A 72089-nucleotide genomic window follows, 5' to 3' on the forward strand; every position below is an offset into this window, starting at 1 on the left:
ATACATTATACATATGTTACATTATACTGCACAGGACTATGGTGTGTTCTCTACAGTGCATTATACATTATACATATGTTACATTATACTGCACAGGACTATGGTGTGTTCTCTACAGTGCATTATACATTATACATATGTTACATTATACTGCACATGACTATGGTGTATTCTCTACAGTGCATTATACATTATACATATGTTAACTTATACTACACAGGACTATGGTGTATTCTCTACAGTGCATTATACATTATACATATGTTACATTATACTGCACAAGACTATGGTGTATTCTCTACAGTACATTATACATATGTTACCTTATACTGCACAGGACTATGGTGTATTCTCTACAGTACATTATTCATGTTACATTATACTGCACAGGACTATGGTGTATTCTCTACAGTGCATTATAAATTATACATATGTTACATTATACTGCACAAGACTATGGTGTATTCTCTACAGTACATTATACATTTGTTACCTTATACTGCACAGGACTATGGTGTATTCTCTACAGCACATTATACATGTTACATTATACTGCACAGAACTATGGTGTATTCTCTACAGTGCATTATAAATTATACATATGTTACATTATACTGTACAGGACTATGATGTATTCTCTGCAGTGCATTATACATTATACATATGTTACATTATACTGCACAGGACTATGGTGTAATCTCTACAGTGCATTATACATATGTTACATTATACTGCACAGGACTATGGCGTGTTCTCTACAGTGCATTATACTGTACATTATACATATGTTGCATTATACTGCACAGGACTGTGGTGTGTTCTCTACAGTGCATTATACATTATACTTATGTTACATTATACTGCACAGGACTATGGTGTATTCTCTACAGTGCATTATACATTATACATATGTTACCTTATAATGCACAGGACTATGGTGTATTATCTACAGTACATTATACATATGTTACCTTATACTGCACAGGACTATGGTGTATTCTCTACAGTACATTATACATGTTACATTATACTGCACAGGACTATGGTGTATTCTCTACAGTGCATTATAACTAATACATATGTTACATTATACTGCACAAGACTATGTTGTACTCTCTACAGTGCATTATACATTATACTTATGTTACATTATACTGCACAAGACTATGGTGTATTCTCTACAGTACATTTTAAATATATTACCTTATGCTGCTCAGGACTATGGTGTATTCTCTACAGTACATTACACATGTTACATTATACTGCACAGGACTATGGTGTATTCTCTACAGTGCATTATAAATTATACATATGTTACATTATACTGCACAAGACTATGGTGTATTCTCTACAGTACATTATACATATGTTACATTATACTGCACAGGACTATGGTGTATTCTCTACAGTGCATTATACATTATACATATGTTACATTATACTGCACAATACTATGGTGTATTCTCTACAGTGCCTTATACATGTTACATTATACTGCACATGACTATGGTGTATTCTCTACAGTGCAGTATACATTATACATATGTTACATTATACTGCACAGGACTATGGTGTATTCTCTACACTGCAGTATACATTATACATATGTTACATTATACTGCACAGGACTATGGTGTATTCTCTACAGTGCATTATAGATTATACTTATGTTACATTACACTGCACAGGACTATGGTGTGTTCTCTACGGTGCATTATACATTATACATATGTTACATTACACTGCACAGGACTATGGTGTATTCTCTACAGTGCATTATACGTTATACATATGTTACATTATACTGCACAGGACTATGGTGTATTCTCTACAGTGCATTATACATTATACATAGGTTTCATTATACTGCACAGGACTATTGTGTATTCTCTACAGTGCAGTATACATTATACATATGTTACATTATACTGCACAGGACTATGGTGCATTCTCTACACTGCAGTATACATTATACATATGTTACATCATACTGCACAGGACTATGGTGTATTCTGTACAGTGCATTATACATTATACATATGTTACATTATACTGTACAGGACTGTGGTGTATTCTCTACAGTGCATTATTCGTTATACATATGTTACATTATACTGCATAGGACTGTGGTGTAGTCTCTACAGTACATTTTACATATGTTACATTATACTGCACAGGACTATGGTGTATTCTCTACAGTGCATTATAAATTATACATATGTTACATTATACTGCACAAGACTATGGTGTATTCTCTACAGTACATTATACATATGGGCCCTCATTCCGAGTTGATCGCTCGCAAGGCGAATTTAGCAGAGTTGCTCACGCTAAGCCTACGCCTACTGGGAGTGTATCTTAGCTTCTTAAAATTGCGACCGATGTATTCGCAATATTGCGATTACAAACTACTTAGCAGTTTCAGAGTAGCTTCAGACTTACTCGGCATCTGCGTTCAGTTCAGTGCTTGTCGTTCCTGGTTTGACGTCATAAACACACCCAGTGTTCGCCCAGACACTCCCCCGTTTCTCCGGCCACTCCTGCGTTTTTTCCGGAAACGGTAGCGTTTTTATCCACACGCCCCGAAAACGCTGTGTTTCCGCCCAGTAACACCCATTTCCTGTCAATCACACTACGTTCGCCAGAGCGAAGAAAAAGCCGTGAGTAAAAATACTATCTTCATTGTAAAATTACTTGGCGCAGTCGCAGTGCGAATATTGCGCATGCGTACTAAGCGGAATTTCACTGCGATGCGAAGAAAATTACCGAGCGATCAACTCGGAATGAGGGCCATGTTACCTTATACTGCACAGGACTATGGTGTATTCTCTACAGTACATTATACATGTTACATTATACTGCGCAGAACTATGGTGTATTCTCTACAGTGCATTATAAATTATACATATGTTACATTATACTGTACAGGACTATGATGTATTCTCTGCAGTGCATTATACATTATACATATGTTACATTATACTGCACAGGACTAAGGTGTATTCTCTACAGTGCGTTATACATTATACATATGTTACATTATACTGCACAGGACTATGGTGTATTCTCTACAGTGCATTATACATTATACATATGTTACATTATACTGCACAGGACTATGGCGTATTCTCTACAGTGCATTATACATGTTACATTATACTACACAGGACTATGGTGTATTCTCTACAGTGCATTATACATTATACATATGTTACATTATACTGCACAGGACTGTGGTGTATTCTCTACAGTGCATTATACATTATACATATGTTACATTATACTGCACAGGACTATGGTGTATTCTCTACAGTGCATTATACATTATACATATGTTACATTATACTGCACAGGAGTATGGTGTGTTCTCTACAGTGTATTATACATATGTTACATTATACTGCACAGGACTATGGCGTGTTCTCTACAGTGCATTATACTGTACATTATACATATGTTACATTATACTGCACAGGACTATGGTGTGTTCTCTACAGTGCATTATACATTATACATATGTTACATTATACTGCACAGGACTATGGTGTAATCTCTACAGTGCATTATACATATGTTACATTATACTGCACAGGACTGTGGTGTGTTCTCTACAGTGCATTATACATTATACTTATGTCACATTATACTGCACAGGACTATGGTGTATTCTCTACAGTGCATTATACATTATACATATGTTACCTTATAATGCACAGGACTATGGTATATTATCTAGAGATGTGCACCGGAAATTTTTCGGGTTTTGTGTTTTGGTTTTGGGTTCGGTTCCGTGGCCGTGTTTTGGGTTCGAACGCGTTTTGGCAAAACCTCACCGACTTTTTTTTGTCGGATTCGGGTGTGTTTTGGATTCGGGTGTTTTTTTCAAAAAACCCTAAAAAACAGCTTAAATCATAGAATTTAGGGGTCATTTTGATCCCAAGGTATTATTAACCTCAATAACCATAATATCCACTCATTTTCAGTCTATTCTGAACACCTCACCCCTCACAATATTATTTTTAGTCCTAAAATTTGCACCGAGGTCGCTGGATGACTAAGCTCAGCGACCCAAGTGGCCGACACAAACACCTGGCCCATCTAGGAGTGGCACTGCAGTGTCACGCAGGATGGCCCTTCCAAAAAACACTCCCCAAACAGCACATGACGCAAAGAAAAAAAGAGGCGCAATGAGGTAGCTGTGTGACTAAGCTCAGCGACCCTAGTGGCCGACACAAACACCTGGCCCATCTAGGAGTGGCACTGCAGTGTCACGCAGGATGGCCCTTCCAAAAAACACTCCCCAAACAGCACATGACGCAAAGAAAAAAAGAGGCGCAATGAGGTAGCTGTGTGAGTAAGCTAAGCGACCCTAGTGGCCGACACAAACACCTTACCCATCTAGGAGTGGCACTGCAGTGTCAGGCCGGATGGCCCTTCCAAAAAATACTCCCCAAACAGCACATGACGCAAAGAAGAAAAAAATGAGGCGCAATGAGGTAGCTGTGTGACTAAGATAAGTGACCCTAGTGGCCGACACAAACACCTGGCCCATCTAGGAGTGGCACTGCAGTGTCACGCAGGATGGCCCTTCCAAAAAACACTCCCCAAACAGCACATGACGCAAAGAAAAATTAAAGAAAAAAGAGGTGCAAGATGGAATTGTCCTTGGGCCCTCCCACCCACCCTTATGTTGTATAAACAGGACATGCACACTTTAACCAACCCATCATTTCAGTGACAGGGTCTGCCACACGACTGTGACTGAAATGACGGGTTGGTTTGGACCCCCACCAAAAAAGAAGCAATTAATCTCTCTGTGAGGATATTGGGTTCAAAATCACTCAGTCACGGTGGTAGATGAAAAACCAACAGTGGTTTATTAACAGAATAGGTTATAACACAGTTCAGCACACTTCTGTGATCCAATTCTACACGACAATTCCCTCCTGGAGCTCCTGACAGAACATTACTTCTTAGTCAGTCTCCTGCCTCTCTCTCTCCAGCAGAGCTCACACCTCTTGTTATACCCTCCCCTGTCTATTCATCACACAAGCTGGTCAGTCAGGAGTGGAGACGAGGTGTCTGGACTCTTGTACACAATGGAATGCACAGGATCAGATTACCTGAATCTCCATACAGATTCTGTTTACTACATAACCTACTCATCCTAATCACATCTGAGTGTACAGGTAGGGGACTTACATTACAATGACCTGATTTATCTATGTTACTAACACTCTGGCCTAGACTTATTCAGTTAACAATTACATTGAATATATAATAACCAAATAAACTACATATACCAAATATAACAGATAAAATATAACTGTACAATATAATAACCACACAATACAATACAATATTGCCTAACATAGAACTAATAACATATTGGCAATTGGTGAAGTCCATGTATAGGACCAGGGCTAGGAAAGTAACCACGTGTCTTTTACCACTGTGCGACACGACACGCTGGCTGTGTCATCACATGTCGTCACATTACCTTCCCCTACTTTCTCGCCCTGTGTCCTAAGTAGCTGAAGCTTGCTGAGCGCAGTGATGCTCTTCTACATCAGACAGTCTGTGCCCCATCATAACAATGACAGGCTGGTTTCTCTTGTGGGTCTGGTGGGTTTTGTGAATAGCATTTTACAGTTTGTACGGAGCCCACCAGCGTCCCAGGTCCAAAGTCTGTGGTAATTGTCATGAGGCTTGTGTGGGAATTTCTTTCCCCGGTCTGGTGGGTGTGTGGTCCACAGTACATAAATCAATACACTCTTACCAGGGTCCGGTGGAAACGTGATCAGCAGTCCATAGTACTTGTATTTCCCCCCGGTGTCCAATCCAAACACATTAATCAAAGTCCCCTTTGTAGACAGCCGCTGGGTTGGGGTAACAGCATGTGCAACAGTGTAATTCAGTAAGTCCAATAACTGCACCTGGGGACCTAATAATTCCCCTACACCCAACTGGGTAACCTCATAGTTCAGATAGTCACAATTTTCCTCCATAACCAAAATCTGATCTCTGGGGCCCTCACTCTCCCTCCCCAACACTGTATTCTCTGGGAACCCAACTTCCATCACCTCTGGTGCATCAGGACAGTGGCTTCCCTCCCCCAAACATGAATCACGGGTATGGTAATTGTCAGGGCACAATGGGGATTCCTTCATGCCAGAAGTTTCTTCTGTGCTATCCTGGGTAAATGCTTCCTCCAGCCTGGCTGGCTGGGTAACTTGTGGGATCCTACTCTGAGTCTTGTATGCTTGGGCCTGGAGTACAATCTGCTCAGCTTCCTTGTGTGTAGCCACCAACTCGACCATGGTTGTACTGGAACATGGATGTAGGTACACAGGGACAGTGGCATTACCTTCTCCATTCACTGCTACATGTCCTGGCTGAACACCATTGTCCTGGTTAGAGTCAGTCATTTCACCTTGCACACACTGCCAGTCCAAGACACATTCAGGTGCCCTAGAGTAGAGCAACATGTTCCCTTCCAGTTCCTGAGCTGATGCTATTTTCACCAGGTCTGATACCTGGATTTTCTCTGAGTCACAGGGAAGATTCTGGCATTCAGGCTGCAGCTCCTTACCATCAAGTTCACTGAATGGGAACAGACCTCCAGAATCTTCTGGGAGAGATACAATAGCTGGGGATACACTGGGCCCTTCCTGAACATCCTTTTCTGATAAAATAATGGGGCAGCCATGAACATAGCTTCACAATAGTCCTCCCTCAGCCGAATATGCTGATCAGCCTGAAGTGAGACACTGTCTGCACTAGCCATGCTTATAGATGGGACATTACCACCTACTGCTGCCCTCGCAGAGATCTCCTCTTCCACCTCTGCCAATATGAAGGTATAGTGCATCTTCTCCTGGGGTGTTTGGATGACAGACCCCACTTCCTTCTCATTTTCAGTAGCCTCCCCCAAACACAACACTGTAAATGGCTCAATAGCCAAGACTGGTTGGTGCTCACCTGAAGGATTCCCTTGGAGGCTCTGTTGCTGAAGTGGTGGTCGGGTGATAGTAGCGACTTCTTCCTCAATGTCTCGCTGGCACTCTGCGATGGTTTCTATATCCTCCAAGCCTGCAAATGGCCACTTGTAACACAGCTCAGACTGGTCACCAAGTGTTTTACTGCGACATTCCCCCAGGGACAAGAGAACGGGTTGCAGACAGCGCTTCCTTGCATCCACCTGGTCAAGCTCATCCTTTTCCAGTGTAACATACTGGGCAGACAGTTCTTGACGCTCTCTCACTAAGTCCTCATCTTCCGTCTCAGCAACAGGGAAGTTGTAGTGCAGTTCCTCCTGGGCTGCCTGGATTGTGCTCACTGCTGTCTTCACTTCGTGTGCTTCCTTCCGTATAGACCACTGGGCAACTTCTTCCCTTGGGTATGGGAGAAGCTGTTGCAGGTGGTGCCTTTCCGCATCCACCCTGTAACACTGGTCTCGCCATGCTGGGGTATCCAGGGCCCCCCGATCCAATGCCACTTCCTCTGGCTCTGTCCGGGAAGGCAATTTACTCTGCACTTGCCCCTCTGTCTCTGTATATTGTATCCTTTGTGTCATTTGGGCCACTGTGGCGATCACTTCCTCCCTGAATTCCTCAAACTCTGGCTCCCCCAGCAGATTCCATGTGGCTGCTTCACTTCTGCAGTGCATGAACGCATTTCCCAGATGACACAACTTGTCCTGTATGCTGGATACTCTCCACCTGCTGATTTCCCACTGAGCTTCATTCCAGTGCTCCCAAATGTACTGCATTTTGGTAACTATACATAACAAATCCGGCTTCCCAGCCTGCCGATATGCTGACAAACTTCCAACCACAAGCTCCACTGCCCTGGTTCCATTACTGGTCTCCTCCGCTGAGGCCTGGACCATATCCTCCTCTTCCTCCTTATCACAAGGGTGCTCAACGTCCCATTGAGCCAGTTTTCCAATTAGGGATTCCTTGGTATCCACTGTATTAAACTCAATCCGTCTTGCTCGACAGAGGTCCTGTAGCTGATCCTTCTTGCTGTATCGGTAACATAGCGGGGCGGAATCCATTGCCTGCTGTGGTTTATACCTTTCTGCTGGTGTCTTGAGTGATCCCACTGCTGCCGCCAAAAGTGAGGATATTGGGTTCAAAATCACTCAGTCACGGTGGTAGATGAAAAACCAACAGTGGTTTATTGACAGAATAGGTTATAACACAGTTCAGCACACTTCTGTGATCCAATTCTACACGACAATTCCCTCCTGGAGCTCCTGACAGAACATTACTTCTTAGTCAGTCTCCTGCCTCTCTCTCCCCAGCAGAGCTCACACCTCTTGTTATACCCTCCTGTCTATTCATCACACAAGCTGGTCAGTCAGGAGTGGAGACGAGGTGTCTGGACTCTTGTACACAATGGAGTGCACAGGATCAGATTACCTGAATCTCCATACAGATTCTGTTTACTACATAACCTACTCATCCTAATCACATCTGAGTGTACAGGTAGGGGACTTACATTACAATGACCTGATTTATCTATGTTACTAACACTCTGGCCTAGACTTATTCAGTTAACAATTACATTGAATATATAATAACCAAATAAACTACATATACCAAATATAACAGATAAAATATAACTGTACAATATAATAAACACACAATACAATACAATATTGCCTAACATATAACTAATAACATATTGGCAATTGGTGAAGTCCATGTATAGGACCAGGGCTAGGAAAGTAACCACGTGTCTTTTACCACTGTGCGACACGACACGCTGGCTGTGTCATCACATGTCGTCACACTCTCCTTGCACAAACTGACTCTACAGAGGCAAGATGTCCACCTCATCATCATCCTCCGATTCATCACCGTGTACATCCCCCTCCTCACAGATTATCAATTCGTCCCCACTGGAATCCACCATCACAGCTCCCTGTGTACTTTGTGGAGGCAATTGCTGCTGGTGAATGTCTCCATGGAGGAATTGATTATAATTCATTTTAATGAACATCATCTTCTCCACATTTTCTGGAAGTAACCTCGTACGCCGATTGCTGACAAGGTGAGCGGCGGCACTAAACACTCTTTCGGAGTACACACATGTGGGAGGGCAACTTAGGTAGAATAAAGCCAGTTTGTGCAAGGGCCTCCAAATTGCCTCTTTTTCCTGCCAGTATAAGTACGGACTGTGAGACGTGCCTACTTGGATGCGGTCACTCATATAATCCTCCACCATTCTTTCAATGGGGAGAGAATCATATGCAGTGACAGTAGACGACATGTCCGTAATCGTTGGCAGGTCCTTCAGTCCGGACCAGATGTCAGCATCAGCAGTCGCTCCAGACTGCCCTGCATCACCGCCAGCGGGTGGGCTCGGAATTCTGAGCCTTTTCCTCGCACCCCCAGTTGCGGGAGAATGTGAAGGAGGAGATGTTGACAGGTCGCGTTCCGCTTGACTTGACAATTTTCTCACCAGCAGTTCTTTGAACCCCTGCAGACTTGTGTCTGCCGGAAAGAGAGATCCAAGGTAGGTTTTAAATCTAGGATCGAGCACGGTGGCCAAAATGTAGTGCTCTGATTTCAACAGATTGACCCAGGGCCGTTTCTAGACAATTTGGCTCCCAGTGCGAGATTTCAAAATGCGCCCCCCCCCCCCCCATATAGCCGCAAAAAGAAAAAGCATGCACGCGCCTAAGGCGCGCGCGCTCCCGACAAGGGTGTGTGGCCTGATTAAAATGGGTGTGGTCTCATTAAAGTGGGCGCAGCCTCGTCTGATATCATCACACCCACCACAGGGGAAAAAAAATAAAAATAAAAAAAGTCCCCTTTTTACACATTACAGCAGGCAAGTGTCCCCATATTACACAGCGCGACAGGCAGGTGTCCCCATTTTACACAGCGCGGCAGGCGTCCCCATTTTACAAAGTGCGGTAGGCAGGTATCCCCATTTTACACAGTACGGTAGGCAGGTATCCCCATTTTACACAGTACGGTAGGCAGGTATCCCCATTTTACACAGTGCGGCAGGCAGATATCACCATTTTACACAGTACGCAGGCAGGTGCCCCCATTTTACACAGTGCGGCAGGCAGGTATCCCCATTTTACACAGTGCGGCAGGCAGGTGTCCCCATTTTACACAGTCCGGCAGGCAGGTGTCCCCATTTTACACAGTCCGGCAGGCAGGTGTCCCCATTTTACACAGTCCGGCAGGCAGGCGTCCCCATTTTACACAGTGTGGCAGGAAGGTGTTCCCATTTTACACAGTGCGGCAGGCAGGTGTCCCCATTTTACACAGTGCGGCAGGCAACCCCATAGGCAGGTGTCCCCATTTTATACAGTGCGGCAGGCAACCCCATAGGCAGGTGTCCCCATTTTATACAGTGCGGCAGGCAACCCCATAGGCTGGTGTCCCCATTTTATACAGTGCGGCAGGCAACCCCATAGGCAGGTGTCCCCATTTTATACAGTGCGGCAGGCAACCCCATAGGCAGGTGTCCCCATTTTATACAGTGCGGCAGGCAACCCCATAGGCAGGTGTCCCCATTTTATACAGTGCGGCAGGCATCCCCATAGGCAGGTGTCCCCATTTTATACAGTGCGGCAGGCAACCCCATATGCAGGTGTCCCCATTTTATACAGTGCGGCAGGCAACCCCATAGGCAGGTGTCCCCATTTTATACAGTGCAGCAGGCAACCCCATATGCAGGTGTCCCCATTTTATACAGTGCGGCAGGCAACCCCATATGCAGGTGTCCCCATTTTATACAGTGCAGCAGGCAACCCCATATGCAGGTGTCCCCATTTTATACAGTGCGGCAGGCAGGTATCCCCATAGGCAGGTGTCCCCATTTTACACAGTGCGGCAGGCAGGTTTCAAGTGGGGGGGAAGGAAGAGGGAGAAAGAGAGAGAGGATACTTACATCTTCCCGCTCTTCGGTCCCGCCGCCTCACGTCCCTCGCGCCGGCCGCCTCCTCCTTCCATGCGTATCTCCTTATCTCCTCTCCCCGAGCGCTCCTGCTCGGGGGGCGGAGTTTCGCGGAATGACGCGTTTGCGTCATGACGTCACGACGCAAACGCGTCATTCCGCGAAACTCCGCCCCCCGAGCAGGAGCGCTCGGGGAGAGGAGATAAGGAGTCACAAAGTGCCGCGGCGGGCGCCCCGTGCGGTTGCACGGCTCGCCCGCCGCTAGAAACGGCACTGGATTGACCGCCCGTGAATCCTTGTTAAGCGAATTAAGGGCTCCATCCACAAGTCCCACATGCCTAGCGGAATCGCTCAGTGTTAGCTCCTCCTTCAATGTCTCCAGCTTCTTCTGCAAAAGCCTGATGAGGGGAATGACCTGACTCAGGCTGGCAGTGTCTGAACTGACTTCACGTGTGGCAAGTTCAAAAGGTTGCAGAACCTTGCACAACGTTGAAATCATTCTCCACTGCGCTTGAGACAGGTGCATTCCACCTCCTATATCGTGGTCAGTTGTATAGGCTTGAATGGCCTTTTGCTGCTCCTCCAACCTCTGAAGCATATAGAGGGTTGAATTCCACCTCGTTACCACTTCTTGCTTCAGATGATGGCAGGGCAGGTTCAGGCGTTTTTGGTGTTGCTCCAGTCTTCTGTACGTGGTGCCTGTACGCCGAAAGTGTCCCGCAATTCTTCTGGCCACCGACAGCATCTCTTGCACGCCCCTGTCGTTTTTTAAATAATTCTGCACCACCAAATTCAAGGTATGTGCAAAACATGGGACGTGCTGGAATTTGCCCATATTTAATGCACACACAATATTGCTGGCGTTGTCCGATGCCACAAATCCACAGGAGAGTCCAATTGGGGTAAGCCATTCTGCGATGATCTTCCTCAGTTGCCGTAAGAGGTTTTTAGCTGTGTGCGTATTCTGGAAAGCGGTGATACAAAGCGTAGCCTGCCTAGGAAAGAGTTGGCGTTTGCGAGATGCTGCTACTGGTGCCGCCGCTGCTGTTCTTGCGGCGGGAGTCCATACATCTACCCAGTGGGCTGTCACAGTCATATAGTCCTGACCCTGCCCTGCTCCACTTGTCCACATGTCCGTGGTTAAGTGGACATTGGGTACAACTGCATTTTTTAGGACACTGGTGAGTCTTTTTCTGAGGTCTGTGTACATTTTCGGTATCGCCTGCCTAGAGAAATGGAACCTAGATGGTATTTGGTACCGGGGACACAGTACCTCAATCAAGTCTATAGTTGGCTCTGCAGTAATGATGGATACCGGAACCACGTTTCTCACCGCCCAGGATGCCAAGGCCTCAGTTACCTGCTTTGCAGCAGGATGACTGCTGTGATATTTCATCTTCCTCGCAAAGGACTGTTGGACAGTCAATTGCTTGGTGGAAGTAGTAAAAGTGGGCTTACGACTTCCCCTCTGGGATGACCATCGACTCCCAGCAGCAACAACAGCAGCGCCAGCAGCAGTAGGCGTTACACTCAAGGATGCATCGGAGGAATCCCAGGCAGGAGAGGACTCGTCAGAATTGCCAGTGACATGGCCTGCAGGACTATTGGCATTCCTGGGGAAGGAGGAAATTGACACTGAGGGAGTTGGTGGGGTGGTTTGCGTGAGCTTGGTTACAAGAGGAAGGGATTTACTGGTCAGTGGACTGCTTCCGCTGTCGCCCAAAGTTTTTGAACTTGTCACTGACTTATGATGAATGCGCTGCAGGTGACGTATAAGGGAGGATGTTCCGAGGTGGTTAACGTCCTTACCCCTACTTATTACAGCTTGACAAAGGCAACACACGGCTTGACACCTGTTGTCCGCATTTCTGTTGAAATACTTCCACACCGAAGAGCTGATTTTTTTGGTATTTTCACCAGGCATGTCAATGGCCATATTCCTCCCACGGACAACAGGTGTCTCCCCGGGTGCCTGACTTAAACAAACCACCTCACCATCAGAATCCTCCTTGTCAATTTCCTCCCCAGCGCCAGCAACACCCATATCCTCCTCATCCTGGTGTACTTCAACACTGACATCTTCAATCTGACTATCAGGAACTGGACTGCGGGTGCTCCTTCCAGCACTTGCAGGGGGCGTGCAAATGGTGGAAGGCGCATGCTCTTCACGTCCAGTGTTGGGAAGGTCAGGCATCGCAACCGACACAATTGGACTCTCCTTGTGGATTTGTGATTTCGAAGAACGCACAGTTCTTTGCTGTGCTTTTGCCAGCTTAAGTCTTTTCATTTTTCTAGCGAGAGGCTGAGTGCTTCCATCCTCATGTGAAGCTGAACCACTAGCCATGAACATAGGCCAGGGCCTCAGCCGTTCCTTGCCACTCCGTGTGGTAAATGGCATATTGGCAAGTTTACGCTTCTCCTCCGACAATTTTATTTTAGATTTTTGAGTCCTTTTTTTACTGATATTTTGTGTTTTGGATTTTACATGCTCTGTACTATGACATTGGGCATCGGCCTTGGCAGACGACGTTGATGGAATTTCATCGTCTCGGCCATGACTAGTGGCAGCAGCTTCAGCACGAGGTGGAAGTGGATCTTGATCTTTCCCTATTTTTGGAACCTCAACATTTTTGTTCTCCATATTTTAATAGGCACAACTAAAAGGCACCTCAGGTAAACAATGGAGATGGATGGATACTAGTATACTTATGGATGACGAGTGACTGACGACACAGAGGTAGCTACAGCCGTGGACTACCGTACTGCGTCTGCTAGTATAGAGATGATAATGATATAAAAAATATATATATATATATCACTACTGCAGGTATATATAATATAATGACGGATCTGCTGGACACTGTCAGCAGACTCCTAAACTACTAGTATGAAGAAGATAGAAAAAAAACCCCACCACAGGTAGGTATACAATTATGGACGAGCACTGACGACACAGAGGTAGCTACAGCCGTGGACTACCGTACTGCGTCTGCTAGTAAAGAGATGATAATGATATAAAAAATATATATATATCACTACTGCAGGTATATATAATATAATGACGGACCTGCTGGACACTGTCAGCAGACTCCTAAACTACTAGTATGAAGAAGATAGAAAAAAAAAACCCACCACAGGTAGGTATACAATTATGGACGAGCACTGACGACACAGAGGTAGCTACAGCCGTGGACTACCGTACTGCGTCTGCTAGTATAGAGATGATAATGATATAAAAAATATATATATATCACTACTGCAGGTATATATAATATAATGACGGATCTGCTGGACACTGTCAGCAGACTCCTAAACTACTATTATGAAGAAGATAGAAAAAAAAACCCCACCACAGGTAGGTATACAATTATGGACGAGCACTGACGACACAGAGGTAGCTACAGCCGTGGACTACCGTACTGCGTCTGCTAGTATAGAGATGATAATGATATAAAAAATATATATATCACTACTGCAGGTATATATAATATAATGACGGACCTGCTGGACACTGTCAGCAGACTCCTAAACTACTAGTATGAAGAAGATAGAAAAAAAAAACCCACCACAGGTAGGTATACAATTATGGACGAGCACTGACGACACAGAGGTAGCCACAGCCGTGGACTACCGTACTGCGTCTGCTAATATAGAGATGATAAAGATGATAGAGATGAACAAAAAAAATATAACACTACTGCAGGTAAATATTTATATAATATAATGAATGACGGACCTGCTGGACACTGTCAGCAGAATGCGTTTATAGAATAAAAAAAACAAAACACCACATGAGTGTTTAACTTTTTCAGGCAGACAATATGCTGGTGGTCACTGGTCAGTCACACTGGCAGCAAAAGTGTGCACTGTACTCCTGCTATAACTGCTCCCCAGTCTCCCCCACAATTCAGCTGTGTGAGCAGTGAGCACTCAGCACAGTCAGATATACATAGATGATATTATCATGCAGCACACTGAGGCTGAGCACAGATATGGTATGTGACTGTGTATCATTTTTTTTCAGGCAGAGAACGGATTATATTAAATAATAAATAAAACTGGTGGTGGTGAGTCACTAGTAACTATCAGCAAAACTCTGCACTCTGAGTACTCCTAATGCTCCCCAAAATTACTAAGTAATCAACTCAAGTGTCTCTATCTATTCTAACGGAGAGGACGCCAGCCACGTCCTCTCCCTATCACTCTCAATGCACGTGTGAAAATGGCGGCGACGCGCGGCTCCTTATATAGAATCCGAGTCTCGCGATAGAATACGAGCCTCGCGAGAATCCGACAGCGGGATGATGACGTTCGGGCGCGCTCGGGTTAGCCGAGCAAGGCGGGAAGATCCGAGTCTGCCTCGGACCCGTGTAAAATGGCTGAAGTTCGGGGGGGTTCGGATTCCGAGGAACCGAACCCGCTCATCTCTAATATTATCTACAGTACATTAGACATATATTACCTTATACTGCACAGGACTATGGTGTATTCTATACAGTACATTATACATGTTACATTATACTGCACAGGACTATGGTGTATTCTCTACAGTGCATTATAAATTATACATATGTTACATTATACTGCACAGGACTATGGTGTATTCTCTACAGTGTATTATACATTATACATATGTTACATTATACTGCACAGGACTATGGTGTACTCTCTACAGTGCATTATACATTATACTTATGTTACATTATACTGCACAAGACTATGGTGTATTCTCTACAGTACATTATACATATGTTACCTTATGCTGCACAGGACTATGGTGTATTCTCTACAGTACATTATACATGTTACATTATACTGCACAGGACTATGGTGTATTCTCTACAGTGCATTATAAATTATACATATGTTACATTATACTGCACAAGACTATGTTGTATTCTCTACAGTACATTATACATATGTTACATTATACTGCACAGGACTATGGTGTATTCTCTACAGTGCATTATACATTATACATATGTTACATTATACTGCACAATACTATGGTGTATTCTCTACAGTGCCTTATACATGTTACATTATACTGCACAGGACTATGGTGTATTCTCTACAGTGCAGTATACATTATACATATGTTACATTATACTGCACAGGACTATGGTGTATTCTCTACACTGCAGTATACATTATACATATGTTACATTATACTGCACAGGACTATGGTGTATTCTCTACAGTGCATTATACATTATACATATGTTACATTATACTGCAAAGGACTATGATGTATTCTCTACAGTGCATTATACATTATACATATGTTACATTATACTGCACAGGACTATGTTGTATTCTCTACAGTGCATTATAGATTATACTTATGTTACATTACACTGCACAGGACTATGGTGTGTTCTCTACGGTGCATTATACATTATACATATGTTACATTACACTGCACTGGACTATGGTGTATTCTCTACAGTGCATTATACGTTATACATATGTTACATTACACTGCACAGGACTATGGTGTATTCTCTACAGTGCATTATACATTATACATAGGTTACATTATACTGCACAGGACTATTGTGTATTCTCTACAGTGCAGTATACATTATACATATGTTACATTATACTGCACAAGACTATGGTGCATTCTCTACACTGCAGTATACATTATACATATGTTACATCATACTGCACAGGACTATGGTGTATTCTGTACAGTGCATTATACATTATACATATGTTACATTATACTGCACAGGACTGTGGTGTATTCTCTACAGTGCATTATACGTTATACATATGTTACATTATACTGCATAGGACTGTGGTGTATTCTCTACAGTACATTATACATATGTTACATTATACTGCACAGGACTATGGTGTATTCTCTACAGTGCATTATACATTATACATATGTTACATTATACTGCACAGGACTATGGTATATTCTCTACAGTGCATTATACATTATACATATGTCACATTATACTGCACAGGACTATGGTGTATTCTCTACAGTGCATTTAACATTATACATATGTTACATTATACTGCACAGGACTGTGGTGTATTCTCTACAGTGCATTATACATTATACAAATGTTACATTATACTGCATAGGACTGTGGTGTATTCTCTACAGTACATTATACATATGTTACATTATACTGCACAGGACTATGGTGTATTCTCTACAGTGCATTATACATTATACATATGTCACATTATACGGCACAGGACTATGGTGTATTCTCTACAGTGCATTATACATTATACATATGTTACATTATACTGTACAGGGCTATGGTGTATTCTCTACAGTGCATTATACATTATACATATGTTACATTATACTGCACAGGACTATGGTGTATTCTCTACAGTGCATTATACATTATACATATGTTACATTATACTGCACAGGACTATGGTGTGTTCTCTACAGTGCATTATACATTATACATATGTTACATTATACTGCACAGGACTATGGTGTATTCTCTACACTGCATTATACATTATACATATGTTACATTATACTGCACAGGACTATGGTGTATTCTCTACAGTGCATTATACATTATACATATGTTACATTATACTGCACAGGACTATGGTGTATTCTCTACAGTGCATTATACATGTTACATTATACTGCGTGTATTAGCAGTATTTGCTAAATATATTTCTGCTGCGGGGTACACTGGGCTCCACAAGGATTCACATCTGGGTGTAGAGTAGGATCCTGATCCGAGGCACCAACAGGCTCAAATCTTTTGACTGTTCCCAAGATGCGTTTCGCCGCCTCCTCTATAGCCCCGCCCACATGCACAGGAGCTCAGTTTTTAGTTGGTGCTGTGCAGTAAGCGGGCATACAACAGGAGGTCTCCCTTAGGCAGCCTATTCATTGCTTTAAATTGAAAGAAATAGAAGATTCTTCTGTCAGACTACAAGGGCTGCAGCAGGTAAAGTCTCATAGACTTTCCTATATGCAGCTCTGTCACCCCCAGCAGCGCTGTATACTCCCGTGCCCTGGTTGCCGGGTCACTGCAGCCGAGGCGCCGGATCCTTCAATCGTGAGTCACACATACGCCGCCTTCCTCCCGGATCGTGGGGCCGCAGGTACGGTTGAGGTAAGGGGCTTCTGTGCCCACACTTTACCGCGATCCATCGCGGTCATGGACACTGATTACTGGGCAGCCGCTCCACTAGCCACCAGGGACACTTATAGGGCACAGGTCTGGGGACTAGCTTTCTGTTTAATATAGGATTTTCTCACAAGATATACTTGCTGTGTATTTTTACTTGTGATTCATAGTCACACTATATATCTCTTGAACTTCCGGTTGGTGCTGTTGTAGTGCGTGGGCTCAGGAACTTGAGGCGGAACTGCCTTCCAATGCATCTGAGCATGCTCGACAATGTCTCTCGTATATTACCACAGCTTCTCTGTACCTTAAGGAGGCGGCCTCCGATGCCGGGGTGCTCACGGCCAAGGCTGCTACTACGCCCTTCTTGGTCAGACTTATCCTTTGGTTGAGATCCTGGTTGGTGGATATGGATTCCAAGAAAACCCTGGAGGTGCTTCCTTTCAAGGGAGATATTCTCTTTGGAGAAGACCTCAATAAGATTGTGGCTGATCTGGCTGCTGCTAAAACAGCTTGCCTACCTAGTACGGCACCTTCTGTACAAAAGGCTAAAAGTACTTTCCCTCAGCCCTTTCGTCCTCCAGGTAAAGCAAAAGGTCAGGCGTACCCAAAGCAAGCTCGTGCTTCCATACCTGCGAAGCCCAGACCGAAGCATGGGGGATCCCAGGGTGGGAGGCCAACTTCTAGGTTTTGCCCAGGAATGGTTGATGACCACTTCAGATACCTCGGTGAGGGAAGTCGTCACTCGAGGTTACGCCACACCCTTCAAGAATCATCCCCCTCATCGATTTTGCCTGACAGAAGTGCCTCTGGATCCGGCAAAAGCAAACACTTTGCACTCGGTGGTACATTCCCTCCTGACCACAGAAGTGGTAGTACAGGTGCCTCTGGCTCAGAGAGGCAAGTGGTACTATTCACCGCTTTTCATATTCCCAAAACCGAACGGGTCGACACGGTCCATTCTCAATCTGAAGTCCTTGAACAAGCATGTGTGGGTCTCCAAGTTTCGTATGGAAATGCAGCGCTCTATTTCTCTAACGTCCTAGTGGATGCTGGGGACTCCGTAAGGACCATGGGGAATAGACGGGCTCCGCAGGAGACATGGGCACTTTCAGAAAGAATTTAGATTCTGGTGTGCTCTGGCTCCTCCCACTACGTCCCTCCTCCAGACCTCAGTTTGATACTGTGCCCAGACGAGCTGGGTGCTTTTCAGTGAGCTCCCTGAGTTTGCTGAGAGAAAGTTTTTTGTTAGGTTTTTTATTTTCAGGGAGCTCTGCTGGCAACAGACTCCCTGCATCGTGGGACTGAGGGGAGAGAAGCAGCCCTACTCTCTGAAGCTAGGTCCTGCTTCTTAGGCTACTGGACACCATTAGCTCCAGAGGAATCGTACACAGGATCTCACCCTCGTCGTCCGATCCCAGAGCCGCGCCGCTGTCCCCCTCGCAGAGCTGGAAGACAGAAGCCGGGTGAGCATGAGAAGCAAGAAGACTTCGAAATAGGCGGCAGAAGACTCCGGTCTTCACTGAGGTAACGCACAGCACTGCAGCTGTGCGCCATTGCTCCCACACACCTCACATACTCCGGTCACTGTAAGGGTGCAGGGCGCAGGGGGGAGGGGGCGCCCTGGGCAGCATTTGGACCTCTTTTTGGCAAAAGTGAACATATATACAGTTGGGCACTGTATATATGTATGAGCCCCCGCCAAGAAAATGTATATTTAAGCGGGACAGAAGCCCGCCATCGAGGGGGCGGGGCTTCTTCCTCAGCACTCACCAGCGCCATGTTTTTTCTCCACAGCACCGCTGAGAGGAAGCTCCCCAGGCTCTCCCCTGCAGATACACGGTAGAAGAGGGTAAAAAGAGAGGGGGGGGGGGGGCACATAATTAGGCGCAAAAATCAATATAAACAGCAGCTACTGGGTTAACATTAAGTTACTGTGCTATTCCTGGGTTTATAGCGCTGGGGTGTGTGCTGGCATACTCTCTCTCTGTCTCTCCTAAGGGCCTCGTGGGGGAACTGTCTTCAGAAAGGACATTCCCTGTGTGTGTGGTGTGTCGGTACGCTTGTGTCGACATGTCTGAGGTAAAAGGCTCCCCTAAGGAGGAGATGGAGCAAATGTGTGTGTGAGTGGTGTCTCCATCGACAACGCCGACACCTGTTTGGATATGTGTATTAAGTGCTAAGGTGAATTTATTGCACAAAAGATTAGAGAACAGACAGGGAATCTACCCATGTCTGTCCCTATGTCACAGAGACCTTCAGAGTCTCACAACGCTCACTATCCAAAATAATAGACACTGATATCGACACAGAGTCTGACTCCAGTGTCGACTACGATAATGCAAAGTTACAGCCAAAATGTCAGGAAAGTATTCAATATATGATTATTGTAATAAAAGATGATTTGCATATCACTGATGACTCATCTGTCCCTGACACGAGAGTACACATGTTTAAGGGGAAGAATGCTGAGGTAAATTTCCCTCCTCTCATGAGGAAAAAGAGCGGGAATCTCCAGACAAGAGACTGCAGCTTCCCACAAAGAATTTTCAGGCAATATCCTTTCCCCACTAGGGCCAGGATGTGATGGGAATCTTCCCCTAGGGTGTCACGTTTGCCCAGAAGGTAGCCCTAGATATTCTCAGGGATCCTGCAGATAGCGTGCACATTCTGGTACACTACTCAGACCGGCGATTGTGTCGGCATGGGTTTATAGCGCTGTAGCAGCGTGGACAGGTACCTTATCAGCAGAGATTGAGACCCTAGTATGTGTATATATATATATATATATATATATTTTTTTTTATATATATATATATATATATATATATATATATATTAAAGATGCTGTCTTAAGATATATATATATATATATATATAAAACATGCCCAAAGAGACATTAGTCTACTGGGTTCTAGAGTCAACGCTATGTCGATTTCTGCTTGACGTGTCCTGTAGTAATATGCAATGGACAGATGATGCCGACTTAAGAGGCATATGGAAGGCTGAGGATTGTGTGGAGAAGGGATCTCGGACCTGGTCTCCACAGCTATAGCTGGTAATTCTGATCTTTTGCCTTCTATTCCTGCACAGCCTAGGAAAGCACGACATTATCAAATGCAGCCTTTCGATCACAAAGAAACAAGAAAGTCCGAGGTACGTCCTTTCTTGCCAGAGGCAGGGGCAGAGGAAAGAAGCTGCACAACACAGCTAGTTCCCAGGAACAGAAGTCCTCCCCGTCCTCTACAAAATCCACCGCATGTCGCTGAGGCTCCACAGGCGGGGCTAGGCCCGGTGGGGGCACGTCTTCGAAATTTCAGCCACAAGTGGGTTCACTCCCTGTTGGATCCCTGGGCAATAGATATTGTGTCTCAGGGATACAAGCTGGACTTCGAGGAGATGCCCCCTCACCGACGGCCCTGCCGGCTTCCCCCCACGAGAGGGAAATAGTGTTAACTGCAATTCACAAATTGTATCTTCAACAGGTGGTGGTCAAGGTTCCCCTCCTTCAACAAGGAAGGGGTTATCATTCGACCATGTTTGTAGTACCGAAACCGGACGGTTCGGTCAGACCCATATTGAATTTAAAATCCCTGAACATGTACCAGAAAAGGTTCCGGTTCAAGATGGAATCGCTGAGCGCAGTCATCGCAAGCCTGGAAGGGGGGGATTTTATGGTGTCTCTGGACATAAAGGATGCATACCTTCATGTCCCCATTTATCCACCTCAGATTGTGGTACAGGATTGTCATTACCAATTTCAGACGTTGCCGTTTGGTCTCTACACGGCTCCGAGAATATTTACCAAGGTAATGGCGGAAATGATGGTACTCCTGCGGAAACAAGGGGTCACAATTATCCCATACTGGGACGATCTCCTCATAAAAGCGAGGTCAAGAGAGCAGTTGCTGATCAGCGTAGCACGTTCTCTGGAAGTGTAACGGCAACACCGCTGGATTCTAAATATTCTAAAGTCGCAGTTGATTCCTACGACTGCCTTTCCTGGGCATGATTCTGGACACAGACCAGAAAGGGGTTTATCTCCCGATAGAGAAAGCTCAGGAACTCATGACACATCTTCAGATGCATCGGTTAGTCACCCTATCCCCCAGGGCCAGGGTGTCTCTCCTGTGGTGGCTGCAGAGTGCTCACCTTCTCGAGGGCCGCAGATTCGGCATTCAGGACTGGGTCCTGGTGACCACGGATGCAAGCCTCCGAGGGTGGGGGGGCAGTCACACAGGGAAGAAATTTCCAAGGTCTGTGGTCAAGTCAGGAGACTTGCCTTCACATCAACATCCTGGAACTAAGGGCCATATACAACGCCCGACGTCAATGGAGACCCTGCTTCGCGACCAACCGGTTCTGATTCAGTCAGACAACATCACCGCTGTGGCTCATGTAAACTGACAAGGCGGCACAAGGAGCAGGGTGGCGATGGCGGAAGCCACCAGAATTCTTCGCTGGGCGGAGGATCACGTAAGCACACTGTCAGCAGTGTTCATCCCGGGAGTGGACAACTGGGAAGCAGACTTCCTCAGCAGGCACGACCTCCACCTGGGAGAGTGGGGACTTCATCAAGAAGTGTTCACGCAGATTGCAAGTCGGTGGGAACTGCCACAGGTGACCATGATGGCATCCCGCCTCAACAAAAAGCTACAGAGGTATTGCGCCAGGTCAAGAGACCCTCAGGCGATAGCTGTGGACGCACTGGTGGCACCGTGGGTGTTCCAGTCGGTCTATGTATTTCCTCCTCTTCCTCTCATACCCAAGGTGCTGAGAATCATAAGAAGAAGAGGAGTGAGAACAATACTCATTGTTCCGGATTGGCCAAGAAGGACTTGGTATCCAGATCTGCAAGAAATGCTCACAGAGGACCCGTTGCCTCTGCCTCTAAGACAGGACTTGTTGCAACAGGGGCCCTGTCTGTTCCAAGACTTACCGCGGCTGCGTTTGACGGCATGGCGGTTGAACGCCGGATCCTAGCAGAGAAAGGCATTCCGGATGAGGTTATTCCTACGCTGATAATGGCTAGGAAGGACGTGACAGCTCAACATTATCACCGTAAATGGCGAAAATATGTTGCTTGGTGTGAGGCCAGGAATGCCCCTACGGAGGAATTCCAGCTGGGCCGTTTCCTTCACTTCCTACAGTCAGGAGTGACTTTGGGCCTAAAATTGGGTTCCATTAAGGTCCAGATTTCGGCCCTATCCATTTTCTTTCAAAAAAGAGCTGGCTTCTCTACCTGAAGTTCAGACGTTTGTAAAGGGAGTGCTGCATATTCAGCCCCCTTTTGTGCCTCCAGTGTCACCTTGGGATCTTAACGTGGTGTTGAGTTTCCTGAAATCCCACTGGTTTGAACCACTCAAAACGGTGGAATTGAAATATCTCACGTGGAAGGTGGACATACTACTAGCCTTGGCTTCGGCTAGGCATGTGTCAGAATTGGCGGCTTTGTCACATGAAAGCCCCTATCTGGTTTTCCATGCGGATAGAGTAGAATTGAGGACCCGTCCACAATTCCTACCGAAAGTGGTTTCATCTTTTCATATAAACCAACCTATTGTGGTGCCTGTGGCTACTACTGACTTGGAGGATTCCGAGTTGCTTGATGTGGTCAGGGCTTTGAAGGTTTATGTAGCCAGAACGGCTAGGGTCAGGAAAACAGAGTCTTTGTTTATCCTGTATGTTTCCAACAAGCTTGGTGCTCCTGCTTCAAAGCAAACTATTGCTCGCTGGATCTGTAACACGATTCAGCAGGCTCATTCTGCGGTTGGATTGCCACTGCCAAAATCAGTTAAGGCCCATTCCACTAGGAAGGTGGGCTCTTCTTGGGCGGCTGCCCGAGGGGTCTCGGCATTACAGCTGTGCCGAGCAGCTACTTGGTCAGGTTCAAACACTTTTGCAAAGTTCTATAAGTTTGATACCCTGGCTGAGGAGGACCTTGTGTTGGCTCAATCGGTGCTGCAGAGTCATCCGCACTCTCCCACCCGTTTGGGATCTTTGGTATAATCCCCATGGTCCTTACGGAGTCCCCAGCATCCACTAGGACGTTAGAGAAAATAAGATTTTACTTACCGGTAAATCTATTTCTCGTAGTCCGTAGTGGATGCTGGGCGCCCGTCCCAAGTGCAGACTCCTTCTGCAATGCTTGTATATAGTTATTGCTTAAATAAGGGTTATGTTATAGTTGCATCAGGGTTGAACTGATGCTCTGTTGTTGTTCATACTGTTAACTGGGTAAAGTTATCACAAGTTATATGGTGTGATTGATGTGGCTGGTATGTATCTTGCCCTGGATTACCAAAATCCTTTCCTTGTACTGTCAGCTCTTCCGGGCACAGTTTCTCTAACTGAGGTCTGGAGGAGGGACATAGAGGGAGGAGCCAGAGCACACCAGAATCTAAATTCTTTCTTAAAGTGCCCATGTCTCCTGCGGAGCCCGTCTATTCTCCATGGTCCTTACGGAGTCCCCAGCATCCACTACGGACTACGAGAAATAGATTTACCAGTAAGTAAAATCTTATTTATTCTGGCCTTGAAGCCTGGGGACTATATGGTCTCCCTGGACATACAGGATGCCTACCTACATATTCCTATTGCGGTATCTCATCAGCAGTACATGAGGTTTGCCGTAGGCAACCTTCATTACCAATTTCGGGCATTACCCTTTGGTTTGACAACAGCTCCCCAAGTTTTCACCAAAGTTATGGCAGTCATGACGGCTACACTCCGCCGTTAAGGGGTCAGGATCCTACCGTACTTGGACGATTTGTTGATCCTGGCAAATTCCCCAGAACTTCTCCTGTGTCATCTTGATCTGATGGTCCAGTGCATGAAAGCTCACGGGTGGCTGATCAACTGGAAGAAATCCTCCCTGGTTCCTACTCAGAGCATGATACATCTGGGAGCATTATTAGACACTCACAACCAACGGTTGTTCCTGTCTCAGGAGAAAGTCCTGAAGCTTCAGTACAGGATTCGATGCTTCCTATCTCGTCCGCAAGTGTCAATACATTCGGCAATGCAAGTGCTGGGTCTCAGGGTGTCGCCTTTCGACACGATGGAGTAAGCTCAATTCCACTCTCGCCCTCTGCAGAAGTTAATTCTGACCAAATGGGATGGCCTGCCTCACCGGATCAGATCTCATATGATTGCATTGTCACTGAGCTGATGGCTTCACGACCAATGATTGAGCAGGGGCTGTCCCTTCTGGATATCCAACTGGGTCCTTCTGACAACAGATTCCAGTCTGAGAGGTTGGGGCGCGGTGTTGGAACAACACTCTCTTCAGGGTCGGTGGACCAAGGAGGAGTCTCTGCTCCCAATCAATATTCTGGAACTGCGGGCAGTGTTCAACGTGTTGACAATGGCCCAGCATCTAATACAGAACAGACCCATTCAAGTACAGTCAGACAACGCCACCACGGTGATGTACATAAATAATCAGGACAGCACTCGAAGCCGCATGGCAATGAGGGAAGTATCACGTATTCTTCAGTGGGCAGAGCGCCATCTGCCAGCCACATCCGCAGTGTTCATTACGGGTGTCCTGAACTGGGAAGCAGACTATCTCAGTCGTCAGGATGTACACGCCAGAGAGTGGAGCCTCCATCCGGAGGTGTTTCAACTTCTCGTGGAAACGTGGGGTCTTCCAGACGTGGGTCTGATGGCATCTTGACAAAATCACAAGGTTCCGGTCTTCGGAGCAAGGACAAGGGATCCTCAAGCTGCGTTCGTGGACGCTCTGGCAATTCAATGGAGCTATCAGCTACCGTATGTGTTCCCTCCAGTGTCACTCCTACCCAGAGTAATACGGAAGTTCAAGCAAGAAGGAGGAAACCTGTTTCTGGTCGCTCCAGCGTGGCCCAGACAGCATTGGTTCTCTGATCTCCTGGGTCTCTTGCGGGATTGTCCCCTTCTACTTCCACAACGACCAGACCTCCTCGTTCAGGGCCCTTGTGTTTACCAGGATTCAGCCCGTCTGGCTTTGACGGCATGGCTCTTGAAGCTTCCGTCCTGAGGGCCAAGGGTTTTTCTGAGGCAGTCGTTCAAACTATGTTGAAGGCCCGTAAGCCAGCTTCTGCTCGGATTTACCATAGGGCCTGGAATGCTTACTTTACTTGGTGTGCGTCTCACAATCATGATGTTTTCAAGTTTAGTACTGCCAAGCTATTGGCCTTTCTACAACAGGGCCTGCGTCTGGCCTCCCTCAAGGTTCACATCTCTGCCTTGTCGGTTTGGTTTCAGAGACAAATTGCTACCCTACCTGATGCACATACATTCACTCGGTGTGTTGCGGATTCAGCCTCCTTATGTGCCACCTGTGGCCCCTTGGAACTTGTCGGTGGTTTTGGAGGCCTTGCAAGAGTCTCCATTTGAGCCTCTTGCCTCTGCTGACCTTAAGTGGCTTTCCCTTAAGGCCCTGTTCTTGCTGGCGATTGCTTCAGCTAGACGGGTATCGGACTTGGGTGCCTTATCCTAAAAGTCTCCCCATTTGATTTTTCACCGTGACCGGGCGGTTCTTAGAACGTGGCCAGGTTATTTACCCAAGGTGGTGTCTTCCTTCCACCTTAACCAGGATATTGTGGTTCCGGCCTTTAATTCTCCTGAGTTGTCTTCCAAAGAACGGTCTTTGGATGTGGTACGGGCTCTCTGTATCTATGTGAAGAGAACTTCCTCCTCTAGGAAATCTGACTCTCTTTTTGTATTGTTTGGTTTTCACAAACGTGGCTGGCCTGCTTCCAAACAGACTCTGGCCAGATGGATCAGAATGGTGATTGCACATGCTTATGTACAGGCTGGTCGTCTGGTTCCTGCTACCATTAAAGCCCATTCTACTCCGTCGATTGGACCTTCTTGGGCGGCCCACCGTGGTGCGACCCTTGAACAATTGTGCAAGGTGGCTACGTGGTCCACTGGGAACACGTTTCTTAGGTTCTATGCCTTCGATACCGCGCTTCCCAGGATGCTTCCTTTGGACGCCGGGTTCTTGTGCCCGCTACAGTGTGTCCCCTCCCATAAGGAACTGCTTTAGGACATCCCCGATGTTAATCCTTGTGGAGCCCAGTGTACCCCGCAGCAGAAAACGAGATTTATGGTAAGAACTTACAGTTGTTAAATCTCTTTCTGCGAGGTACACTGGGTTCCACAAGGCGCCCACCCTGACGCACTTAGCTTCTTTGGGTTGTTGTGGCATAGCCGCTGACACCCTCTCCTGTAGTGAGTGTGTGGTGTAATTGACTACGAGCGATTGTCGTCTCTGGTACCTGCTACTGCATTGGGCTGGTTAACGAAACTGAGCTCCTGTGCACGGAGGCGGGGTTATAGAGGATGCGGCGCTGTGCATCTTGGGAACAGTCAAAGCTTTGAGCCTGTTGGTGCCCCGGATCAAGATCTTACTCTACACCCCGATGTGAATCCTTGTGGAGCCCAGTGTACCTCGCAGAGAGAGATTTAACAACGGTAAGTTCTTACCATAAATCTCATTTTATCATAAGGCCAAAGCCATGTATCTGTGGTGGCTGACCCCACCCCCTCTGGAGAGTGACCACACCCCTACACCATACTTGCCTACTCTCCCGGAATCACCGGGAGGCTCCCAAAAATTGGGTTGCGCTCCTGGCACTCTGGAAGAGTGGTCAAGTCTCCCGGCCCGAGCGCTCACCACCCGCAACCCCCCTGCATCTCCTAGCATTCCCCCGGGAGGCGCAGTTCAAAGTGGACGTCTGGGGGTCAGATGACGCGATTCGCATCATCCCGGCCCTCGCCCCCTGCCTTGCAATGCCAATATTGGCATTGCTAGACAGGGGGCGAGGGCACGATGACATAATCATGTGGTCACGCCCCCCCCCCCCCCAATCACGCCCCTTTATGTCATCCTGCATCATCGCCACACCCTCCTGCTCCGACCTGGCTCATTCCTCCCGGGTGAGGGCAGTCAGATTGTCGTTAAGTATGCCCTACACATGGGCCCCTCCCATTATACACATGGGCCCCTCCCATTATACACATGTGTCCCTCCCATTATACACATGGGCCCCTCCCACTGCAATCCCTGGTGGTCCTTCATGCCCCAGTCAGACACCGGGGATAGCTGCGGGAATTGCTGCACTGGGAGCTTTCCCCCAATAGACCTGCAGCCTGCGGCAATTGTCCCAACGGCGGTGACTGTGTGCCCGTCCACTGCCTAGATACAGCCAGCATTCTGCTGCTCACTGTCCTGCATCACTGCAGCCGGCAGACATACAGAAGGAGCCACTCTCATCACAGACGTGCGCTCCCGGCGGGACCAGGGAATCCGGCACCTAGCCCCACTACAGGAGTGCACCAAGAGATTCCCATTGTGCTGACGCTGCAATTGGCGCGCCTAGGTACAGACGGAGCCACGATTAGCATGGCTCCATCTGTATAACATCAGAAACATATATAACGCAGCACAAGGGTTAACCCCCTCAGTGCCAAGGCTGCCACCTCTTGGACATGTGGGGAGATCAGGAAGCCATCATCGGGACTGAGACCCGGGCACACTCTGGGGTATGATATGGGCGTATGATACCCATATGGTGATTGCTCTGACGGAGCTGTAGGGGGCAGAGAACGGCATTCTGGCACCAGGGAAATGACGAGCTGGTGCCACCGGTCAGTGATCAGAGACTGGGCGAGTGACGGTGCTGAGGTGGTGCCAGGGCTGCTGTGATGACCCAGGTGCCCCCCAGCTCATTACTACCCTGCAGCTTGGCTCATCTCTTGGTAGTAACCCCGATAGGATGATGTTACAGCCTGTTTCTGCCTCTCAGTATATACGTACAGGAAGAACGGGTAATCAGGAGACTGCGCGGCTGGGGCATCACGCTGCTGGGAACAGGACTGAGTATTGGAGATGAATGGGGCATTATAGTGAAGAATCTGAACATGTTGTATTACTGGGTATAACGTGTAGGTCCTACTGTCCCAAATGTATTTATTTATTAACAGTTTCTTATATTGTAAAGTGCAGCGGAATTTGTTGCGCTTTACAGTTGAAAACAACAGTGATAAAACAAAACTGGGTAATAACAGCCAGACATACAGGTAGGAGGGCCCTGCTCGCTGACACTCTATAGGGAAGCAGGCATTGATACACAAGCAGAGGTGCTGTCTATTTAGATGGTAAGCTCTCACGAGCAGGGCCCTCTTCCCTCATGTGCTTTTACGTCTCTTAACCTATCTTCTTTTCAATACTCCCCTTGATGGCACCAAATCCTGATACTTATGTCAGTGCTGTTTACTGACGCAGCTATGTGTATATACCCTGTACTTGTGCTATATTCTATTGTACTGTAAGTCACTGTCTTCATGTTTTGTTTATTTGTGTAATTGTGCGCTGCGGATCCCACGTGGCGCCATATAAATAAATGATTATAATAATAATTGCAGAAGCTCTTGGTGGCTGTATGATAGGGTCACACAGCAATGTTGGCCTGGGGTCAGGAGAATGGGAAAGTGAAGGAAGACATAATATGTGAGGATGTGTGTGGTCTGTACAGTGGGGATATAATTGGATAGGAACGTTTATGAAGGTTATGTGGGGGGGTCTGGAATGTGATAAGCTGCATGAAGAGGTGAGTTTTCAGGGAACGTTGAAGGTTTGGAGACTAGAGGAGAGTCTTATTGTGCGTGGGAGGGCATTCCACAGAGTGGGTGCAGCCCAAAAAATAATTCCTGAAATCATGAGTGGGAGCGAGTAATGAGTGTGGATGAGAGACGCAGATCTTGTGTAGAGCGGAGAGGCCGGGTTGGGAGATATTATGAGATGAGAGAGGAGATGTATGTTGGTGTAGTATGGTGAATGGCCTTGTGTGTGAGTAATGAGTGTGGATGAGAGACGCAGATCTTGTGTAGAGCGGAGAGGCCGGGTTGGGAGATATTATGAGATGAGAGAGGAGATGTATGTTGGTGTAGTATGGTGAATGGCCTTGTGTGTGAGTAATGAGTGTGGATGAGAGACGCAGATCTTGTGTAGAGCGGAGAGGTCGGGTTGGGAGATATTATGAGATGAGTGAGGAGATGTACGTTGGTGTAGTCTGGTTAATATCCTTGTGTGTGAGTAATGAGTGTGGATGAGAGACGCAGATCTTGTGTAGGGCGGAGAGGTCGGGTTGGGAGATATTATGAGATGAGTGAGGAGATGTACGTTGGTGTAGTCTGGTTAATATCCTTGTGTGAGTAAAAGTATTTTATATTTAATATGGTAGAATACCGGTAACCAATGGAGGGCTGCGATCGCTTGTGCACCGTGCTATGCTAAAGACCAGCCCTGCAGTTACTCACCCAGTGCGATGGATCCAGCAATGAATGTCCCGGAAGACGTCAGACATCCGCCCTCCAAACGCCTAGACACGCCTGCATTCGGATCTCCACGCCCAGAAATCAGTGAATAGATGCCCCGATCCGCTTCCCGCCTGCGCTGTGACCGCTTTCCCGGCATCGTTTGCCAGCATCTGCCACGCATGCGCAGTACCGACCCGTTCGCATTGCTGCGATGAACCGCAGCATGCGAATGGGGCTCGGAATGACCCCCTATATTCCCTATCACATGTACACGCACACACACACGCACACACATTCACACTAGGGTTCATTTTGTTGGGATTCAATTACCCTACCAGTATATTATTGGATTGTGGGAGGAAACCGGAGAATCCGGAGGAAACCCATGCAAGTACGGGGAGAATATACAAACTCCACACAGTTAGAGCCATCATGGGAACCAAACTCACAACCTCAGTGCTGTGAGGCAGTAATGCTAACCACTACACCATCCGTGCTGCCCTAAGATCTTCTTGTTATAAAAATGTTTTTATTTGCAGAGAATAATATCTCTGAACGTGTTGTGTAATACAGAAGCAGATGACGTATGTTTATTACACATGAGGATATTGATATAGTATTATGTTCTGCTGCTGGGCCACCACTCCTAGCCAGAGCCTCCTCCTGTGGAACGTTGGACCTGGCCGGACCCGTGACCTCATACTGGAATGTAGGAGCCAATCCCTGCGTCTGACACAGGAATACACAGACTGTACATTTCTAGGTGGGTTCAGTTCCTGACATAACCTAGATGTGTGGGATCTGGGTTTCTGTCCAGGAGGTAAAATGTCCGGCATTCCTAGAAGCGTGAAGTCGCCAGCGGCATCTCACTCTGTGCAGCCTGCCCTCAGCTGTACTTACCCCAGCCCTAACTGTAAGTGACCTCCTGTTACTGGAAGAGACCCTGCCTCAGGGATATGGTACAGGTCTGAGTGTGTGGCCATTCTATATATAGTGTCATTATAGGCAGTATGTGTAATATAAAGGTATCATATATGTGTCCTGTGCGGTCTGTAGGACGCATAAAGGAACCAGGGGCTATGCCGGAGGTGTAGGTGAGTTTTGCTCATGGATAGGCCTGGTGTCCTCACTGACAGAGTGCCAGCAGCGTGTGCAGGAGACTTGTGCCGACGAGCAGCAATCAGTAATGTCATCCAGGTTCATGAAGGGGACGGGTTATTCTAAACAAGAAACAAAAACAGATATCCCCCAACCAGAGCTGGATTAAGGGGGGAACTTAGGGGTAAGTACCCCGGACCCCCCTTTCCAAAAGGGCCCCCACCACGCCACAGATCAGATCTTTCTTCCGATCTGCGGTGCTGTGCTCCTGGCCCTACTGCACTGACAAACGCCGGCAGCCGGCTAAGCGCAGCAGAGCGCACAGACTGGGCAGCTGTCCAATGATGTATGAATGAAGCGGCCTGCCGCTCAGTCATTGGCTGCTGGGAAGGAGTGAGCCCTTGGAGCTATGTGGACCGCGGAGCCAGCGCCCAGCGGAGTCAGTAAAGTACGGACGCCTTAATGGAGAATTTGTCCTCTCTTGTGTCATTGTGAGGATTCATGTTCCTGACTTGTAGAGAATCAGCTGAAACATCTTTGTCTGAACGAGGAGCTGCGATGTGTCCTTTATCCATTCTTATAATGATGTAGAGATGTCTATTCTGTATAACGGGATCAGTATAATAAAATAATATAAAGAAATTCCTTTAATGCCTCCATCAGGCATTATTGTATAAAATGTTGATTTAAAATCTAAATTGATTACAATACGCAGGTTTACCGCTAGTATATCCCGTCCCACATTCTACTAATGACTGCCCGTTTCACATAATTACTTGTTTTCTTTTTGTGAATAACACATCTCTGTGGATCCCTACTCGTTATGGTTAATGGAATCCTTGTTATACTGGGAGACATTCCTCTCTAGGGTTATGTTACAGAATGGTGCATGTGACTATAGAAGAGGTGACAGGCCAGCCCCTGACGCAGTCTGTGATGAAACGCATCGGGGCATGGCCTGTGTGATGTCAATTATCTGGTCCATCTAGTGCAGGTGTAGATGGCGTCCTGACGACCTGCGGCTTTCCTGGCAAGCTGGTAGTGCGGTGTAAGGTCCCGGCACAGTAGCATCGGTTATCCGTGGAGCAGTGTGTGTAATACCCTGTGGTAACCAGTCACTGCGCTGATTACAGCCTTTCTGCCTGCTCCTTACTGATTCTACGAGTGTGAATAAACTGATCTGCACTATGTTGCGCCCTCTTTTTTCCTTTACTGTTTCTAGATATTCATCTCGAGGAGTCCTGAGATTTTCTAAAGGGAGCAGCAGTCCAATAAATTAGAATGGCCAAGCGCACAACTGCGGCTGTAAATTGTATGGTTTACATCCATTCCTGTTTCACCGCAAGTCCGGTAGAGTGACTGTTTAAATATCTATCTAGCACATCTATACGTATTTCTATTATATATGTATATTGGCCCTCATTCCGAGTTGTTCGCTCGCAAGCGGATTTTAGCAGATTTGCTCATGCTAAGCCGCCGCCTACTGGGAGTGAATCTTAGCATCTTAAAATTGCGAACGATGTATTCGCAATATTGCGATTACACACCTCGTAGCAGTTTCTGAGTAGCTTCAGACTTACTCGGCATCTGCGATCATTTCACTGCTTGTCGTTCCTGGTTTGACGTCACAAACACACCCAGCGTTTGCCCAGACACTCCTCCGTTTCTCCAGCCACTCCAGCGTTTTTTCCGGAAACGGTAGCGTTTTTTCCCACACGCCCATAAAACGGCCTGTTTCCGCCCAGTAACACCCATTTCCTGTCAATCACATTACGATCGCCAGACCGATGAAAAAGCCGTGAGTAAAATTCCTAACTGCATAGCAAATTTACTTGGCGCAGTCGCAGTGCGGACATTGCGCATGCGCATTAAGCGGAAAATCGCTGCGATGCGAAGATTTTTACCGAGCGAACAACTCGGAATGAGGGCCATAGATAGATAGATAGATAGATAGATAGATAGATATAGATATGTTTAAATGTGTGTATGTATGTATGTATATACAAATTGAGTATCCCATATCCAAATATTCCGAAATACGGAATATTCCGAAATACGGACTTTTTTGAGTGAGAGTGAGATAGTGAAACCTTTGTTTTTTGATGGCTCAATGTACACAAACTTTGTTTAATACACAAAGTTATTAAAAATATTGTATTAAATGACCCCCAGGCTGTGTGTATAAGGTGTATATGAAACATAAATGAATTGTGTGAATGTACACACGCTTTGTTTAATGCGCAAAGTTATAAAAAATATTGTCTAAACTGACCTTCAGGCTTTGTGTATAAGGTGTATATGTAACATAAATGCATTCTGTGCTTATATTTAGGTCCCATCGCCATGATATCTCATTATGGTATGCAATTATTCCAAAATACGGAAAAATCCGATATCCAAAAAACCTCTGGTCCCAAGCATTTTGGATAAGGGATACTCAACCTGTATATATGAATGCAGCAATGTACAGAGACATCCTGGATGAAAACCTGCTCCAGAGCGCTCTTGACCTCAGACTGGGGCGCTGGTTCATCTTTCAGCAGGACAACGACCCTAAGCACACAGCCAAGATATCAAAGCAGTGGCTTCAGGACAACTCTGGGAATGTCCTTGAGTGGCCCAGCCAGAGCCAGGACTTGAATCTGATTGAACATCCCTGGAGAGATCTGAAAATGGCTGTGCACCAACGCTTCCCATCCACCCTGATGGAGCTTGAGAGGTGCTGCAAAGAGAAATGGACGAAACTGCCCAAATATGGGTGTGCCAAGCTTGTGGCATCATATTCAAAAAGACCTGAGGCTGTAATTGCTGCCAAAGTTGCATCAACAAAGTATTGAGCAAAGGCTGTGAATACTTATGTACATGTCATTTCTTAGTTTTTTATTTTTAATAAATTTGCATAAATCTCAAAAAAACTTTTTTCACGTTGTCATTATGGGGTATTGTGTATAGAATTGTGAGGGAAAAATGAATTTATTTCCTGATGACAATTTGAACGATAGATTGAAACGTTGAAAAATACAGAACCGTTGTCCGTAATTCTTTCTGGATAAGCTTGAGTGCCGCACCGTGGGACTGTATGTATGTATATATGTATATATATATATATATATATATATATATATATATATATATATATATTGATATAATTATTCTGCCTGCCTCTTCATTATGGGCCCCGCTGTCTGAAGTGACCTGGGCTCCCCATGGCCTTAATCCGGCTCTGCCCCCAGCAGGGGATGACAGCAGCAGGATTTAAAAACTACATGGTGGTAGATAATTCAAAGATCTTAGTGGATATATTTGCAAATATATTGTAAGTCTCCAGGCCAAATTCAAGGCAGAGTACTGGGGGTCCCTAACACTAACACTGGGGGCAGAATCTGTGTATATGGCACTGTGGGGGCAGTATCTGTGTATATGGCACTGTGTGGCCATACGTGTATTTGGCACTGCTGGGGGCATACATGTAACTGGCACTACTGGAGGCATACATGTATCTGGCACTACCGGGGACATATGTGTATCTGGCACTGCTGGGGGCGTATCTGTATCTGGCACTATTGGGGGTGTATGTGTATCTGGCACTGCACTACTGGGGGCATATGTGTATCTGGCACTGCTGGGGGCGTATCTGTATCTGGCACTATTGGGGGTGTATGTGTATCTGGCACTGCACTACTGGGGGCATATGTGTATCTGGCACTACTGGGGGCATATGTGTATCTGGCACTGCACTACTGGGGGAATATGTGTATTTAGCACTACACTACTGGGGGGCATATGTGTATCTGGCACTGCACTACTGGGGGCATATGTGTATCTGGCACTGCACTACTGGGGGGCATATGTGTATCTGGCACTGCACTACTGGGGGTATATGTGTATCTGGCACTGCACTACTGGGGGCATATGTGTATCTGGCACTGCACTACTGGGGGCATATGTGTATCTGGCACTGCACTACTGGGGAGCATATGTGTAACTGGCACTGCACTACTGGGGGCATATGTGTATCTGGCACTATTGGGGGCATATGTGTATCTGGCACTGCACTACTGGGGGCATATGTGTATCTGGCACTATTGGGGGCATATGTGTATCTGGCACTGCACTACTGGGGGCATATGTGTATTTAGCACTGCACTACTGGGGGCATATGTGTATCTGGCATTGCACTACTGGGGGCATATGTGTATCTGGCACTATTGGGGGTGTATGTGTATCTGGCACTATTGGGGGTGTATGTGTATCTGGCACTGCACTACTGGGGGCATATGTGTATCTGGCACTACTGGGGGCTTATGTGTATCTGGCACTGCACTACTGGGGGGCATAGGTGTATCTGCTACTATTGGGGTCATATGTGTATCTGGCACTACTGGGGTCATATGTGTATCTGGCACTGCACTACTGGGGGCTTATGTGTATCTGGCACTGCAATACTGGAGGAATGTGTGTATCTGGCACTCTACTAGGATCATTATGTGTATCTGGCACTATACTTTATGTGAATCTACTGTTCTCTCCCGGTGTAACCGAGGCACATATACTACTGCTCTCTCCCGGAGTAACCCAGGCACATATACTACTGTTCTCTCCCGGTGTAACCCAGACACATATACTACTGTTCTCTCCCGGAGTAACCCAGGCGCATATACTACTGTTCTCTCCCGGTGTAACCCAGACACATATACTACTGTTCTCTCCCGGTGTAACCCAGACACATATACTACTGCTCTCTCCCGGAGTAACCCAGGCGCATATACCACTGTTCTCTCCCGGTGTAACCCAGACACATATACTACTGTTCTCTACCGGTGTAACCCAGACACATATACTACTGTTCTCTCCCGGAGTAACCCAGGCGCATATGCTACTGTGCTCTCCCGGTGTAACCCAGACACATATACTACTGTTCTCTCCCGGAGTAACCCAGGCACATATACTACTGTTCTCTCCCGGTGTAACCCAGACACATATACTGCTGTTCTCTCCCGGTATAACCAAGGCACATACTGTATACTACTGCTCTCTCCCGGTGTAACCCAGGCACATATACTACTGCTCTCTCCCGGTGTAACCCAGACACATATACTACTGTTCTCTCCCGGTGTAACCCAGACACATATACTACTGCTCTCTCCCGGTGTAACCCAGACACATATACTGCTGTTCTCTCCCGGTATAACCAAGGCACATACTGTATACTACGGCTCTCTCCCGGTGTAAACCAGGCACATATACTACTGCTCTCTCCCGGTGTAACCCAGGCACATATACTACTGTTCTCTCCCGGTGTAACCCAGGCACATATACTACTGCTCTCTTCCGGTGTAACCCAGGCACATATACTACTGCTCTCGACCAGTATAACCCAGGCGTATATACTACTGCTCTCTCCCGATGTAACCCAGGCACATATACTACTATTCTCTCCCGGGATAACCAAGGCGCGTATACTACTGCTCTCTCCCAGTGTAACCCAGGCACATATACTACTGCTCTCTTCCGGTGTAACCCAGGACACGTATACTACTGTTCTCTCCCGGTGTAACCCAGGCACATATACTACTGCTCTCTCCCGGTGTAACCCAGGCCGATATACTACTGCTCTCTCCCAGTGTAACCCAGACACATATACTACTGCTCTCTCCCAGTGTAACCCAGGCACATATACTACTGCTCTCTCCCGGTGTAACCCAGGACACGTATACTACTGTTCTCTCCCGGTGTAACCCAGGAGGGTATACTACTGCTTTCTCCCAGTGTAACCCAGACACATATACTACTGCTCTCTCCCAGTGTAACCCAGGCGCGTATACTACTGCTCTCTCCCGGTGTAACCCAGGCACATATACTACTGCTCTCTCCTGGTGTAACCCAGGCACATATACTACTGCTCTCTCCCGGTGTAACCCAGGCGCATATACTACTGCTCTCTCCTGGTGTGCAGACGTATGTGCAGGAGCTCCTGAGCTCCAGAGCCTAGCTGTGCAGCAGAGTGAGAGTGCCCGCCCCCCTGCAGGATTCCTGGGCAGGAGTTGCTGCTCTTAGCAGGGGGAGAGTGGAAGTTTCAGCAGGTGGAAGGCCCGGGCCCGGGGCTGCTGCCTTCGGGTCCCAGAGGTATGAAGAAGGGGCAGGCATCCCTCACGCCACCCCCTTCCCCAGCTGTAGGGGTTGGGGGACAGGAAGGGACGGTGGAATCAGCCAGCCAGCCACGGATTACAAGGAGTACCAGCAGTGTTGCCGGAGCCCCTGTGAAGCAGCAGGGATCGTCAGGAAGATTGTGTACCCCTAAGCCTGTGGAAGGCACCTCTGCCAGTAAGTTTACTGGTGGGGACGGTACAGTCGCCACAGCGGCTGAGCCTCCAGGCAAGGAAGGGGTTAATGTCAATGTAATAGAAGATATCTCAGATACAGAGGACTCAGACTGTGATGATGATGTTTCAGAGGAAGATTACTGGGTCCATTTAGGCCTAAAGGAATTAATGGCAGAAGCTGCTAAACTTAAATCCCGGTATTATGCTCGCAAGAGAAAGTGTAATACAATTGGCAATTTGGAGCGGGTCAGGATCCAGGGTGAAATGGATGAAATACAAGCAACCATGTGTAATATAAAGGGCAGAATTTCATCTCTGAAGGAATCTGAAGGAAAGAAAAAAAAGGCAAAAGTTTCCATACCAGCAGGGAAGGAGTTAACTGCAGTGCATAGAAATCAGGTTACACCCTTATCAAAGGAGTTGATTCACCTGGAAAAGGAAGAGGGTGTGGAGATGGAGGAATCCCCAGCTATTGATGAGCTCCAGAGTGTGACTGTCCAGGAAGAGGCTGTGGTTTTTCTGGATACAGCATCATCGGCTGCTATGGAGACGGAAGCAGAGGCGAGGGGAGCAGACGGCGGCTCGGGAATCCCTGGTGGTGCACCAAGCAAGGTAAGATCTGTGCAGGTGTTGTCAGGAGGGGATTCCCGGGGGTTACCCGTGGCTTCCAAGGTGCCGGGCAGTGGTAGCAGTAATGAAAATGCTGTTATAGGTGACAGGCCGGTGAGGACCGGAGGGCAGGATCCGGCGTCGGGTCTATGCAGGGCGCAGGGTGGCATGGAGGATGAACCTGTTAACATTTTGCTTGAATCTGATGCAGGTCCTAGTGTAATTGTGCAGGCTGTGTCCAAAGAAGTGCAGGGAGGTGTGGGAATGGCAGTGAGGAAAACTGTAATAACTGATGGTTTGGCTCAAGGTCTGCCAGCTCTAGATCCAGAGACTTTGGATGCTGGTGAGAAAGTAGTTGCAGAGTCAATGTATGGGAACATTCCAGCTCCTGCCAGGGTGAAGGAAGCATTGTCGTTAATCAGTGCAGAAGTAAAGAAAAAGAATTCTAAAGACATTCCAGAAGGAAAGGATAAAAATGTGGGGGGTAAACTGCAAAGTGAAAATGTCAATTTAGCTCCTCTTGTTTCTTTTTCAGTGACAGAGGGTGGAGGGAGTGCGGGTAAGCCTAACCCTGATGAAATGTCTTATGCACAGAAGGCGGCAGATATGGGGAAAAATTCTGGAAATAAGGATACAAGATTTGGTGGTGGTAGTGGTGGCCAGAGAGTGAGACGGAACCTAGTACAGTTTAGGTGGGTGGGTGATGGTGACCCCCCACCTAAGACTGATTTTCTAAGGTTAATTTTTTCTCTTGGGGTTACTTACAGAGATTTATATGCCTGTATTCACCCTATAAAATCTGTTGAGTATGATGTCAGCTTTTATAATAAGCAAACATTGTTTATTTTTTGGAGAAAGTGGTCTGTAAACAAGGACAAGAATGGTTACTGTAAGTATGAGGCGGATTTGATGGAGAAGCAAAATGACATAAAAGTAACCATCCTGGTCCGCAATGAATCTATACCTATGGAAGATATCAGGTTTTGGTTAAGCAGGCAATGTGAATTGCAATCTGACATTAGGAAAACGGACCACACAATGGGGGTGTGGGGAGGTGCTTGGTTGGCCAGTGTACGTCTGTATCCTGGGGAGACCGGTGTGCGTCATATTCCATCTGCTGCGTACATAGGTCGAGACCGGGTGCAGATATTTTATACTGGTCAACCAAGGACATGTTTTAAGTGTGGTGAGGCTGGCCACCTCAGTGGTGACTGTGGGGGTGTGAAATGTTCGATGTGTGGGGAGAGTGGACATACTTCTAGAACATGTAATAAGGTGAAATGTAACCTTTGTGGGGAGATGGGACATCCCTACAGTCGTTGCCCCATGGCAAATCATAACAACAGGGGTTGCATGAATTTTGAGGAAGGTAGTAGTTCAGAAATGGGAATTACTAGGGGTGGAGTAGTTAAAGTGAACAAAGAGAAAGAAATGTCATGGGAAATTGGCAAAATAGTGTCAGAAGGAAGCAAAGTTCAGCCTCAGGGCCAATCACAGCCTCAATCCCAGTCCCAATCCTGGTTTCAGGTGGGAAAAAAAGGTGTAAAAACAACAAAGAGGAAAGTGCAGGAAGAGGTGATTCTTTCAAATAGGTTTGGCGTATTGACAGATGAGGAAGATGAGGGAGAAGTGGTTCTAGAAAAAGGGGAACCAAGACTTAAACCTAGAAGACAGAGAAGAAAGAACAAAGAAAGGAAAGAAGTAATTAAGATGGTAGGGAAGAGAAGGAGGGAGGAGGGAGAAGGGAATACAGACAGTGAAATAGAGGATGTTGCAGCAGAAAGTTTAGAGTGGGATCCAATAGGGATTGAATTGGAGCAAAGAAAGGAGGAGGAGTTTGGGAAGCCACTGTTTGAGGATGAGGAGGTAGGTTTGGAGGTGGTTGCTGCTGAGGAGGAAGTGATGGTGATAGGGAAAGAGGCAGAGAGTGAATCTGAGAGTCAGAGCAATCAAAATAATGTGTCTGGCCCTGGGTCACTGGATGCAAGGGAACCCCCTGACCCTGGTCCTAAAGAGGCTGGTGCGGGTGTGGATGTGGTGGTGATTGAGGAAGTGAATGGGGTGGCATGTATGGATTGTGGTGTTGGTGGTGGGGGTGGTGGTGATAACTAGAGTAATGTATGTGCATAGTCCATTTCAACAATCTGGAACCATGGATCCCCATCCTATTCGATGTGCCACAATGAATGTGGCTTCCGTGTTATCCGTACGTGCTCGGTATCTGGCTTTTGAGTTTTTTGACAACCAGAACGTGGACATCTTGTTCTTACAAGAGACCCGGATCAACAGATTAGCAGCCCTTCACAAAGCTAAAAGTGAGTGGAGGCGCGGGCCCTCTTTTTGGTCTCTTGCTGCTGAGCCGTACGGTGGGGTGGCGGTACTTTTTACCGACATGGTAACCGTGCGCAAGGTTGTTGAGTTACAAGTGGGAAGGTGTATGATTTTGGATGTCACTTTAAGAGGACATAACCTTAGGCTTATCAATATCTATGGCCCCCAGTCTCGCTGGGATAGGAAATGTCTTTTTGAAATGGTTAAACCCTTTCTTTTCACGGCCCAGCAAGTCCTCTTTGGGGGCGATTTCAACGCCATCATTAGGCCAAAAGACAGGGGAGGCTCCGGAGGACTGAGGCTGGGCTATGATGAGAATTTTTTAGTTAGTATGGCTAGTCAGGCAGGTATGGTTGATGTACACGTTAAACATCAACCAGACCTCACGGGGTACACTTACTTTTGTGGTCAGCGCAGATCTAGAATAGACAGGTTTTTTGTTAAGGAGTCCTCAAGCACTTTACCTTCAGAGGTAAAGTTTGTAGAGTTCTCCGATCACGGGTACTTAAGTTTTGTTTTGAATGCCTCGCAATCCTTCCAGAAAGGAAGGGGTTTGTGGCGTCTGAATGCTGAGCTTCTCAAGGAAGAGGAAGTGAGACAGTCTTTCAGGGAGTTTTTTCAGGCGCAGGAGTCACTGTTGGAGGCTGGTTGGAGTAGATCGGAGTGGTGGGAGGAAGTAAAAAAGAGAGCCCAAAGTCTTTTCAGGAGGCTAGTAGTCAAACGAAACTTGGTTAAAAAAAATACCTACTATACTCTAAGAAGGAGATTAGATTTCCTGATCTCTGAACAGGGGGATAGTGGGGAAATCTCCCGGGTGAAATCACAGATGAGAGAACATCAGTATAGCCGTCTATCTTCTTTGATTTTGGAGAGGGATTACGGAAAGTACCACTCCCCGGATCCCTACCAGAGTTGTAGAAGGGGGATTGATGTTAAAGAGATAAGAGGGCTTGTTGATGGAGAGGGTGTGCTTCAGAAGGGCGAAGAAGGCATCCTAAAAGTCATCAGGTCCTATTACGCTGAACTCTTGTCTGCGAAGGCACTTGACAGAGAAACGATGGAGGCATTTCTGAGGGAGACACCTGGTCTTGTGGAGCCAGATGCTTCTTTTGACTGTTTGAACAGCGAAATAGGTGTGGAGGAGGTCAGAGAGGCAATTGGCGGGTTAACTCCCAAAAAATCTCCAGGAGCAGATGGTTTAACAGCTGAATTCTATAAAGAATTCTCAGATATCCTGGCTCCTCGTCTTACGGAAGTATATAATACTAGCCTGGGTGAGGGTGAACTCCCTCCTTCCATGAGACAGTCAGCTCTTATTTTGCTGTCCAAAGGTAAGGACCCGGTCCATATTGAGAACTGGCGCCCCATCGCTCTTCTCAATACGGACAGAAAGATTCTGGCAAAAATCTTTTTCAACAGGCTAAGGGAATTTTCAGAGCTTGTACTTTCGCCTTCCCAGCACTGTACTGTAAAGGGCCGCAGTACCTTTACTGCTGTCCTTGGTGTCCGGGAGGCTCTTGAAAGGTGCAGGGCTGGAAAGTTGAATAAGTTTCTGCTGGCATTGGATCAGTCTAAGGCTTTTGATCGGGTCAATCATGAGTACCTGTGGGCCTTACTTGAAAGGTATGGTTTCCCTATAAGGGCGGTAAATTGGTTGAAAGTTTTGTATAAAAAGGCCGAGAGCTTCCCACTTGTGAATGGTTGGGTAGGGCCTGCATTTCCAGTAGACTCTGGTGTTCGTCAGGGGTGTCCCCTGAGCCCTCTTTTGTACGTGTTTGCAATCGATCCTTTTATAAGAAGGGTTGAGGGCGGCATGTTGGAAGGGGTGCAGCTGAACCCAGAGTTTCCTTTGAGTGTAGTAGCCTATGCTGATGATGTCACAGTAGTCCTGTCATCGGTGGCAGAGGCACGTGATGTAGACCAACTGATCATGGAATATTCAAGTGCTTCGGGTTCCATAATCAATCAGGACAAGTGTGAAGCTTTCTGGATGGGGGAGGAAGGCAACGAGTTTGATCTTCCGGACAGCCTCCCCAGGGCCAGTCAATGTATAAAAATCTTGGGCATCAAATTTGATCATGGTGACTATGCAAGTACAAATTGGGTCGGGAAACTGGATGGTGCAACCCGTAAAGTAAAGAGCTGGATAGGATGGAAATTCTCTCTGAGGGAAAGGGTGGACCTGTGTAAAACTTACCTGATCCCAATGTTTTTGTATGTCAGCTATGTATGTTTTTTGCCGCAATCTTTGTGGACTAGAATGAATTCCTTGTTTTTTCTACTTTTGTGGGGGAACAAGATGAACATTGTGAAAAGAGGTATCACTTACAGACCGAGGGCAGAAGGGGGCTTGGATATGGTAAACCCCGTAGTCTTCTTTGTAACAGCTTTCTTAAAGCTAAATGTCGGTGGTCTCTGCTTAGAGACGCCCCCTCGGTGGGTAAATGGCTTTAGGGAATGGGTGTCTCCCTTTATTAGAGTATGGTTACAGGATGGCAGACTGAGAATTTTTCGGGCTCAGAGAGGCTACCTCCTGATCTATGTGATCCAGTGTCTGAAAGTGATTAGGCGATGGGGCCTGCAGGTGGGTGATATAAGAGATCTCTCGAGAAAGGAGTTGGGGAAGAGGGTCTTGTGTTCCCACTTTTATGTCCCATTGGCCCTGAAAGAATGCCCAGGTAATGTTTTCACAGAAGGATTGAATCTGGTAAATTCCCAGAGGGTGCCTCTGAAGTTTAGGGATATTGCCTGGTTCTCTTTTCAAGGGAAGCTTTATGTTAGGGGAAACATCAAATTTAGAAGTGCCGATGAACGTGTTTGCCCACGGGAGGAATGTCAAGGGGAGGAGGAGACCATGGACCACTTCTTCTGTAGATGTCCCTTTAACATAAAGGTTTACAAAACAGTGTCGGGTGCCATAGGCATCCCTTGCCTTTCGGGGCTCAGTTACCCGGAATGGGTCTACGGGGCATTCAAAGGGTATGGGGGCTTTGATTTAGGCACAATTTTTTTAGTCAGCTTAGCGGTTAGGTTCCACACGTGGCAGGCACGGTGTCTGGTTAGTTTGAGAGGAAAAGTCCTTCCCTGTGAAGAGGTGGTGGGTCGTATTCTTCATGAGGTGAGTCGGATGATGGATCTGGAGAAGAAGAGATTGGACACTGTCAGCTGGTCCAGATTGTGGCGCCAGTTGAAACCCCCTTAGTGGGTGGTGGAAGATATCCTCTTTTCAGTCTCAGGTTCTTTTCTGTCCTGGTCACTTTTTCTCAGCTGATTAGGTTTTGTTGTTTCTTTTTTTTAAAGAAGGGGTTTGCATACACCTTAAAATATGCAGATATGTTACTCTAGTTATAATTATTTGTTGGTAGTCCGGTATGTATGGAGGGTGAAAGGTATGAATGAAGGTAGGATTGTGGATAAATGTGGGAGTGTATGGAGGTGGAGGGTTTATGATAGATGGATAAATGTGTGTTAAATGTTGAGTCAGCTAAGTGGGAAATGTTGGGGGAATTCCCTGAAATGGATTCACAGAAATTATGTGGATCAAGGAAAATGTTTAAAATGAAAGTATGATAAAGTGATGGAAAACATATTTGAGTTATGTAAACGGTAAATATCATGATGTAATGATCTCTATTTATTTATTTATTTATTATGTATATAATTGTAAATATGATTATAATGTTTATATTTTGTTATAAAATGGAAGCTGTGCATAAATAAAAACATGCCCAGGCACATATACTACTGCTCTCTCCTGGTGTAACCTAGGCACATATACTACTGCTCTCTCCCGGTGTAACCCAGGCACATATACTACTGCTCTCTCCCAGTATAACCCAGGCACATATACTACTGCTCTCTCCTGGTGTAACCTAGGCACATATACTACTGTTCTCTCCCGGTGTAACCCAGGCACATATACTACTGCTCTCTTCCGGTGTAACCCAGGCACATATACTACTGCTCTCGACCAGTATAACCCAGGCGTATATACTACTGCTCTCTCCCGATGTAACCCAGGCACATATACTACTATTCTCTCCCGGGATAACCAAGGCGCGTATACTACTGCTCTCTCCCAGTGTAACCCAGGCACATATACTACTGCTTTCTTCCGGTGTAACCCAGGCACATATACTACTGCTCTCTCCCGGTGTAACCCAGGACACGTATACTACTGTTCTCTCCCGGTGTAACCCAGGCACATATACTACTGCTCTCTCCCGGTGTAACCCAGGCCCAGGGCCGGCTCCAGGTCTACTAGCACCCTGAGCGAGAAAATGTAAAAGCGCCCCCCCCCCCCATGCGCGCGCCGAAGGCGCGCGCGCTCCCGGAAAAGTGGGTGTGGCCTCTGGAAAAGTGGGCGTGGCCTCATAACTTCATATCATCAAACTATAAACATATTTTCACACAATTAGCAGCCTTACACATAGCCACAGTAGTGTTCCTTACACACAATGTCTCCAGTATAGTGCCAGATACACGACATGCCCCGCAGCAGTGCCAGCTACACATGACATGCCCCGCAGCAGTGCCAGCTACACATGACATGCCCCGCAGCAGTGCCAGCTACACATGATAGTGTTCACTTTTTAGGGCATGGTGCTGATCACAGGGAGGGCACATTTTTAAGTTAGGAGGGCAAAATGATGTACATACTGCTTGTTGTTCCCATACCTATATGTCAAAGAATGGACAGTGCGCGCCGAAGGCGCGCAGCAAAAATTAAGGGGAGTTACTTCGTGGGGAAGGTACGTGGCCACATAATAGTGGCAATTTGCATTACACCACACAGTAGTGCAGCTAATACACACTGCACCAGGTAGAACCTCCTATACACTTTGCGCCAGGCACAGCACTGAGACACATTGCCTAGCCACAGACGCCTAGCGGGAACACTACATGACACGCCCCCCAGCAGTGCCAGCTACACGCGACAAGCCCCCCAGCAGTGCCAGCTACACGCGACAAGCCCCCCAGCAGTGCCAGCTACACGCGACATGCCCCCCAGCAGTGCCAGCTACACGCGACATGCCCCCCAGCAGTGCCAGCTACACGCGACATGCCCCCCAGCAGTGCCAGCTACACGCGACAAGCCCCCCAGCAGTGCCAGCTACACGCGACATGCCCCCCAGCAGTGCCAGCTACACGCGACATGCCCCCCAGCAGTGCCAGCTACACGCGACATGCCCCCCAGCAGTGCCAGCTACACGCGACATGCCCCCCAGCAGTGCCAGCTACACGCGACATGCCCCCCAGCAGTGCCAGCTACATAAATGGCCACAGAGTGCCAGATACATAAGTGCCCACACAGTGCCAGATATAAAAATGCCCACACAGTGCCAGATATGTCCCCACAGTGCCATATATAAAATTGCCCCCACAGTGCCAGATATGCCCCCACAGGGCCAGATACATAAATGCCCCCAGTGCCAGATACATAAATGCCCACACATTGCCAGATGCATAAATGCCCCCAGTGCCAGATGCATTATTGCCCCCCACAGTGTCAGATACATTAATGCCCCCAGTGCCAGATATGCCCCCACAGTGCCAGATATGCCCCCACAGTGCCAGATATGCCCCCACAGTGCCAGATATGCCCCAGTGCCAGATATGCCCCAGTGCCAGATATGCCCCCACAGTGCCAGATAAATAAATGCCCCCCACAGTGCCAGATAAATAAGTGCCCCCACAGTGCAGATATACCCCCACAGTGCCAGATACATAAATACCCCCACAGTGCCAGATACATACATGCCCCCACAGTGCCAGATACATACATGCCCCCACAGTGCCAGATACATACATGCCCCCACAGTGCAGATACATACATGCCCCCACAGCGCAGATATGCCCCCACAGTGCCAGAAATGCCCCCACAGTGCCAGATACATTAATGCCCCCTCACAGTGCACAGATAAATGCCCCCCCCCGCAGTGCCAGATAAATGAATGCCCCCCACAGTGCCAGATACATAAATGCCCCCACAGTGCCAGATACATAAATGCCCCCACAGTGCAAGATTCATAAATGCCCCCACAGTGCAGATATGACCCCACAGCGACAGATATGCCCCCACACTGTGCCAGTGCCCCCACAGTGCAGATATGCCCCCACACAGTGCCAGTGCCCCCACAGTGCAGATATGCCCCCACACAGTGCCAATGCCCCCACATAGTGCCAGTGCCCCCACAGTGCCAGTGCCCCCACACACAGTGCCAGTGCCCGACCCCGACGATCCCAACATACCTGCGGCGACGCTGGGAGGGGACGTGCTGCTGTTGAGCCTGAGGGCCACCGACTGTTCCCGGCCGCTTGGTGCGCGCTGCGCGGCGTCTGACGTCAGACGCCGGCGCAGCGCAGCGCAGCGCAGCGCAGCGCACAGTTTTGAAAGGCCGGGGACGGCGGGGAGAGCTGCCTGCAGTGTACAGGGCCGGCTCCAGGTAAGACTATGGCGGCGCCAGCGCGCGGCGCCCATTAAGGGTGGCGCCCCGCGCGGCCGCTCTAGTCGAACGTGCCTAGAGCCGGCCCTGCCCAGGCCGATATACTACTGCTCTCTCCCGGTGTAACCCAGGCCGATATACTACTGCTCTCTCCCAGTGTAACCCAGACACATATACTACTGCTCTCTCCCAGTGTAACCCAGGCACATATACTACTGCTCTCTCCCAGTGTAACCCAGGCACATATACTACTGCTCTCTCCCGGTGTAACCCAGGACACGTATACTACTGTTCTCTCCCGGTGTAACCCAGGAGGGTATACTACTGCTCTCTCCCAGTGTAACCCAGGCACATATACTACTGCTTTCTCCCAGTGTAACCCAGACACATATACTACTGCTCTCTCCCAGTGTAACCCAGGCGCGTATACTACTGCTCTCTCCCGGTGTAACCCAGGTACATATACTACTACTCTCTCCCGGTGTAACCCGGGCACATATACTACTGCTCTCTCCTGGTGTAACCTAGGCACATATACTACTGCTCTCTCCCGGTGTAACCTAGGCACATATACTACTGCTCTCTCCCGGTGTAACCCAGGCACATATACTACTGCTCTCTCCCAGTATAACCCAGGCACATATACTACTGCTCTCTCCTGGTGTAACCTAGGCACATATACTACTGCTCTCTCCCGGTGTAACCCAGGCACATATACTACTGCTCTCTCCCAGTATAACCCAGACACATATACTACTGCTCTCTCCTGGTGTAACCTAGGCACATATACTACTGCTCTCTCCTGGTTGATTCTTTTATTAGAATCCAGCAAAATACAATAAATAAAGCATAAAACCAAGCCAAAACACAATTATGGGCGAAAACAACATTTCATAATATAAATCAACAGAATCTTACATATATAATTTCCATGGCTTAACAATTTGTTAAGCCTAACAGACTATACTAGACAACACAAAACTATACACAACATACAAATGTAACCACAGCACTACACACCACCTACATTAAATACAATTACAGAGAAAGTAAAGGGCTTTTAGCCTCATGTAAACCATTTTAAACGAAAAACCAAGTCCAACATCTACAGGGAGTGAGAAAAATAGATAGCCAAAAGATGGAGGAGAAGATGTCTGCCACCCACTCAAGGAGGCTTCAGGTGGCGCCAAAGCCTGGACCACCCAACGGCATCAATCCTCTCCTTATCCATATCCATCAACCTCTTCACCTCGTGTAGAATGCTTTCCACTACCACTTCACAGGGGAGAACTTTCTGTCTAAGGGATACCTGACACCGTGCTCTCCACGTGTGATGTCTAACAGCTAAGCTAACTATAAAAATAATGGTCAAATCAAATCTCCTATACCCTTTAAATGCCCCATAAGCCCACTCAGGGTAACTAAGCACTGAAAGGCACGGGATGCGTAAGGACCTTGAAACTCCCTTGTAAACTTTTACATTGAAAGGACACTCAAGAAAAAAATGGTCTGTCTCCTCCTCCATAGACATTCCTCACGCGGGCAGCCATGATCCCCGGCTCTTTTAAACTTGAGATTACCCTTCACGTAAAGCTTCCCATGAAAGGAGAGCCAAGCAATGTCCCTGAACTTCACTGGGATCCTCTGAGAATTGATCAGAGTCAACCCATCTGAGCAAACATTACCCGGGCAGTCCCTTAGCAACAGCGGAACAAAGAAGTGAGTTCACAAAATTCTTCTCTCCAACTCCCTTCTGGAGAAGTTTTTAACTGTTAACTTCTTCCAGCCCTCATCGCCTTGTCATCTTCAAGCACAAGATGATGCAGATCGGTAGGCAGCCATGCCGGGCCCGAAAATTTTTCACTTGACCACCAACAAACCAGAGCTCAAGGAAGGGAAACATCCAGGCCCAAAAGCTCTCTACCCATCGAGGGGGGAATCTAAAAATAAACTCCCAAGGTTATGTTTTATAAAGGTAGAAGCAAAAAACACCACAGGGTTGACCATACTTAGGCCACCCTGTTCCCTTGACATGTAAGTAATCCTCCTCTTGACTGGATTTATTCTATTCCCCCATAATAATGTGAAGAATAAAGAATTCATCCTGGTCCACAAGGATTCTGGCAAAAAGCACACGTAGCTGACATAGAGAAACAAAGGGATCAGGTAAGTTTTGCACAAGTCAATCCTCTGCCTGTAAGAAAGCTGCCACTTTCTCCAAGACTGTACCTTCTTGTCACAGCGCCGCCGCGGTCTCCATACTTACCCCTCCGGGTGCGCTGGGTCTCCGTGCGGCCGTCCTCGCTGGCGGTTCCCGGCGTCCAGCGCTCCGTCCGGCCAGCGTGACGTCATCGGTACCTCCACCAATCAGGCCCTGGCGGGAAGTTCAAATTCAGACGCCGGGCAATGCTCCGGCGCCTGAGTATCATCGTTGCTGCGACTGTGGTGGTGATCTCCAGAGCTCCCGTATCTCCGTGCTTCCCAGCACCTCCGTGCCTCAGCATCTCCGTGCCTCCAGTGTCTCCGTGCTTCTCAGCACCTCCGAGCCTCAGCATCTCTGTGCTTCCCAGCACCTCCGTGCCTCCAGCGTCTCCGTGCCTCAGCACCTCCGTGCCTCAGCACCTCCGTGCCTCAGCATCTCTGTGCTTCCCAGCACCTCCGTGCCTCCAGCGTCTCCGTGCCTCAGCACCTCCGTGCCTCAGCACCTCCGTGCCTCAGCACCTCCATACCTCAGCACTCAGCACCTCCATGCCTCAGCACTCAGCACCTCCGTGCCTCAGCACTCAGCACCTCCGTGCCTCAGCACTCATCACCTCCGTGCCTCAGCACTCGGCACCTCTGTGCCTCCAGCACCTCTGTGCCTCCAGCACCTTCGTGCCTCCAGCAACACTGTGCCTCCAAGCATCTCAACGTCTCTAAGCGCCTCAGTGCCTTCAAACACCTCAGTAACTCTAGCATTTCGGTGCCTCTAGCACCTCAGTGCCTCCAGCACCCCAACATCGTTCACAGTCAGCTTTTGGTACTCTCCACCAATTCATCAGCACCTTTACAAGTCTTGTCTTTCAGGAGACCTTCAAGCATTCACCCGTGCCTCCTGCCTACCGTTCTAATCCTGTATGAGGAAGACCTACATCCGGCCATCTCTACTGCGACCCAGTAGCGGTTCCTCTTCCCAGTCACCGGAAGAAACCCCGAGTCCACAATACTTCCAAACCAGGTCAGTGATACTTCTTGGTAGCATCTTCAAGGCTTTTCTCCCAATTTTGAGTGGCATAATCACCACGGCCAAATCTTATACTTAAAATTTTGATCTCTGGGCTGGCCCGGGGGAAGCTGTCCAGAAGGGCAAACTTATCACCTTCCTCTCCCATCCAGAAAGCTTCACACTTGTCCTGGTTGACTCTGGAACACGAAGCTTCAGAGTACTTACAGAGAAGATGTTCCATGCCGTGTGCCTCTGCCAAAGTGGAGACTCAGGGCCCAACTGCACCCAGTGGAGACTCAGGGCCCAGTTGTACCCCTTCTACAGTGCCACTCTCAATCCTCCTCACAAAAGGACCAATTGCAAACACATATAAAAGGGGGCTCAGAGGACATTCCTGACAGACACCTGAGTCAACAGTGAAAACAGGGCCTACCCAGCCATTAACAAGTGGGAAGCTCTAGGCCTGATTATAAATTACACAGAGCCAATCTACCACCCGCACAGGAAGACAATACCTCCTTTCCAATACAGCCCACAAATGATGATTCACATGGTCAAAAGCTTTGGACTGATCCAATGCCAGCAAATACTTCCCCCACTTTTCAGCACATCGTTCCATGGCCTCCCGGATGCCAAGGACAGCACTAAAGGTGCTGCTGCCATTCACGGTAAAATGCTTAGATGGGGAAAGGAACAGCCCGGAAACTTCCATCAGCTTATTGAAGAGTACCTTTGCCAGAGTCTTTCTGTCCATATTGAGAAGAGCGATCGGGCACCAGTTCTCAATACAGACTGGTTCCTTTGGACAATATAAGAGCAGAAGATCTCATAGAGGGAGGGAGCAACCCCTCACCCAATCTTTCATTAAATCCATCTACAAGATGAGGAGCCAAGATGTTAGAAAACACTTTATAGAATTCAGATGGTAATCCATCTTCATAGACAGACTGTCTACGGCATTCTTGACTTCCTTCACCGTTACATCACTACCCAAAGAGTCAAAAGAGGGATCAAGCCCCTCAAGCACAGGTGTCTCCCTCAGGAAACACCCCATCCTCTCACTGATAAATGGCTGCTCAGATAAAAGGTTGGAGTATTAAGACCTAATGACTCCCAAGATACCTTACTTATCCTCACAAAGAGTACCCTGTTCATCATAAAGGCCCCGGACCTCCCTCAGATCGACTGATTTTCTGCAACTTTGGTAGGGATCAGGCGAGTTGTATTTTCCGTAATCCCTCCCCAGCATCAAAGAAGACAGATGATTGTACTGGTATTCCGTCATCTGAGCCTTCACTCGAGAGATTTCCCCATTATCTCCACATTCAGAAATCAAGAGATCAAGGGGGTAATTCCAAGTTGATCGCAGCAGGCTTTTTTTTTAGCAATTGGGCAAGACCATGTGCACTGCAGGGGAGGCAGATATAACATGTGCAGAGAGAGTTAGATTTGGGTGGGTTATTTTATTTCTGTGCAGGGTAAATACTGGCTGCTTTATTTTTACACTGCAATTTAGATTGCAGATTGAACACACCACACCCAAATCTAACTCTCTCTGCACATGTTATATCTGCCTCCCCTGCAGTGCACATGGTTTTGCCCAATTGCTAACAAAAATCCTGCTGCGATCAACTTGGAATTACCCCCCAAGTTTCCTTCTTAAGCTCTGGTAGATGCACCTTTTTGACAAGCTTTTCCTGGCTACCCGCCTTTGGAAAACCTTCCGGGTACTCTTTTTTCACTCCTCCTACCACTCAGATCTACTCCAGCCAGCCTCCAGAAGTGTCTCTTGTAATTGAAGAAAGTCTCTAAAGGACTGTCTGACCCTCTCCTCCTTTAGGAGCTTGGAGTTCAAACGCCAAAGGCCCCGTCCTTTCTAAGGGGTTTCTGGGCAGTTAAAGTAACACTCAGAAAAACATTAACAGAGAACTATACTGGCTTTGTCTCTGGAGGCAAAGTTTTCGAGGACTCCTTAACGAAAATCCTGTCTATCCTAGATCTACGACTACCGCTATGAAAGGTGTAACCCGTGAGGTCTGGGAAATGGCGAACATGCACATCCACCAGACCAGCCTCTCTAATCATACTTACTAAAAAGTTGGAATCATAGCCCAGGGTTTCTATGGTGTCTCCTCTGTCTTTAGGCCTAATGATGGTGCTAAAATCACCTCCAAAGACAAGTTGACATCCAGAACCATGCACCTACTTACTTGAAACTCTATAATCCTGTGCACAGTTACCATACCAGTTAAAATTACTGCCAACCCGCCGTACAGCTTGGCCGCAGGAGACCAGAAAAATGTCCCCCTCCTCCACTGAGATTTGGCCTGATGGAGTGTGGTCAAATTGCCCACTGTGGTGTCTTACAAAAATAAAAAATCAACATCAACCGTATCGAAAAAATCAAAGGCCATAAATCGAGCTTGTTCGGACAGCACAGAAATCACATTAATGGTGGCACATCGTATAGGTTGGGAATCCATGGTTCTTGGATTATAGAAGTAGGACCCATTTACTTTCTCTTTACTTCTTTCTCACAGTCCTCATCAGAGGACCCTACCCTCTTACAAGACAAACCAAAAGGAATTACATCATCATCCTCCAAAACTACCTCTTCACTTTCTTCCACCCCACACCCACCACCAGAATCAGGAGCCACAGCCCCACCATGTGGGCTCTTAGGTCCTACTGTTCCAGAAACCTCCCTGGTATCAGCTTCAAGCCCACACACAACCATTTCTGGGGGAGGATCCAGATCAGGAGGCTGTGGGACTACACCTGGGTCCCCCCCACCATCAATCCCCTTAAGGGCGTCCAGTGAAGAAATGCCCTGGCATCCAAGTTCTTGACTAGGAGTTTCCTCTACCATCTGGCTCTCCTTCCCTTCTTCACCCTGTCTTCCTTTAGCCTGCTCATCCAACATGGACTCCAATGCCTGGCTGAGCTCCATCCTAGCTGGATTCCACTCTAGATCATTTTGAGTGGACTCTCGCTTAGCATCTGTACCATTCCTCCCCCTCTTGCCCTTAGACTTCACCTGCGCAGCTACATCACTAACTAGTAAGCTGGAACTCTTCTTTGCTTTTTTAGGTCTGGGTTTATTGGGGACAAAGATAAGCTCCTTGCCGCCTACCATCACAATCTCACCTTTACCCTTCACCTCATCCTCAGAAGAAGACAAGACATTGAATTTATTTGCACAAATAACATCTATGTTCTTTGCCTTCTTCTTTCCTCCGTTCTTCACAGTCTGAAAGGGCACTTCACTGGGCTCTGGCTGCATCTTGCTTCCACCTCCCACCTGTTTCTGTGACTTAATAGCCCTCTCCTCCAATTGCTGTAACATTTCCTGGTGCAAAATTGCCTCCAACATGCTATTATCACCAATATCATTTACAGTCTTATCTACCGTCACATTTACATTGTGTGATACATTTGGGCATCTGCTGTAGAGGTGCCCTTCAGTGCCACAAAGGTTGCACTTGACCTTTACACATTCCTTTGAAATATGGCCTGTCTGATTGCATAAAGCATACTTAACAACTGTGCGATCTCCACTAAGATGCCTAAAGTCCCCGCACTTGTGGCAGGTCCTCGGCTGCCCTGGGTAGAAACATTGAATACAGGATTCTACCGATATAGGCAGCCGAGGGCAAATGCTGGGTCTCCGCACCACTAGAATGAAGACACACAAATGTAGAGTAAGCACCCCCCAAACATCCTTGGTATGGTAAAACTTGATCAGTGGAGACAGCACAAAACAATATCTAGACAGCCAGAAAACAATATCAGCATTATGTGTATAAGCGCCACTACTACTGTGGGCATTATGTTTATATAAGCAGCACTGATACTGTGGGCATTACTGTATGTGTATAAGCTGCACTACTACTGTGGACATTATGTGTATAAGCAGCACTGTTACTGTGGGCATTACTGTATGTGTATAAGCTGCACTACTACTGTGGACGTTATGTGTAAAAGCAGCACTACTACTGTGGACATTATGTCTATAAGTGGCACTACTACTATGGGGGCATTATGTGTATAAGCAGCACTGTTACTGTGGGAATTATGTGTATAAGCGGTACAGCTACTGTGGGCATTATGTGTATAAGTGGCACTACTACTGTGGACATTATGTGTATAAGCAGCACTGTTACTGTGGACATTATGTGTATAAGCAGCACTGTTACTGTGGGCATTACTGTATGTGTATAAGCTGCACTGCTACTGTGGGCATTATGTGTATATGCGGCGCTACTACTGTGGGCATTACGTGTATAAGCAGCACTACTACTGTGGGCATTATGTCTATAAGTGGCACTACTACTATGGGGGCATTATGTGTATAAGCAGCACTGTTACTGTGGGAATTATGTGTATAAGCGGTACAGCTACTGTGGGCATTATGTGTATAAGTGGCACTACTACTGTGGACATTATGTGTATAAGCAGCACTGTTACTGTGGACATTATGTGTATAAGCAGCACTGTTACTGTGGGCATTACTGTATGTGTATAAGCTGCACTGCTACTGTGGGCATTATGTGTATATGCGGCGCTACTACTGTGGGCATTATGTGTATAAGCAGCACTACTACTGTGGGCATTATGTGTATAAGCGGCACTACTACTGTGGGCATTATCTCTATAAGTGGCACTACTACTATGTGCATTATGTGTATAAGCATCACTATTACTGTGGGCATTATGTGTATAAGCGGCACTGCTACTGTGGGCATTATGTGTATAAGTTGCACTACTACTGTGGGCATTATGTGTATAAGCAGCACTGTTACTGTGGGCATTACTGTATGTGTATAAGCAGCACTACTATTAGGAACATTATGTGTATAAGTGGCACTGCTACTGTGGGCATTATGTGTATAAGCAGCACTGTTACTGTGGGCATTACTGTATGTGTATAAGCAGCACTACTATTAGGAACATTATGTGTATAAGCGGTACTACTACTGTGGGCATTATGTGTATAAGTGGCACTGCTACTGTGGGCATTATGTGTAAAAGTGGCACTACTACTGTGGGCATTATGTGTATAAGTGGCACTGCTACTGTGGGCATTATGTGTATAAGTGGCACTACTACTGTGGGCATTATGTGTATAAGCAGCACTGTTACTGTGGGCACTACTGTATGTGTATAAGCAGCACTACTATTAGGAAAATTATGTGTATAAGCGGCACTACTACTGTGGGCATTATGTGTATAAGCGGCACTACTACTGTGGGCATTATGTGTATAAGCGGCACTACTACTGTTGGCATTACTGTATGTGTGTAAGGGGCACTACTACTGTGGGCATTATGTGTATAAGCGGCACTACTACTGTGGGCATTATGTGTATAAGCAGCACTACTACTGTGGGCATCATCTCTATAAGTGGCACTACTACTATGGGCATTATGTGTATAAGCATCACTATTACTGTGGGCATTATGTGTATAAGCGGCACTGCTACTGTGGGCATTATGCGTATAAGTGGCACTACTACTGTGGGCATTATGTGTATAAGCAGCACTGTTACTGTGGGCATTACTAAATGTGTATAAGCAGCACTACTATTAGGAACATTATGTGTATAAGTGGCACTGCTACTGTGGGCATTATGTGTATAAGCAGCACTACTACTGTGGGCATTACTGTATGTGTATAAGCAGCACTACTATTAGGAACATTATGTGTATAAGCGGCACTACTACTGTAGGCATTATGTATATAAGTGGCACTGCTACTGTGGGCATTATGTGTATAAGCAGCACTGCTACTGTGGGCATTATGTGTATAAGTGGCACTACTACTGTGGGCATTATGTGTATAAGTGGCACTACTACTGTGGGCGTTATGTGTATAAGCAGCACTGCTACTGTGGGCATTATGTGTATAAGTGGCACTACTACTGTGGGCATTATGTGTATAAGTGGCACTGCTACTGTGGGCATTATGTGTATAAGTGGCACTACTACTGTGGGCATTATGTGTATAAGCAGCACTGCTACTGTGGGCATTATGTGTATAAGCGGCACTGCTACTGTGGGCATTATGTGTATAAGCAGCACTGCTACTGTGGGCATTATGTGTATAAGTGGCACTACTACTGTGGGCATTATGTGTATAAGTGGTACTGCTACTGTGGGCATTATGTGTATAAGCAGCACTGTTACTGTGGGCATTACTGTATGTGTATAAGCAGCACTACTATTAGGAAAATTATGTGTATAAGCAGCACTGCTACTGTGGGCATTATGTGTATAAGCGGCACTGCTACTGTGGGCATTATGTGTATAAGCAGCACTGCTACTGTGGGCATTATGTGTATAAGTGGCACTACTACTGTGGGCATTATGTGTATAAGTGGCACTACTACTGTGGGCATTATGTGTATAAGCAGCACTGTTACTGTGGGCATTACTGTATGTGTATAAGCAGCACTACTATTAGGAAAATTATGTGTATAAGCAGCACTACTACTGTGGGCATTATGTGTATAAGCGGCACTACTACTGTGGGCATTATGTGTATAAGCGGCACTACTACTGTGGGCATTATGTGTATAAGGGGCACTACTACTGTGGGCATTATGTGTATAAGGGGCACTACTACTGTGGGCATTATGTGTATAAGCGGCACTACTACTGTGGGCATTATGTGTATAAGCGGCACTACTACTGTGGGCATTATGTGTATAAGCGGCACTACTACTGTGGGCATTATGTGTATAAGCGGCACTACTACTGTGGGCATTATGTGTATAAGGGGCACTACTACTGTGGGCATTATGTGTATAAGGGGCACTACTACTGTGGGCATTATGTGTATAAGCGGCACTACTACTGTGGGCATTATGTGTATAAGCAGCACTACTACTGTGGGCATTATGTGTATAAGCGACACTGCTACTGTGGGCATTATGTGTATAAGCAGCACTGTTACTGTGGGCATTACTATATGGTATAAGCAGCAATACTACTGTGGGCATTATGTGTATAAGCAGCACTACTACTGTAGGCATTATGTGTATAAGCAACACTACTACTGTGGGCATTATGTGTATAAGCGGCACTACTACTGTGGGCATTGTGTATAAGCAGCACTACTACTGTGGGCATTATGTGTGTAAGCGACACTACTACTGTGGGCATTATGTGTATAAGTGGCACTACTACTGTGGTATTATGTGTATAAGCGGCACTACTACTGTGGGCATTATGTGCTTAAGGGGCACTACTACTGTGGGCATTATGTGTATAAGGGGCACTACTACTGTGGGCATTATGTGTATAAGCAGCACTACTACTGTGGGCATTATGTGTATAAGCGACACTGCTACTGTGGGCATTATGTGTATAAGCAGCACTACTACTGTGGGCATTATGTGTATAAGCGACACTGCTACTGTGGGCATTATGTGTATAAGCAGCACTGTTACTGTGGGCATTACTGTATGTGTATAAGCAGCACTACTATTAGGAAAATTATGTGTATAAGCGGCACTACTACTGTGGGCATTATGTGTATAAGCGGCACTACTACTGTGGACATTACTGTATGTGTGTAAGGGGCACTACTACTGTGGGCATTATCTCTATAAGCGGCACTACTACTGTGGGCATTATGTGTATAAGCAGCACTGTTACTGTGGGCATTACTGTATGTGTATAAGCAGCACTACTATTAGGAAAATTATGTGTATAAGCGGCACTACTACTGTGGGCATTATGTGTATAAGCGGCACTACTACTGTGGGCATTATCTCTATAAGCGGCACTACTACTGTGGGCATTATGTGTATAAGCAGCACTGTTACTGTGGGCATTACTGTATGTTTATAAGCAGCACTACTATTAGGAAAATTATGTGTATAAGCGGCACTACTACTGTGGGCATTATGTGTATAAGCGGCACTACTACTGTGGGCATTATGTGTATAAGCAGCACTACTACTGTGGGCATTATCTCTATAAGTGGCACTACTACTATGGGCATTATGTGTATAAGCATCACTATTACTGTGGGCATTATGTGTATAAGCAGCACTGTTACTGTGGGCATTACTGTATGTGTATAAGCAGCACTACTATTAGGAACATTATGTGTATAAGTGGCACTACTACTGTGGGCATTATGTGTATAAGTGGCACTGCTACTGTGGGCATTATGTGTATAAGCGGCACTACTACTGTGGGCATTATGTGTATAAGCGGCACTACTACTGTGGGCATTATGTGTATAAGGGGCACTACTACTGTGGGCATTATGTGTATAAGCGGCACTACTACTGTGGGCATTATGTGTATAAGCAGCACTGTTACTGTGGGCATTACTGTATGTGTATAAGCAGCACTACTATTAGGAAAATTATGTGTATAAGCGGCACTACTACTGTGGGCATTATGTGTATAAGCGGCACTACTACTGTGGGCATTATGTGTATAAGCGGCACTACTACTGTGGGCATTATGTGTATAAGCGGCACTACTACTGTGGGCATTATGTGTATAAGGGGCACTACTACTGTGGGCATTATGTGTATAAGGGGCACTACTACTGTGGGCATTATGTGTATAAGCAGCACTGCTACTGTGGGCATTATGTGTATAAGTGGCACTACTACTGTGGGCATTATGTGTATAAGTGGCACTACTACTGTGGGCGTTATGTGTATAAGCAGCACTGCTACTGTGGGCATTATGTGTATAAGTGGCACTACTACTGTGGGCATTATGTGTATAAGTGGCACTGCTACTGTGGGCATTATGTGTATAAGTGGCACTACTACTGTGGGCATTATGTGTATAAGCAGCACTGCTACTGTGGGCATTATGTGTATAAGCGGCACTGCTACTGTGGGCATTATGTGTATAAGCAGCACTGCTACTGTGGGCATTATGTGTATAAGTGGCACTACTACTGTGGGCATTATGTGTATAAGTGGTACTGCTACTGTGGGCATTATGTGTATAAGCAGCACTGTTACTGTGGGCATTACTGTATGTGTATAAGCAGCACTACTATTAGGAAAATTATGTGTATAAGCAGCACTGCTACTGTGGGCATTATGTGTATAAGCGGCACTGCTACTGTGGGCATTATGTGTATAAGCAGCACTGCTACTGTGGGCATTATGTGTATAAGTGGCACTACTACTGTGGGCATTATGTGTATAAGTGGCACTACTACTGTGGGCATTATGTGTATAAGCAGCACTGTTACTGTGGGCATTACTGTATGTGTATAAGCAGCACTACTATTAGGAAAATTATGTGTATAAGCAGCACTACTACTGTGGGCATTATGTGTATAAGCGGCACTACTACTGTGGGCATTATGTGTATAAGCGGCACTACTACTGTGGGCATTATGTGTATAAGGGGCACTACTACTGTGGGCATTATGTGTATAAGGGGCACTACTACTGTGGGCATTATGTGTATAAGCGGCACTACTACTGTGGGCATTATGTGTATAAGCGGCACTACTACTGTGGGCATTATGTGTATAAGCGGCACTACTACTGTGGGCATTATGTGTATAAGCGGCACTACTACTGTGGGCATTATGTGTATAAGGGGCACTACTACTGTGGGCATTATGTGTATAAGGGGCACTACTACTGTGGGCATTATGTGTATAAGCGGCACTACTACTGTGGGCATTATGTGTATAAGCAGCACTACTACTGTGGGCATTATGTGTATAAGCGACACTGCTACTGTGGGCATTATGTGTATAAGCAGCACTGTTACTGTGGGCATTACTATATGGTATAAGCAGCAATACTACTGTGGGCATTATGTGTATAAGCAGCACTACTACTGTAGGCATTATGTGTATAAGCAACACTACTACTGTGGGCATTATGTGTATAAGCGGCACTACTACTGTGGGCATTGTGTATAAGCAGCACTACTACTGTGGGCATTATGTGTGTAAGCGACACTACTACTGTGGGCATTATGTGTATAAGTGGCACTACTACTGTGGTATTATGTGTATAAGCGGCACTACTACTGTGGGCATTATGTGCTTAAGGGGCACTACTACTGTGGGCATTATGTGTATAAGGGGCACTACTACTGTGGGCATTATGTGTATAAGCAGCACTACTACTGTGGGCATTATGTGTATAAGCGACACTGCTACTGTGGGCATTATGTGTATAAGCAGCACTACTACTGTGGGCATTATGTGTATAAGCGACACTGCTACTGTGGGCATTATGTGTATAAGCAGCACTGTTACTGTGGGCATTACTGTATGTGTATAAGCAGCACTACTATTAGGAAAATTATGTGTATAAGCGGCACTACTACTGTGGGCATTATGTGTATAAGCGGCACTACTACTGTGGACATTACTGTATGTGTGTAAGGGGCACTACTACTGTGGGCATTATCTCTATAAGCGGCACTACTACTGTGGGCATTATGTGTATAAGCAGCACTGTTACTGTGGGCATTACTGTATGTGTATAAGCAGCACTACTATTAGGAAAATTATGTGTATAAGCGGCACTACTACTGTGGGCATTATGTGTATAAGCGGCACTACTACTGTGGGCATTATCTCTATAAGCGGCACTACTACTGTGGGCATTATGTGTATAAGCAGCACTGTTACTGTGGGCATTACTGTATGTTTATAAGCAGCACTACTATTAGGAAAATTATGTGTATAAGCGGCACTACTACTGTGGGCATTATGTGTATAAGCGGCACTACTACTGTGGGCATTATGTGTATAAGCAGCACTACTACTGTGGGCATTATCTCTATAAGTGGCACTACTACTATGGGCATTATGTGTATAAGCATCACTATTACTGTGGGCATTATGTGTATAAGCAGCACTGTTACTGTGGGCATTACTGTATGTGTATAAGCAGCACTACTATTAGGAACATTATGTGTATAAGTGGCACTACTACTGTGGGCATTATGTGTATAAGTGGCACTGCTACTGTGGGCATTATGTGTATAAGCGGCACTACTACTGTGGGCATTATGTGTATAAGCGGCACTACTACTGTGGGCATTATGTGTATAAGGGGCACTACTACTGTGGGCATTATGTGTATAAGCGGCACTACTACTGTGGGCATTATGTGTATAAGCAGCACTGTTACTGTGGGCATTACTGTATGTGTATAAGCAGCACTACTATTAGGAAAATTATGTGTATAAGCGGCACTACTACTGTGGGCATTATGTGTATAAGCGGCACTACTACTGTGGGCATTATGTGTATAAGCGGCACTACTACTGTGGGCATTATGTGTATAAGCGGCACTACTACTGTGGGCATTATGTGTATAAGGGGCACTACTACTGTGGGCATTATGTGTATAAGGGGCACTACTACTGTGGGCATTATGTGTATAAGCGGCACTACTACTGTGGGCATTATGTGTATAAGCAGCACTACTACTGTGGGCATTATGTGTATAAGCGACACTGCTACTGTGGGCATTATGTGTATAAGCAGCACTGTTACTGTGGGCATTACTATATGTGTATAAGCAGCAATACTACTGTGGGCATTATGTGTATAAGCAGCACTACTACTGTAGGCATTATGTGTATAAGCAACACTACTACTGTGGGCATTATGTGTATAAGCGGCACTACTACTGTGGGCATTGTGTATAAGCAGCACTACTACTGTGGGCATTATGTGTGTAAGCGACACTACTACTGTGGGCATTATGTGTATAAGTGGCACTACTACTGTGGTATTATGTGTATAAGCGGCACTACTACTGTGGGCATTATGTGCTTAAGGGGCACTACTACTGTGGGCATTATGTGTATAAGGGGCACTACTACTGTGGGCATTATGTGTATAAGCAGCACTACTACTGTGGGCATTATGTGTATAAGCGACACTGCTACTGTGGGCATTATGTGTATAAGCAGCACTACTACTGTGGGCATTATGTGTATAAGCGACACTGCTACTGTGGGCATTATGTGTATAAGCAGCACTGTTACTGTGGGCATTACTGTATGTGTATAAGCAGCACTACTATTAGGAAAATTATGTGTATAAGCGGCACTACTACTGTGGGCATTATGTGTATAAGCGGCACTACTACTGTGGACATTACTGTATGTGTGTAAGGGGCACTACTACTGTGGGCATTATCTCTATAAGCGGCACTACTACTGTGGGCATTATGTGTATAAGCAGCACTGTTACTGTGGGCATTACTGTATGTGTATAAGCAGCACTACTATTAGGAAAATTATGTGTATAAGCGGCACTACTACTGTGGGCATTATGTGTATAAGCGGCACTACTACTGTGGGCATTATCTCTATAAGCGGCACTACTACTGTGGGCATTATGTGTATAAGCAGCACTGTTACTGTGGGCATTACTGTATGTTTATAAGCAGCACTACTATTAGGAAAATTATGTGTATAAGCGGCACTACTACTGTGGGCATTATGTGTATAAGCGGCACTACTACTGTGGGCATTATGTGTATAAGCAGCACTACTACTGTGGGCATTATCTCTATAAGTGGCACTACTACTATGGGCATTATGTGTATAAGCATCACTATTACTGTGGGCATTATGTGTATAAGCAGCACTGTTACTGTGGGCATTACTGTATGTGTATAAGCAGCACTACTATTAGGAACATTATGTGTATAAGTGGCACTACTACTGTGGGCATTATGTGTATAAGTGGCACTGCTACTGTGGGCATTATGTGTATAAGCGGCACTACTACTGTGGGCATTATGTGTATAAGCGGCACTACTACTGTGGGCATTATGTGTATAAGGGGCACTACTACTGTGGGCATTATGTGTATAAGCGGCACTACTACTGTGGGCATTATGTGTATAAGCAGCACTGTTACTGTGGGCATTACTGTATGTGTATAAGCAGCACTACTATTAGGAAAATTATGTGTATAAGCGGCACTACTACTGTGGGCATTATGTGTATAAGCAGTACTGCTACTGTGGGCATTACTGTATGTGTATAAGCAGCACTACTATTAGGAAAATTATGTGTATAAGCGGCACTACTACTGTGGGCATTATGTGTATAAGCAGCACTGTTACTGTGGGCATTACTGTATGTGTATAAGCAGCACTACTATTAGGAAAATTATGTGTATAAGCGGCACTACTACTGTGGGCATTATGTGTATAAGCAGCACTGTTACTGTGGGCATTACTGTATGTGTATAAGCAGCACTTCTATTAGGAAAATTATGTGTATAAGCGGCACTACTACTGTGGGCATTATGTGTATTAGCGGCACTACTACTCTGGGCATTATGTGTATAAGTGGCACTACTACTGTGGGCATTATGTGTATAAGCAGCACTACTACTGTGGGCATTATGTGTATAAGGTGCACTACTACTGTGGGCATTATGTGTATAAGCGGTACTACTACTGTGGGCATTATGTGTATAAGTGGCACTACTACTGTTGGCATTATGTGTATAAGTGGCACTACTACTGTGGGCATTATGTGTATAAGCGGCACTACTACTGTGGGCATTATGTGTATAAGTGGCACTACTACTGTGGGCATTATGTGTATAAGCGGCACTACTACTTTGGGCATTATGTCTATAAGCCGCACTGTTACTGTGGGCATTACTGTATGTGTATAAGCAGCACTACTATTAGGAAAATTATGTGTATAAGCGGCACTACTACTGTGGGCATTATGTGTTTAAGCGGCACTACTACTGTGGGCATTATGTGTATAAGGGGCACTACTACTGTGGGCATTATGTGTATAAGCGGCACTACTACTGTGGGCATTATGTGTTTAAGCGGCACTACTACTGTGGGCATTATGTGTATAAGGGGCACTACTACTGTGGGCATTATGTGTATAAGGGGCACTACTACTGTGGGCATTATGTGTATAAGCGGCACTACTACTGTGGGCATTATGTGTATAAGCGGCACTACTACTGTGGGCATTATGTGTATTAGGGGCACTACTACTGTGGGCATTATGTGTATAAGTGGCACTACTACTGTGGGCATTATGTGTATAAGCGGCACTACTACTTTGGGCATTATGTCTATAAGCCGCACTGTTACTGTGGGCATTACTGTATGTGTATAAGCAGCACTACTATTAGGAAAATTATGTGTATAAGCGGCACTACTACTGTGGGCATTATGTGTTTAAGCGGCACTACTACTGTGGGCATTATGTGTATAAGGGGCACTACTACTGTGGGCATTATGTGTATAAGCGGCACTACTACTGTGGGCATTATGTGTTTAAGCGGCACTACTACTGTGGGCATTATGTGTATAAGGGGCACTACTACTGTGGGCATTATGTGTATAAGGGGCACTACTACTGTGGGCATTATGTGTATAAGCGGCACTACTACTGTGGGCATTATGTGTATAAGCGGCACTACTACTGTGGGCATTATGTGTATTAGGGGCACTACTACTGTGGGCATTATGTGTATAAGCGGCACTACTACTGTGGGCATTATGTGTATAAGCAGCACTGTTACTGTGGGCATTACTGTATGTGTATAAGCAGCACTACTATTAGGAAAATTATGTGTATAAGCGGCACTACTACTGTGGGCATTATGTGTATAAGCAGCACTGTTACTGTGGGCATTACTGTATGTGTATAAGCAGTGTTACTATTAGGAAAATTATGTGTATAAGCGGCACTACTACTGTGGGCATTATGTGTATAAGCAGCACTGTTACTGTGGGCATTACTGTATGTTTATAAGCAGCACTACTATTAGGAAAATTATGTATATAAGCGGCACTACTACTGTGGGCATTATGTGTATAAGCAGCACTGTTACTGTGGGCATTACTGTATGTGTATAAGCAGCACTACTATTAGGAAAATTATGTGTATAAGCGGCACTACTACTGTGGGCATTATGTGTATAAGCGGCACTACTACTGTGGGCATTATGTGTATAAGGGGCACTACTACTGTGGGCATTATGTGTATAAGGGGCACTACTACTGTGGGCATTATGTGTATAAGTGGCACTACTACTGTGGGCATCATGTGTATAAGCAGCACTACTACTGTGGGCATTATGTGTATAAGGGGCACTACTACTGTGGGCATTATGTGTATAAGCGGTACTACTACTGTGGGCATTATGTGTATAAGTGGCACTACTACTGTGGGCATTATGTGTATAAGTGGCACTACTACTGTGGGCATTATGTGTATAAGCAGCACTACTACTGTGGGCATTATGTGTATAAGTGGCACTACTACTGTGGGCATTATGTGTATAAGCGGCACTACTACTGTGGGCATTATGTCTATAAGCAGCACTGTTACTGTGGGCATTACTGTATGTGTATAAGCAGCACTACTTTTAGGAAAATTATGTGTATAAGCGGCACTACTACTGTGGGCATTATGTGTATAAGCAGCACTGTTACTGTGGGCATTACTGTATGTGTATAAGCAGCACTACTATTAGGAAAATTATGTGTATAAGCTGCACTACTACTGTGGGCATTATGTGTATAAGCGGCACTACTACTGTGGGCATTATGTGTATAAGGGGCACTACTACTGTGGGCATTATGTGTATAAGTGGCACTACTACTGTGGGCATTATGTGTATAAGCAGCACTACTACTGTGGGCATTATGTGTATAAGGGGCACTACTACTGTGGGCATTATGTGTATAAGCGGTACTACTACTGTGGGCATTATGTGTATAAGTGGCACTACTACTGTGGGCATTATGTGTATAAGTGGCACTACTACTGTGGGCATTATGTGTATAAGCGGCACTACTACTGTGGGCATTATGTGTATAAGTGGCACTACTACTGTGGGCATTATGTGTATAAGCGGCACTACTACTGTGGGCATTATGTGTATAAGCGGCACTACTACTGTGGGCATTATGTGTATAAGCGGCACTACTACTGTGGGCATTATGTGTATTAGAGGTGCTACTGCTTGCAGTGTAATGTGAATAAGATCATAAAGTAAGAGGCAAGCTCATTAGCAAAGCGGCTTTTATGAAGAAGCAAGCACAGCATGAGGTTTCCTCTCTGGAACCAGAGATTGCCAAACTTTTAGCGCAGTATAAACTGCGCCTTTCCTCTGACTTGCTCGCCAGGATCGAGTCTCTCACAGGTCGTCTGACCATTATTCTTTCATGCAGATCTGCATCCATACTTGAAAAACTGCAACAAAAATATTCTGATAAAGTGGATAAGGCAGACTCTGTCTTGACGAGTAAACGCCAACAAAAGATGGCTTCCGGTTTGATCAATAAACTCAGACTTCATCAGTCAGATAATACTAATTATGATCTGGAAGACATAAAGAGAGTTCTTTGATTATTATTAAGGTCTCTACAACTTACCTCAAAATGCCTATCATATGACTCATCTAGATGTTCTTCTGAGTCTTACCTATCTGCTAACCTCCTTCCTTCCATCAATGACCAACAATCACTGATGCTGAACACAAACATCACTGAGGAAGAGATTTTGGTAGCAATAAAATAACCTAAATCCGCCGCTGCCCCGGGCCCTGGCAGTCTTACACCACAATATGTACCACAAACATTTGACAACTCTCTAACTCCCTTTCTGAAAAGATTTTTTCAATAAACTTCTCAGCGGGGCCTCGTTTGACAGGGTGACGTCTTTGGTAACATTGTGGTTATTCCTAAACTGGGAAAAGACCCAGAATTATGTACTTACTATGGGCTTAATTCAGACCCGATCGCTCCTCTGCGGATAGTCGCCACCCAGGCAGAGTGAAAACCCGCCCCATGCAAGTCTGCGTACGCCTTGTGAAAAACCCTGCGAACGCCGGATGTGACAACATGGGATGACACAGCCGGCACGTCGTGTCGCACAGTGGTAAATTACACGTGGTTACTTTCCTAGCCCTGGTCCTACCCATGATCTCCCCTAATTGGCAATATGTTATTAGTTATATGCTAGGCAATATTGTATTGTATTGTGTTGTTATATTGTACAGTTATGTTTATCTGTTATATTAGGAATATGCAGTGTATTTGGTTATACTGTGTGTATAATGTGTGTGATTGTAGGCCAGAGTGCTAGTAACATAGTTACATCAGTACATTGTAATGTAAGTCCCCTAGCTGTACAATCAGATGTGATTAGGAGGAGCAGGTAAGTAGTAACCAGGTTATGTATGGAGCTGCAGGTAATCTGATCCTATACACACCATTGTGTACAGGAGCCCAGACACCTCGTCTCCATTCCTCTGTGACCTCCTCACTGACCAGCTTGTGTGATGATTAGACAGGGGAGGGTATAACAAGAGGAGTGCGCTCTACTGGTGAGGAGAGATCTGGACAGAAGGTCAGAGAGTGGATGTACCTCTGAAGTGCAGACACTGACTAGGCATTGCGGTGCCGTCAGTGGCGAGAATCCGTGGCGCAGGACGCTGTGTGAGCTGATATCCTAGGCCAGGAGACACAGAACCACGGCCAGTGTGTAACAGCAGGAGATCGCAGGCATCTGTAATCACATACTACTGTGGGGACTTAGTAAGTAAGATACCATCCTGGCTTGTAATTGTTAATGTTATTGTGTACTGTGTGTGTATATTTACAATAAAGGGCATTTGCCATATTACTAAACTGTTTACCTGAGTGATCAGAGAATCCGTATCTTCACACCGGACATCTGCAAATCCATTCGCAACTCACTCACCATCAATGATTTTTCCAGTGTGTGCGCAGCCCAGGACGTACTCCTACAGTGCGATACACACAGGCTGATTGGGGCTGGAGCTGATGCCACACACCCGCCCTGAAAATGCTTGGGAACGCCTATGTTATTCCTGACACTCACAGAATACGGCCAGTTACCACCTACAAACGTCCTCTTCCTGTCAATCAACTTGCGTACGCCTAGCGATCAAAAAAGTTGTTGGATTTTTTTGCAGTTTGGCCTCAACGCATGTGCACTATGATCCGTACACATGCGCAGTCAATCTATAATCGGTCACCTTGCGAATTCACACAACAGTGATCAGGCCTGATTTATCCCCCATAGGCCAATTTCTTTATTGTGAAAACATCAAAATTTATGCAAAAATGTTAGTAAATAGATTGAGCCCTCTTATGCCCTCTCTAGTTCACCTGGACCAGGTGGGGTTTATCTGTGGTCACCATGCGTCCGACAACACCAGACGGTCCATCGATATGATCCACTCAATACATGTTCGGAGGCTCCCAGCTATGGTTTCTGGATTAGATGCTGAAAAAGCATTTGACCGATTATCTTGGCCATTTATGTTTAAAGTCCTCAGATCGATGGGCTTCAATGGGAGATTTTTTTGATGGTATTGTCGCGCTTTATGCTGCTTCTAAAGCTTTGGTGTTGGTCAATGTGGTTGCATCATCATTTTAACATCTCCAATGGCACAAGACTCCCTGTCTCCTTTGATTTTTATTAAAAGGAATTGAGGAATATTACAGCCATTCGGGTTATAAAGTCAATAAAAAAACCCCCAGAAGTTCTAGACTTTTATATTCCAGGAGATATAAAAAAATACACTGGAGTGTTGTTACCCTTTCCAATGCATCGACGACAAATTAAATATGTGGGAGTTAATCTAAAAATGATCAACTATCCCAAGCCAACTATCCCAAGCCAACTATCCCAAGCCAACTATCCCAAGCCAACTATCCCAAGCCAACTATCCCAAGCCAACTATCCCAAGCCAACTATCCCAAGCCAACTATTCCAAGCCAACTATCCCAAGCCAACTATTCCAAGCCAACTATCCCAAGCCAACTATCCCAAGCCAACTATATATCCCAAGCCAACTATTCCAAGCCAACTATCCCAAGCCAACTATCCCAAGCCAACTATTCCAAGCCAACTATCCCAAGCCAACTATCCCAAGCCAACTATTCCAAGCCAACTATCCCAAGCCAACTATCCCAAGCCAACTATCCCAAGCCAACTATCCCAAGCCAACTATCCCAAGCTTTTAGCACAATTTAAGAAAGATATTGACAACTGGAGTGGTTGCTATATTTAGTGGACTGGTCAGATCAATGCTGTCAAAATTAACCTATTACCACAATTGATGTATTTATTCCAAATCTTGCCGGTCGGGATCCCTCCATATGTTTAGAAATACCTACATCATATCACTTCACAATAAACTGTATATGGACCAATGGTGAGACGTCACATCTTGCAAAAACATACATCTAGAGGTGGCTTAGGTGTTCCAAACTTCAAACTTTATTACATTGCAGCTGGGCTTGCTCAGTGTGTCTCGTGGAGCCAACCGAAATGGGAGAGAGTATGGGTCATGATTGAGGCAAACGTTATCCGTGTAGTTTCGCCCTCCACTTTACTGTGGCTTCCCCGGTTGTCTAGACCTAAGATCGTGTCTGCCCACCTAGTCATATCACTCTCCTTTCAACTATGGCACCTTGCCAATCGATGATTTCGCATTGCCGACACCCAAGTCCCATAGTTCCCTTGTTGGATAACCCTGACTATCGACCAGGCGGTCGTTCCGCTTCTTTTAGCCACTGGCGGGCTGGAGGGATCAGAGTGTTGAATGACATGACCAAAGATCTGATATTCCCCACATTCGCAGGTGTACAAACTATATTCAATATACCACATAAATACTTCTACCGATACATATAAATAAGACATTGGTGTTGATCGCTAGCTGCATTCGTTCGCTGTGCAGCAATGAAGCAAAAAAATGTTACTTCTGCGCATGCGTATGCGGCACAATGCGCACGCGTGATGTACTATTACAACGAACGATATAGTTTCACACAGGGTCTAGCGATGCTTTTCAGTCGCACTGGCTGCCGCAGACTGATTGACATGAAGTGGGCGTTTCTGGGTGTCAACTGACTGTTTTCAGGGAGTGTTTGGAAAAACGCAGGCGTGCTAGAAAAAACGCAGGCGTGGCTGGGCGAACGCAGGGTGTGTTTGTGACGTCAAATCAGGAACTGAATGGTCTGAAGTGATCGCAAGCGCTGAATAGGTTTTGAGCTACTCTGAAACTGCACAAAAAAACTTTGTTGCCGCTCTGCGATCCTTTCGTTCGCACTTCTGCTAAGATAAAATACACTCCCAGTGGGCGGCAGCATAGCGTTTGCACGGCTGCTAAAAACTGCTAGCGAGCGAACAACTCGGAATGACCACCATTATCCCTCCACTGTGAGACATAGACTTACTAGTAGACCGCTGTCTGTGAATCATTAACTCTCCGCGCTGCTAGTACGCAGGGTCTTATTTCACCGTTATACTCAGAGCTATCACACTGTCATACTGATACTGACCCACACGAATTGGCTTGGGAGGCAGATATTGACGAAACCCTTGATAATGGGATTGGGTTCTAGCTCCGTATGTGTACACATAACAGAAAACGCATACAGATGGCATTATGGACCTCATTCAGTAAGGTTTGCAATCTGCCCGATTACCAAATGACTGCACATGCTCAGCGTTCGCATTGCGCTGTGCGCGGGTAAAAATAGTGACAGAAATTGCATACACATCGTGATTGCAATGCAGCAGCTGTTTGACAGGAAGCCGGCATTACTGGACAGGAACCGGACGCTTACTGGGTGTGTGTGAAAAAACACAGGCGTGCCCAGGCATTTTTAAGGCGGACCTCTGACGTCAGTGATGACCACCTCCAGCCTCGTGTGTTGCAAAAATTGTGGATGAACTCATCTGGCGCAGATAGGAAAAAATCTTTGATGTTCCAGGAATTGCGTATGGTTCTGTGATGAGCCCGCATATTGCGATGCATTCACAATCTCTGCAATGGGCGTTTCTCTCTATTTATGGGCGGCGACTACGTGATCGCAGCAACTGCTTTTAGCAGAAATTGTAATCCTTACTGAATAACGCCTCTGTGCTGCAATTACACTGTCCTGCGATCAGATAGAGTGACCCCCCCCCCCCCATGCAAATGTGCGAATGCTTGTGTACGGCGTGCAAAAGTTCCCCTCAGCGGACAGCTGCAGTTCTGTTCACATCACACTCACCATCCAATGATTTTTCCATACTGCGCAGCCCAGGACGTACTCCTACAGTGCGATACACACAGGCTGACGTCACACACCCGCCCTGACAGCACTCGGCCACGCCTGCGGTTTCCCTGACACTCCCAGAAAACGGTCACATCCACCCACAAACGTCCTCTTCCTGTCAGTCACCTTGTGAACAGCCATGCGATCTAAATTTTCACACCTTCCTGTCGCTGTTTGGTGACGTGCCTGCATATTGCGGTGCTTACACATGCGCAGTCATTCGATAATCGCCCTCTGCAGCGATCAGGTCTGAATCGGGCCCTCTGTTCCATCAAGACCGCGGAAAATGTTCCCAGACACATTGCATTTGTGTTGCGATGTGACATTGAGATTGGAACTTTCTTGCTGGACCTGCTCAGAACTTGTTTCCTTCTGGAGTGAAATTGGATTCTCCTTCTCTCCTTGGTCGGTTTGATATTTTCTATTTCCCATGTGGGTGTAGTATGTTATGCCAACGGCAGGCCGGGATCCTGCATAGCACCCGCCCATGTGGGTCCCAGATGCCACTTATCAGTCAGGTTATTCCAGCAGCTCCATGTAGCATTGCTGGAAAACGACGACGGTCCCTGCGATAAGTGAGATTACAGCTATGTGACGCGTACG

This window comes from Pseudophryne corroboree, chromosome 9 (assembly GCF_028390025.1).
Source record: "Pseudophryne corroboree isolate aPseCor3 chromosome 9, aPseCor3.hap2, whole genome shotgun sequence".
Lineage (NCBI taxonomy): Eukaryota > Metazoa > Chordata > Amphibia > Anura > Myobatrachidae > Pseudophryne > Pseudophryne corroboree.